The 71,168-nt window shown below is 38.3% G+C and overlaps 8 protein-coding genes and 1 long non-coding RNA gene across 10 annotated transcripts in view; 6 read left to right on the top strand and 3 right to left on the bottom strand.

Moving 5' to 3' along the window:
* Positions 1-3,523, top strand: part of LOC116195424 — a 4,370-nt gene extending 847 nt beyond the window's left edge. Inside the window, exons 3-6 of the mRNA XM_031524604.1 lie at positions 56-159; positions 997-1,141; positions 1,227-1,367; positions 1,573-3,523. Of these exons, the coding sequence (XP_031380464.1) occupies positions 56-159; positions 997-1,141; positions 1,227-1,367; positions 1,573-3,219 (2,037 nt within the window). The 3' untranslated portion in view covers positions 3,220-3,523. The remainder of the gene's footprint in view (positions 1-55; positions 160-996; positions 1,142-1,226; positions 1,368-1,572) is intronic.
* A 2,220-nt stretch (positions 3,524-5,743) lies between these two features.
* On the top strand, positions 5,744-6,955 carry LOC116195425. Its single transcript, XM_031524605.1, has one exon. It carries the CDS (start codon positions 5,825-5,827, stop codon positions 6,647-6,649), a length of 825 nt encoding a protein of 274 aa, XP_031380465.1. The 5' UTR covers positions 5,744-5,824; the 3' UTR covers positions 6,650-6,955.
* Positions 6,956-8,504: 1,549 nt separating this feature from the next.
* LOC116195426 (ras-related protein RHN1-like) lies at positions 8,505-12,087 on the bottom strand. 2 transcript variants are annotated; one of them, XM_031524606.1, is made up of 8 exons: positions 11,926-12,087; positions 10,912-10,989; positions 10,540-10,707; positions 10,123-10,171; positions 9,879-9,952; positions 9,459-9,552; positions 9,197-9,310; positions 8,505-8,816 (listed from the first exon to the last, which is right to left on the bottom strand). In XM_031524606.1, the coding sequence occupies exons 1-7, from the start codon at positions 12,058-12,060 to the stop codon at positions 9,216-9,218; spliced, it is 693 nt and encodes a 230-aa protein (XP_031380466.1). In that variant the 5' UTR covers positions 12,061-12,087; the 3' UTR covers positions 8,505-8,816; positions 9,197-9,215. The 2 variants fall into 2 exon arrangements, with proteins under 2 accessions (XP_031380466.1, XP_031380467.1); XM_031524607.1 differs by having other exon boundaries at positions 11,717-11,956.
* Positions 12,088-12,952: 865 nt separating this feature from the next.
* On the top strand, positions 12,953-14,627 carry LOC116194274. Its single transcript, XM_031523048.1, has 2 exons — positions 12,953-13,695; positions 13,811-14,627. The coding sequence occupies exons 1-2, from the start codon at positions 13,558-13,560 to the stop codon at positions 14,027-14,029; spliced, it is 357 nt and encodes a 118-aa protein (XP_031378908.1). The 5' UTR covers positions 12,953-13,557; the 3' UTR covers positions 14,030-14,627.
* Positions 14,628-26,925: 12,298 nt separating this feature from the next.
* On the top strand, positions 26,926-27,666 carry LOC116194237. Its single transcript, XR_004154385.1, has 2 exons — positions 26,926-27,174; positions 27,389-27,666. It is a non-coding gene; the product is annotated as an uncharacterized LOC116194237 (long non-coding RNA).
* A 9,225-nt stretch (positions 27,667-36,891) lies between these two features.
* Positions 36,892-39,388, top strand: LOC116195699 (FRIGIDA-like protein 4a). The gene is made up of 3 exons (XM_031525009.1): positions 36,892-37,909; positions 38,353-38,528; positions 38,621-39,388. The coding sequence occupies exons 1-3, from the start codon at positions 37,018-37,020 to the stop codon at positions 39,218-39,220; spliced, it is 1,668 nt and encodes a 555-aa protein (XP_031380869.1). The 5' UTR covers positions 36,892-37,017; the 3' UTR covers positions 39,221-39,388.
* A 67-nt stretch (positions 39,389-39,455) lies between these two features.
* LOC116195700 (multiprotein-bridging factor 1c) lies at positions 39,456-40,099 on the bottom strand. The gene has a single exon (XM_031525010.1). It carries the CDS (start codon positions 39,993-39,995, stop codon positions 39,549-39,551), a length of 447 nt encoding a protein of 148 aa, XP_031380870.1. The 5' UTR covers positions 39,996-40,099; the 3' UTR covers positions 39,456-39,548.
* A 2,089-nt stretch (positions 40,100-42,188) lies between these two features.
* Positions 42,189-43,657, bottom strand: LOC116197580 (trihelix transcription factor ASIL2-like). The gene has a single exon (XM_031527756.1). It carries the CDS (start codon positions 43,448-43,450, stop codon positions 42,476-42,478), a length of 975 nt encoding a protein of 324 aa, XP_031383616.1. The 5' UTR covers positions 43,451-43,657; the 3' UTR covers positions 42,189-42,475.
* Positions 43,658-61,238: 17,581 nt separating this feature from the next.
* Positions 61,239-63,255, top strand: LOC116197222 (glycine-rich cell wall structural protein-like). The gene is made up of 2 exons (XM_031527296.1): positions 61,239-61,828; positions 62,597-63,255. The coding sequence occupies exons 1-2, from the start codon at positions 61,258-61,260 to the stop codon at positions 63,022-63,024; spliced, it is 999 nt and encodes a 332-aa protein (XP_031383156.1). The 5' UTR covers positions 61,239-61,257; the 3' UTR covers positions 63,025-63,255.
* Positions 63,256-71,168: the final 7,913 nt, after the last annotated feature.

The following is a 71,168-nucleotide window of genomic DNA, read 5'->3' as shown; positions in this document are numbered from 1 at the left end:
TGTATTTTGATGGGCTTTGTAAACAAACTTTATTTTTTGTGTTGTTCTTCAACAGGCCGAAGGACTGCTGGTGGAATTGACCCTTTCATCCTGTTATGATTTTGTTGAGCACTGCTGCGACTTCCTCTCGAAGAATCTCTCTGTCATGCAGAAGCAGAGGTATGATCTGAAACTTCATAGAATTGCTTTGTGCCATCTCCAATGTCCATTGCCCGGCAGTCCACCTTCTGCATTGACTTTGGTGACGGCCCAGCCATGTAGTAAGTTAAGATTTGGTACACTTTGTTTCCATCTAAAATGATGCTTTTAGAATAGCTCATTTTAGTGGGATTCTAGGAATCACAAGCGTCTTGCTACTATGACTTCATATTTCGTCTCCTTCGTCTCCGAGCAAACAACTGTTTCTGCATATGCTGGGTAGTAGTTGATTCTATTAGTACTTTCCCCTTCACTATAACTTTGAGTTGAGTGCAGACACATGAGCTTTTGATGTTTGAGATAGAGATTTTGCACTTGACTCCATCTCAGTGTGCTTATAATCAGAAGTGTTTGCTAGTACTGTTCACCATCTGCTAGTACCATTCATTGTTATGATTGCTAATCTGTTTTTGGCTTAATTCGATAGGTAATATCTTGATGAAACCTGAAGTATGATATAAAATACTAAATCAAATTAGTTTACAACTTTATGTATTGTGGATCCTTTTTGGAGATGAGCAGACATAGTCTCTTTAGTTCAGGAAATTATACAATGAATATGTAGCGAATTATCTACAGGAAAAGAAAAAATAAATCTAGAGAATAGACTTTTTGACATACCAGCTATGGAAAAAGGCATTTATAGATAGTTGAGAGGGGCCTTGGGTTGTGTTTCTAAAAGGGCTGGTTCAAGTGCCCACTTTTGCTTAGCTTGTGTTTCCCAATGTACCTATTTGGTTTGAGCATCCAGGGGTTACAAGTACTTCATCTTGACCATTATCCTTTTCTCCTATTCAGTGAATGCCCTGAGGAATGTAAGGAAGCTGTATCATCCCTGATGTTTGCTGCTGCAAGATTTTCAGATTTGCCAGAGTTACGCGATCTTAGACAAATATTTCATGAGAGATATGGGAATTCCCTTGATTATTGTCTGAATCGAGAGGTACTGCTCTCAATTGCACGCAATGTTGACATTATCAAAATTCACTTGACTCCATTAATAATCGGCTGGTTCTGTTCTTATTCAGTTTGCGGAGAAATTAGCTCAAAAGCCTTTCACAATGGAAAAGAAAGTTCACCTAATGAAGGACATAGCATCAGAGTTTTCAATAAACTGGAATGCCAGAGATTTTGAACAGCGGATGTCCAAAAAATCTGCTTACGAGCAGGTATTCCTCTTACTCTTTTCGATTGAATCCTTAAATATTTGGCAGTTATTTTTGCATGTGTGGAAACTAAGCTGGAACTTAGGTTTCTGCTGCATTTTGGAATTTGTCATTATCAGCTGTCAATTTTTATGAATGGTGCCTTCCGAATCTTGTCAATATTTTTGTATTGTGTTGACTGCTTGTTTCATGAAATATTTTCTTGCAGAACAACCCAAAAAACAATGGGGTTTTACATGTGGGTGATGAGAAGTACAAAGTACCTAAAAATGGCAAGGAAATTCCTCCGAGAGGTGACGCCTCGGATTTTCCTGCAATTGAAGTAGCCAATGATAGGCAGAAGCTACGAAAGGGCTGGGAGGCTGACAACTTGAAAAGAGATGAGCTTGACCTTCCTGCTGTGCTGTGGGACCATCCTAGTGATAACCAAAAGGTGCTTCATGAATGGGAGGTTCCTATCATCAGAAAGGATCAGCATGACACTCCACCACGAGGAAAGCAAGATTTCCATTCAGACAGAAGACGGAAGGAGAGTGCTGACCCAAAAATTATGAGACCAGACGCATCATCTCATAGAAAACAAGATGAATATGCTAATAATGAAACTAAGCACAGTAGAGTACGGGAAAAAAATGTTCAGGAAAGGGAAAATATGGGCGTTCCATCACACATGAGACCAGGGTACGTGGATAATTTTGCAGCAAATTCTTCGAAGAGTGAAGTTAAGGTAACCTCTCTTGTCACTAAAAGGGAAAATGCGGATGTTCCATTTCATGTCAGACGAGAATACCTGGATAGCTTTGCTGCTACTTCTTCGAAGAGTGAAGTTAAGGTAACCTCCTTTGTCAACAATGGTCACGGGCACCAAAATAGTACTAATTCACTGGGAAGAGCAAAGAGCGAAGGAGATAGACCTTATTCGAAGAAGAGCGAAGTGACAATAAAGTCTTTTGTCAACAATGGTGATGGGAACCACAGTAATACCAAGTCGGTGGAAAGAGTGAAGAGTGAAGGAGACAGACCCTACTTCAACTGTGCCCTCCCTCCTCCTTATGTTAAACCAAATTCCAAGGCAAAGGATGCTAATTATAGATCCAATTCTGAAATTGCCCCTGCTGCTCCCAATTTTAATGGGATACCAAAGTCTCCTGCAGGGCATAAAAGTGCCACAGATCGAAGACTTGAGGATGTTCAATTGGGATCATGCTATCCTGAGAAGAAGGCGAGTGAGGATGTGGGACCTGCTAGAGGAAACATTCACACGGATGAGAAAGATAGTTTTAAGCATCGGGATGAGGCAAATGGTTTCCCCTTGCCGAAAGCCAGATCTTCCAGAAGAAGGCACTCGAAATCACGATCCGCTCATGATGAAGCTCATGACCATGATGAAGATGCTGGAGGTGGAAAGAGATCATCGAGAAGCAGGAGGGATGATCCAAGACAGGGTCTGCAGATATTGTTCGATGATGAGCGGTATCAAAAGGATGAAGAGGAGAGGATTATTGATAAACTCTTGATACACTACAGTAAGAAATCATCTACCTATGAAGGGGGAAGAGTCAAGAGAAAGTCGAGAAGCCGGCGTCACGACGGTGTGGGGACTGATGCAGGTGAGTTTCCACTTAACAGGCGAGCAGAAATTGAAAGAGCTGACGACGAGTTTGGAGTAGTGGCAGCTCCTCGATCGGTTTCCCTCCCCCGTGAGCAGCCCTCAGCTCCTCCTGAGCCAACCAAAGTGTTCACCCGGGCTGCTACATTTCAGCCAGATCGATCAAATGCTGCTAAGCATGTCCACCCAAAGCTGCCTGATTATGATGATCTGGCTGCTCGATTCGCAGCTCTGAAAGGGAGGTAAACTGCAGCGCTTATAAAAACTTTACAAAAGAAAGAAATTTCTCTGAATGGTGTTGTGATGAGTAGTGTCCTGTTGTGTAGCTGAATTCTTAGTTAGCGATTTCTTGATAAAATTAGATTTGGGCCATATAATTCAGGCTGTGATTGGATCAATACTGAAGTATAGAGAAACTTGCATTTTTCTGGCTGATCTTTAACACGACTCGGTTCTAGATTGTGACAGTCCTCAAATTCTGTTCTATCATAGATGTAACAGTTGACCCTTCAGAGTGCTTATACAATACCAAGCTTTCCAAGTTAGAGTATTAGCCGGCGGCATCGATTGATGGATGAGCTTTGAGATTTTATTTCTTATATCATTTTGCAATCAGTGGAAAATGCTCTCCTATCCGGGAAATTTGTTTCACTTTTGAGCATTTGAGCAGTAATAATCCCAATTCCTTTTTCAGTTATCGTAAAAATTAGTAATTTGTTGGTTTAATTATGCCCGGTTTGTTTTTGTTTAATGGAAAATGAATTCCTGAATTCAATTTTGCTGACTTTCCCTTTCCAATGTTCATGAGACAAAAAATTTGAAAATCATCAGAATTCAATTTCGATCAATAGGAAAAATCAGTCGCAATATTTGCAAAGTGTTTTATGGCCAAAATCTTCATATAACATTTTCGGAAGTGAGATGTACATTGACTACTCGATAAATGGCATTACCGCAAGTCACAGCCACTGATCGCCACCCGAAGTCCAGAAAAGCGTCAAAATATTCACCCGAGGTTGTCGAAAGCTTGAGAAGCCACGCCAACTTTCGCCGAGCCCATTGTGGCCGGTGGAGGCCTCCCAACTCCCTTGAACCGACATGGGACCTCCTTCACATTTTCACACTTTTCACAGACTAACTTCACCGTAAATGTCATGGCCTTGTCCTTGGTCCTAGTCTCCTAGAAGTAGCTATGGTGATCCCTAATATTTTGACCAGCTTCGATATGCAAGGTGCATATTCATCTATATATAGTAAAGAACTAGAAAACATGTAAGGTACTGCAAAATTTGCTCGGCATAAATTGTCGAGAAGAGCATACAATATTTTTCTCAATCAAGGCCATCTAACAGGGAAACCGAGACTTAAATACCGTATTCCGGCCCGTTAATCATGTCTGTAATCTCCCTTTACGTATTCTTCCTTTTCTTTTCCGCAGATGTTGCCGGTCCAAAACATATAAATTCCCGCGACATGTATGCCGGAGCAGTAAACGGTGAAATGGAAAACTGCTAACCCCGAGAGACCGCATAGACACAGGATCAGCAGCACTCTTGCAAGATGCACAGTAAAATCTCACTTATAAACTGATCGTGCATAACTATATATATATATGTGTGTGTGTCTGTGCGTGCGCGCGCATGTATACGTATCTAAGGAGCAGAATCGAGGATACAGCGAGCTGCTTATCCTTGGAGACAGGTTACACACGGGTAAATCTTCGTCTCTGGTATATCCTTCGAAAAGAACCTCATCACTTCGATATTCACGTTTATTCATGCCAGAGCAAGCCAAGCAGATGGAAAAGTAACATGACAATACTGAATCGGAGTACTCATTTGAATTCGACTTCATTAGCTCCATACCGGCCCTTACACAGTTTCGCGAAGCTCGGCCTTTCTCCCGAGCCATTTATGGTCCTGAAGCTCAAATCTTGAAGTTGAACGCCTTGAAGTGCCAAAGCTGGATGTCCACACTTACGCTCGATTCCCTCAATCTCACTCTTTCTGCTCTCAAGAGTTCCGACGCTCGTTAATTGCTTGCCGCTCAAGTCCTCGTTGCATTGGCCAGCACGGCACGCCATTTGCTTTTATCCAATGTATATTTACGGGCCTAAACAGGTCAGGGCTGGTCAGACCTGCCTGGTCAGGGCCGGCATAGGCCCGATTGAAGTGCCCGTGGCAACGCACGGGCCAGGGCGGGTCCATGGACCGAAAGAGCAGGGCAGGTCCAGATCTCTACCCGCGCATTGCATCGCATCCCCCATTTTCTTCTTTTTTCTTTTTTCTTTTCTTTTCTTTTTGTTAAATATATTGTGAAGAAAATTAGTAATTTTCTGCGTAAAATTTCCTGTTAATATTCACATGACGCCTCGTTTTGATTTGTCAGAGAAAGCAGAAGGCTTACATTCATCAGGTCCCAATGCCTCCCAGTCCCCTCTTCTCCATCTTTTAAAGGATTCTCTTCTTTTTAAGTCAGGCAGTACTCTTTCCCGCCAAAATCACCGTGTCTCTTTCCTCTTTCTATTATATATATTTTTTCGGTGTGTACCCTAATATACGGGAACTCAACGAGTCCCGACTAATTCAGTTCGAACCGGATCGGCGGTCTACTAAAGAGGTAAAGCTCTCCTAACATGAATTTTCTAATACTCAAATTCGAGACCTATGAATAATCATTGAACCGTTTAAACCAACATATTGTCGTGTCTTTCTATTATATTCATTGCTCCCTGATATATATATATATATATATATGTATGTGTTTTTGTTTATGTATATATCACTCTCCTTCACACTTCACTCACAAACAGTTTAACTGAAACTGATCGGTCACAGAGAGAGAGAGAGAGATGAAGGGAAGTTCTCAGGTGATAATGGGGGCAACCCTCATAATGGCAGCAAGCCTCGCCATCGTCGTCGGCCTCGTCCTCGTCCTCTTCGCCGAGCTCTACTGCTCCCTCCTCCTCCGCCGCCGCCGCAGCAGCCGGCAGCAGCTCTGCAGCAACCCTGCAGCCTCATCTGCCACCGCCATCTCCGCCACCCCGGTCACCATCCCCAGCCCTTCTTCCTTCAATCCATCTGACCCCTCTCCCCTCAGCAGCTTCTACGCGCAGGGCGTCCTCCACGCCCCGAGAAGCCTCCTCTTCCCCGCACTTCCTTCCCCGGACGCCGCGAAGAGGCAGTATCGCCACTCCGAAGATGATCTCGAGTCGAACTCAGCGGCTTCTCCTCCCCCGAAGTTCATTACTTGCAGCAGCCTCCCCGGTGGCAACATTCAAGAGGACTGTTCCTTCCAGGTCGGCCCCGCGCGCAGCACGAGCAGCCATCTCGTGTACATCTCAAACCCCATTTACGACAACGACGCTACCGACAGAGCAAAAAACCAATCCCCGAACACGCCCTTCGAGACACCCGACTCGTCCCCTTCCCATCTCGAGTGCGGAACCTCCTCAGGCGCCGACGACGAATGCGATGACGAAGATCGGACGGCACGAACAGGGAGGGAGCCCAACACGCCTCCGCTGACTCCGATGAAGAAGCTTCCTGCTCAGGCCTGTTCCGTCCCGCTAAGAGATGCAGGGTCGTTGTGCACCTCAGGGACCGACTCGAATACCAACCGCGGTCTCCTCTGGTCTTCCTCATCGGGAACGCCGTGCACTTCTCCTTCGTGGTGATCAAACATCTTGTCTTACTACGTAAAAAAAGCCGTAGGACTAATTCTGGCTTATTAGATCGGGTCTAGGATATATTTCTGCCCAAGTTTCTTTCCCTTTTCTTTTTGTCATGAGCATTGTCTTTAGACTGGGCAAAATGTTTGGTCCAAGGCTGAAAAATTGTATGATTTTGGGAAAGAGAAATTTAGATGTATGCGAGAAGGAAGTGTATGGGCAGAGTAAAGATTCCATTTTAACAACTTTGCCTTTGCACGCCTGTCTTCTTTACTTTTCCTCTGCAGCAGAGTGTTTTGGTCTGCTTTGTTCCGTTTTGATTGTCTTGTCTATTGGCAAAGCTGTTCTTCCCCTGTCAATCGTTTCCCAACGGTTCCTTGGGGGCTCGACCGGGATGTCCGTCGACTCGACGCTCGAGCTGATAAAATATTCGAACCGCTGAATGGAACTCAAATCGAGTCTCCCAGTGGATCGATTTCTTGAAGCTTCCATGACTATCGTCAAGCAAAGTATAGGAAGCAGAGGACTCATTTAGACTATGGAAAGTATGTTTACTCATCGTGAACAAGTACGTACATAATTTGTATAACATTCAAGGTTTATTCATTCAGCCAGAAAAAAAAAGGTACGTTTACTCATTTTGCAGAACCTGGTATTCGAGTCTCAACTGATTCCAGGTTAGAGTTGGATCGGGTTACTATACAATAAATCTCTCTTAATCGTGAATTTTCTCCGTTCACATGATTCGACCCTGAGATCTTAAAGAAAATAGGTACCGAATTACCTGAACCAACTTTATTGATATTGAAAGTCTGTCTGTATTTGTATTTTTTGGGTTATGAAAATTCGTATGAAGTGTTATTTAGTATTTTTTTTCTTTCATTGTACTATGCCTTAGATATCCTTTGTTAGCGAAAAAGCAAAATAAAAATTTTGTATGCTGCATATGGAAAGACAAATGAGAGACAGCAAAATGTGACCAGAAAAGAAGACAAAAGGAGAGATGTCTCAAAAGAAGGTGAAACGTAACGGCGTACGTTCTCGATTGATAACTAAGATATTTTAAATTTGATATTTAGTGGAACTATTCGTGTTTTTTTATCAGCTATAGAATTTCTATTTCATTGTAGTAGGTCCACATGTCTCCCTTGTAATTGAAAGAAGAAGTGTGAGATTAGTTCTCAAAATAATTCTCATTTGCTTGCTCAATCTGATCACGAAATACTTCCAATAACTAGGAAATGCTTCTAGCGAGTATGAAACTCTCATACTATGGATAATATTTGTCTATTGCAACAAAACATCAATTCTCGTGACGAAAGAAATCACGGCATCGAATGCTGAATCCGAAGCACGTAGAGAGAGAGGGAGAGAGGCCTAAAGAAGTTAGAAAAAAACAAAAAGAGAAGTGGTAATTGCGAGGGTTTTGTCTAACATTGAAAAAGACGATTCTTTTGCTGGCATTGCCTTCATATTTTAAGCTCTGAGCCCAATGAGACAAGAAGCTTCAGTTTCTGCTGCAACCCAACAAAATCCTCCATACCCCGAAACATCATCAGTAGAACCAAAAAACATGCTAATAACTTACTACTCTCTTAAGTTTTAATATATCGGGCGGATCCAAATTCCTCGTCAATATCATCTGCGACACTGCGTGGTCCAACCTTTTCCTACCGCATGTCCATGACACAAATGCAGTCTCAGATGTCACTGCTCCGAATCTTGCAACTGTGCCCTGACTCAGACAACTCGGGGGACATGTCTGCTTGTGCGTTCATACAACAGTTTAAGGCCCAACATGCTCAAAACTATTAACTAATAAGGTAAAGTGTGCAGGGAAGCAAACTATCACCAATTGGTATCAAATGAGCAAATCATTACAAGTTGTATCGAATCAGTGCTGACCCATTTTGCCTCCGTGACAAGGATCGGATCATCGGATCATCTAGATACAGGGAGATTTCTTCGGAACAGCAATTTTATTGATCTCAAGTTTTATAAAGTTTCAACAAATAAAGGAGCATCTACTGCACATTAAGTGCCAGATTTGCTTTGAGGACTTACAGAGTGCATATGAAAATATATATTCACGAGAAAATGATTTGCTCAGCGTACAATTTCTTGTTTCAGCTTCATCATTCCAGAGTCAGTTTCTTCCGCATCAGCAGCTCTCCTGCATTTAGTATCCGAGAGTCGTTATAATGTTTGAGAGAACTAGCTGATCATAAACTAATGAATTGGTCGGGAACATTGATAACTGACTCCTGATTAACTAATGGATTGTTGTAACTTAATGTCAACCCTTACACTAGATATATACATTAATTACTTCAGCACCGTCCTACAATTTGAAAGGAGATGCCATTTCGGTAAGATGGAATTAACAAGGAAATTCAGTTAAAACCCTTCTACAAGGTCGGGAAGTTTGAAACACGTCCTACAAATTTGTGAAAATTCATACTTTTTTCCCCCCTTCCAAGGTACCGCAGAAATATTATATTCGTCCAAATGGGATTTCTATTAGAGTTAAAAGACATGGAGAGGAATACCCACATGCAGTCTAGTATAGATTTCATGCTGAGCAACAAAACAACGTTCTTCGACTTTCTTGTCTTTGTAACTTCATCCCATTTGGCCGGGAAGGGCTAGCTTTTACCACTCTCTTTGCTGCGACAGACAGCAGTTTGTATTAGTAAGCATGTAAAGAGTTAGTAGCACAACACCATATACAACCCAAAACCAACATGGAGCACTCAGTTCTAATTTTCTTTATACACATTCATTAGCAAAGCTAAACAATGCAAGAATACTTTACCTATTTCATAGAAGAGTTCATTCACATTCTGCGCTGTTTTGGCCGATGTCTCCATAAAAGACAAGCCATTTTCCTTAGCATATTGCTCTCCCATCTGAAAACGTGAATTATTCCTTAAGGACCTCAAAGAAAGAAGAATTCCTACATTGAGATTGGATATTAAATGCATATATTTCACTTTAGCTCTAGATAATGCTATCATATATCTTGTGCCAGGGATACATGTTTTTATTGGGAGTAATGCAAAACATTAATCTATATTGTCATGTAGTTATACATTCTCCATACTTGCTAAAATGAGAATGCCACTCTACAAAGTACTGAATTTTATTTACAGCAAAAGAAAGAAACAATGAAAAGGTACTAGATCAATCACCAAAAAGAAAAGAGGGAAAAGGGTTACTTGATCAGATAATCTACCTCATTATCCACTCTCCTCTTCTCTTCCAAGTCAGCCTTATTTGCCACCAAGAACATGATTAACTTAGGATTTCCTGAAACCAAATTTTCATTAAGTTACAATCTGCTCAAACTGTTATTCATCTAACCCATCATAATGTCTCATTAACGAAGCCAGTGTCCACAAGGAAAAAGTTCCACTTCTCACGGTGACTTCAACAATGTTTCTATAAAACAAAATTTACGAACGGTTCTTATTTGTTACCTTGTCTCTGGAGTTCTTGAACCCACTTTTTTGCCTTTTGAAATGAGTCCTGCAGCAAAGACAGAATCCATTCAAGTATCGGAAGAATCTCAATATTAAGAGATAATCTTCATGTAAAACTGAGGTCATCACTATATTTTATTCAAAGACAATGAATTGCATCAAAAAGTAAACATAATCAATCAAGACTAGCCAGCAAACAACAAAATTTCTCTACCTATGCTTCATAAAAACCGTAAATCTTTCAAAAGTTTTCCTTTATCAAGAAAAACTAAAAGAACGAGCTCTGAAAGATCGAGAATCGAGGCTTCCCCCAGCTAAAAGTAAGCCACTTGCTTCAGAAGTCGAATTTCTATTGGAAGATCACAATGTTGTGGTTAAAAACAAACGAGGGGGGAAACGAGGGGTTAGCGGTACCATGCTTGTGATGTCATATACAACTACAGCCGCAGCAGCACCTCGATAGTACATGGGAGCTAAGCTATGGTAGCGTTCTTGCCCTGCTGTATCCCATACATCAAACTTCACAGTTGCTTCATTTAATGACAGAACCTGAGTAAAGAAGGCTGCCCCAATTGTTGATTCCTGCAAGTTCAGATTCGAGTAAGAGGCAAAGAATTACGCCATTGGTGCGCCTTTCTTCTAGCTTAACCATTTAGATCAGAGTCGGGTTTCAGGTCCCCATATAACTCCTGTTTTATTTTGTCTTTCTATGCGATGAATTCAATTAAATCATGCACAAAATGGGTGAGTTAAACCAAGCCTCAGGCAGAAACTAGTTGCGCGTACCTGGTATTCGTGAAATTGACCTTTGACAAATCTCAATACAAGACTCGTTTTCCCAGCACCCATGTCCCCAAGCAGTACCTAAAACAAGATTAATTAGTCAAAACACCAGTACTATTAGTTTATTTCTCACAACAAGATGAGGAAGGAAGCAATACAGGAAAGGTAGCATGCTTTCTAACATCGAATCTATGAAGTATGCTGTGCTGGAACTGTGAAGGGTCCAGGGCGGCCCATGGAACCCCCTAACTTTCCCATTTCTATCAAATACTTATGCAGACTCTGCCATTCATCAAACCTTTGGCAATTCCATCCCCAAAATCTAATCCGCATTCTGCATCTAAGTATGCACTTACCTGACTTTGCATTATAAGTAAACCAAATGCCTTATCATGATCACTTCAAATTGCCCATCAAGATTTTACTTTTATGCATGCCAAGAATGAAAATTGAGCTGGAAGAAAATGCTACACCAACAAAATACACATTTGTACCAGAACAAGATAACAAATCTTATCAGGGACATAACATCTTTCCAATCTTTAACATTAGCAATTCAGCGGAACATGATGTAGTCAAACTTGCTTCCAAATGTTTCTACTGCATCAGTTCTTGTGCAAGAGGCATAAACAACAATCAAGAAGCCCTTCCACCATCACTATAATCTCTACACATAATTGAGGACTAATCAACCGATCCTTCCACCGCTGATTCCTAAAGAAAGATTGAAACCCCACCAATGATTTCTCCTAAGTTGACCATTCCCACTGAAAATCAAGAAAGAAGACAAAGGGAAAGACATACCCACCAGTTTGGCTTGTATGTTCTTGCCTCCTGCGGCTGCCCTTGCCATCAGAACACTCCTCTGATCCTAAAACCAAACTCTCTCTCCCTCTCTACTGCCCCGAATGCACAGACAAACCCACCGACAGAACCGCACTATTCAAGAACAAAAGACCGAGCTATTATCAATGAGCAATGAAAAGATTTGGGAGGAGCTTCAAGATAAAGACGAACTCGAAAACCCGTGATGGAAGAAAAGAGACTCCTTTTTTGCTTCCTCCAGGGAGGCTCTGGGAGGATGAACGGGTTAACTCTGGGCCGATGGAGCCCTGGAAGTAGTGAAATGGGGAGTGGCGGTAGCACTTTCATGGGCGAGAATGGTAGCTCGGCGCTGGACGTTGACTGGTAAGTTCTTTTCGCTTTTGTTCTGAGTTCTCATTTGTCTGCTTTCTGCTTCCATTTTTCGGTGCGAGCTTCCCGATATTGGAAGCCCAACTGATTCAAATTATTTGGAGAAAAAAAACTTTTCTAATTATAAATTTTCTTTTCTTTTATAAAATTCCATCGAAAATCTTATTTAAGAAGAATAACGTGAACCACATTAAGGTTTATTTACTTAATGCGCCCATTACCTTCCTCTTTTTTTTTCATCCAATACTAATCGGATTATTCTTTAATTTTAGAATTTTTATTGTTATTTTATTTAATGTGCTTTTCTAATTATTCATATTTTTCGGTAATCCTAATTGGTTATATTTTATTTGGTGAGGAAAGAAGAAAGATTGTTTTTCTACCAGCTGTACTTATCCAATACGCAATGATCGGATAAAAAAATAATAATGATATAGGTGGGAAATTATAAAAATAAAGATATTGTTGAATGTCGACTACGACAAATTACTGGCACCGCTGGAGCCTTGTCTATGTGCCTTACAATAAAGGGCAGGGTCGCATCGGATTTGGATGCTCTATACGTAAAAGATGCGATTAAAGAGTTGGGTTCATATGGGATCGAAAGCACAATTTACACATCTTTTCAACGAGAAAAATTATATAAAATCCATACCTTATGTTCTAATCTAACCTTTTAAGTGAAACCCAATATTTAAAAACCCAGGCGTTGAAATGAATCTTGTTATGTGGAAGCAGCTTCCATTTTCAAATGTTCGGTCGGTTTAAGTGATGGAAATGAATATTTTTACTAGTAGGATAGAACTTAAATGTCTTATCGACAACCACGAGGATGTCGATAGATGCGGAATGAGGTCATAACGGACGAACTTTATTTGCAATGCAAGGATTAAAAACTCACTAAAAAGCACATTAATATAGAGAATTTCAAATAGATCGAAGGTTTGGATTGGTGGAGTGCGATTGGCCAAATCCATCGAGGGTGCAGCAGAAGCGCAGACGCCGCAGAGTATTTCTCAGGAAAGTGCGAGGATGTTTGCACAGCAAAAGTGTTGCCAATGCTAACCACTGGACTGGAGGATGTTTGCAAAGCGAAGGGCGAGGAAGGTCTTGAAATCAGAAACTTGGAGGTCTTGAACATGGCTTGTGTGATCCAAAGGGAAAAAAAAAAAAGATGTTGGAGCCGTCATGTTAAATTCAAGGTCACCTGGGATTAGCCTCGACAAGGAAATATCTTATCAAGGATAGATGTTGCTGAACACCATTAGGTGACGGCTCGTGGAACTGGTGGAAGCTTCGCCGGCTTAGACCTCTGGTTCGAACTTCCGTCCAATGCAAGGCAAGGACAGGAAGTAGTACTTTCTATTGGAGTACTGCATGGTTGTCAGTGGGGCCAGTGTAAAGTACTATCGTTTGAGAGGCTCGCAATGTTTCCCTACGATCATATAGAATGAAATGGCGAGCTACGTGCATAGAGTACACTCTTGGCGTTGGATATACGTAGTTCAGATCATCAGGCTATTGAAACCATCGATGGATTCCAGGGTGGAGGTGATGCTGAACATTCGACCGGCTGGCTTTCTCATCCATCAGGCAATTATAACTTCCAATTGCTTTGGCTAAGTTGAGAGCAGACAACACCGAGCGTAATCTGTCACGAGGCCATCTAGTTCGGAGGCTAATTGCCAGTATTTCTGTGGTCTTGCAGAGTATGATGACGAGTGAAGATGATGATTATGTCAATTCCCAAGGTTACCTTCAAGATTGTCGTGCTCAGTTTATTGGGCTGCCGACAGGTCTGGTTCTTCTCCTATTGCAAGTGCATGGGATCAACTCAGAAACGGAGGACCTAAGGTTGTCCGGAGCAAGGCTATCTGATTCTGGTTTGCCGGTCGTGTACCATGCATCTCCTTTAATCATCGGTTGAGTTTATTGAATCGGTTGAGTTTTAAAGACAGGATGCTTAATTGGGAATTATCACGGAATGCGAATTTTGTAGTCAAGAGACTCAAACTAGGGACCATTTGTTCGTTTCTTGCACGATTACTCAGGCTATCTTGTAGTCAAGAGCCTGTGAATTAGTCAAGTGGAATAGATTTGCTCTTTGAAGGGAAGGAGACTTGACACAATTACCTCGAAACTCTTCTGGACTCGTTACATATATCACATATATATGGAGTGAAAGGAACATTGCTGGCTTGCTCAATAACATCATCCTGATGGTGAAGATGAAGGTTTTATCTCTCCCAAGGATCAGTTATAGACTTGCTAACTCTGTTTTAGCCCGTGCGTTGGGTGTCGAGAGCTAAACGTAGTTTGAATACATGAAACCGATTCATATTAGTTCTGTTGTTCTCGAGAACATTTTGCTATACTAGTTGAGCCTTTGTCCTTTGGGCTCTCTTCTTTGTTTTGCTTTGCTGGTTGTTAGTACCATTAGCATTTGGATGAGTGAGCTTCTGTCCTTTCGATGTTGTTTGTGTTTGTAATCAATAATATGACCACTTATCCTAAATTACAAAACAGATCCAAAGCCCCAGCTTTACTAGCGGATGATCGTCTTCACCTTGGATGTAACTGGTCAAGGCATGGCTGGAATCGATCATGACGATAGTAAAACCAGTAAGATTTGAATTTGGTTCGAGGATGTGCACTTCTTAATCCATAACCCGTCTGATTTGACTCACGCATCCGGATGTTCCTCGTCAACTTCAAGGTGAAGAAACTCCCCAGGCTGAAATAGTGAACAGAAAGCTCAACACCATCAGGACATTCCGCATCAAGTTTGAAGTGAAGCGAAGAAATTCCTCGTCGAGCAATGAATCTAAGATATATCAAAACATACTGGTGCATGACCTCACTCTCCAAAGCGAGTTTAGCGCAGCTGAAAACTGAATCAGACGGTCAGGGTGATGGGTCGTGCTTTGACTCTGGCGATCTCCATCATGCCTCCCGCATTCTGTGTGCCTTGCCTCAGATAGTGCTTCAGGAGCTTATTTTTGGCTGGTCGAAGGTTCGCACCATGGTCATACTAAGAGATGAGAAACCCAGCACCAAGAGTGCCACCGTGTTAAACCAGTCAGTTTTTGAACTCTGGAACCAGTACATTTGACAACCTCTGTTACCCCGAAATCGGCGAATTCTTCTCCATCATTCCCTTACCACTAGAGAAGTCATCACAATAATAGCCAAGAACTGAGCATAAATACCCGTCTTTGATTTTTAATTATATGTTGTCACATTCGAGTCACTGAAACCATCTGAGGTTGCCCACTTGAACTCCTCAATTTGATACCGAGTTCGGGAGATTCCTTTCGCCCTTTCCGTCACTCCACTGCACCAATTGAATGATGCAACAACTATTGCAGAAAGAACCTTATTCCGGGGTCCAGTGGAATCCTATACCTCACTTAAAAGGAAAGTCCAGGACCATTTGCCTTTAACTTTTGCGGCCTGTTCAGCTTTGCAAGATTGGAAACATTATCAAAATGTTTGGGCTAAACCTTTTCCATTGGGTACAGAATATGTTTCAAGCAATTCAAAGTCACCCTGCACGATTCACTTATTCCATTCCACGTAGCTCATTCATACGAAACGAGACCAAACAAACCGTTTGGTGGGGCGGACGAATGAGAACAAACGTAACATAAAAATCATGCTAAACAGAATGCTCGCGATATTTCGTCTCTGGCTTTACTGTTTTCGTTTCGCGGTGTCGACAGAGACCCCGAGAAAATGCGATGAAGTTATTCTTTCGGCCGTGTTACTGCGAAATCGATCAATGTTGAAAAGGACATATGTGATGTCTTGTTTTTCATAATGTACGAGCCAATATTGCAGTTCTGACTCATCAATATCGTCATCAACAGAGTTTCCCTCGAATCTTCTGCTGCTTTTGACATCAGAAGAGCCAAGAGACCAGACAAGAGGATTTGATGAGCACTTCCATCCATAGCCAAAACTCCCCAATTATTAACACAAGTAGTTGAACAGTATACAGGACACTGATTCGACAGTTGAAAAACATATACATACATCAACTCCTAACTACTCTCCGACCCCAGACGTACTCCCCATGGTGCTGCCGGCACCGAAACGATCCCGCGTGGCTCGTCGGCGAGCAGATGCACTGCTTTGTCACGCTGCCGCCGCCACCACAGCCTCCAGCGGGCTCAGCGGCAGCCACCCTTGTCTCGTTGGCTCTTGGTGGTTCCAAAGCTGGCCGTCTCCGCCGCGGCCACAGTGGGTCTCTGGCGGCACCGACCAATGGAAGTCCTGGGTGGCACATAGTCTCTTCCTCCTCTTGCCCACCTCTTCCTCTATCCCCCCCTATTTGTGAGTTGAGAGCAGAGGATATAAAGAAAGGAATCTGTGTGCTAAGACGTTATATAGGGGACCAAGGCAAGAAAAGGTTTCTATGGCATAAAAAGTGCTTTTAGGCTTCTTTTCATTTGGAGGGGATCAGTTGTATTCAGAAATTCAGTGAGTTTCAATGAATTCATGTTAAAATCGAATCGATCTCTCAATAATAAAATTTGTTTCAGTAATTAATCTTTTTATTGTTAGTAAAATTCAAAATTTTATTTAAGAAAAAATAATCGAATTATTTGAATTAATTCATATTGGTAAGAGATTTTAGGCCTTAATTGAAGGGAGACTTGTCCTGATTCCATGCATCCCACGTCTTCTCCTCGATGGACTCCTAAGCAAAAGATAATCCACGGCCGCAAAAACCTTAAATTGGGCCCCACATGTCAAGGCTGCTGACTTCTGCCCTTCCCACGTGGCTGCAGAGTCAGTGTCAACGTGGCACTGACGAGTTTGGCCAGGCCAGAGTTCGTTTCGGTTATGACCAGTGGCGCGAGTTGAGACCAACTGAGTCCCTACATCATCAAATTAGAAGAACTGGATTCATCTTATTGGTTAAGTCACACAACGAATCAGCACAAATACAAATATTAATGACTGGCTCATTTCAAATCTAACACCGAGCATGGCGATTGGCAACGGACTTACATGGCGAGGGATTTTCGGTGTTAGATGGCTTCTTTGTAATTGGAGAAATAAGGAATTGTTTTAAGAAGGATTTCAGAGACTACATGATGAAGTGGGTTGCCACGTCGACACGGCTCGAAACTATATTTATTCAATTTTGATGGAGGACACCATTTCTCCTGCCCCGTCTAGAGAGTGGAGGTTAATCGGTTGGTATAAGCCTAGGAATGGATGGTTGAAGTTGAATATGGACGGTGCCTCTCGTGATAATCCAGGTCCAGCGGAAGCAAGAGGAATTATCCGAGATTCTCGAGGTAACTGGGTGAGTGGGTTCGTGCATAATATTGAACTTGAGACCTAAGTACATGCTGAGCTGTGGGAAGTTCAGTCGGGACAGAAGTTGGAGCCCCCAATCTTCGGCCAGTCCTCATTGAAGTCTGGGAACTACTGTCTAGAGGCTGGAAAACAGAGGTCACTCACATCTACCGAGATGGCAATTGTTGTGCTGATTGGCTTGCCAGGAGAGCTTCATCTTTCCCACCAGAAGTTCACTTTTAGTGTTCAATTCCTAACGGCCTGTGCCATCTCTTGTTAGGTGATTCTAACGGGGTCTCCATAACCCATCTTTGTATGCTTTAATTGTTCAAGCTTCACCGGAAGGAAAAGGTACATCAAATATAGAAAGATTCTTTTAGTGATTTATTTGATTGTATGAAGTAATCATTTTTGTTGATTGCACCATAGAGTCTTCATCAAATATGCATACAGCAAGATGTGCATAATCACTTATCAGTTGTCATATCGATATATACACACTGTTAAAATTAATTCTCTTCTCTGATCATGAAAGTTCACGATGACTCTATCGCATTGGTAAAACCTAGCATTTTAATATGCGCATATCTTGTAGTTCTTACATATCCAAATCCATGTATCCATATGATTCCGTTGCTTCTCCAGGCCTGAATCAAAACCAAGAGGACGTCATCGCCCCATCCTTATGACTCTACCCCTACACCCCAATTGAGCTTGAGCATGCCACGATCGAGCCCTCTGCTGGGATTGAGACTGAGCAAGAGGTGAAGACCGAGCCTTCATCATCCCACCCTCTAGTGCCCACATCTAGGGCAGGCTGCAACGGGCTCCCCATATCAGTCCACTGCTACGTACTTAGGCATTGAGACCAAGAGGCCACACGACCACGAGCTCCATTTCATTCCGCCGCTACTCACCGATCAAGACAGCGAGGGAACCAACCTATTGAGGTGAAGCTGAAGCCACCGAGCCCCACATATCATCCCGTTCGAGTTACAGAAACGTCTCCATTCATTTCTATTCAAAGCTAGAAAATCAAACAAAAGCTAGATTTTAAGAATATTCATAATATGAAAGGTGTCCTTCAGAATAAAAATATACGTTCTTCACCTTTTATTAGATTAGTTATAAGCGTTCCGTCTCAATAACCATTTCTAATATGGTGTTAAGATTTGAATAAATAAAAGTGAATGTTATTCCACGCCGATCACCTACGATAAAAATAATGGATTTATATGGTTCCATCACTAATTGTTTAAGTTTTTGAATTGAAGATGACGCAAATCTGTATGATCGCAATGGAAATTTACGACTTTGGCACATGCATTGTAATATCATAAGAGTGTTGACAATATAGAGAGCTATTTCTTTATAAAAGCTAATCTTTATAAGAGCATTCTTCTAGAAATGAGAGTGGTTCCTAAAAGTCTTTTGGCAGATTCCACATATAATGCAAATAACAGCTGACACTATAAATTATAAGGTGGATTGGTTCAAGTGATTCGATATTTGTTCTCCTTAAGGTTTCAGGTTCGAGTCTTATAAATAGAGAAAATTCACGCTAGATATCGGAATTTCCATATTAACAAACATGAAAATTGCTTAACACCGGGGAGTAGGCAACACCTCCTTCAATTCTCTTCCATTTTTTTACGGACAAAGAGCTTACTCTTCCTAGAACCATCATCTTGTAATTCGATGAAACTGGGTAAATGTATGCACGTCTTATTAGCTTGAACTATCCTGATGTTGGCACCCCATAAATTTGAAGCTTGGACGTGAAGGAAGGTATTGGAGAGCACTGAAAGAAACGTTGCTGATGCTTGTCCCAGTCAGGTCAACCTCAAAAGTTCGATTCCATTTTGGACGGCTCTCTCAGATAGCAGTCATAAAGGGGTAATATCCACGTGGAGCTTTTTCTTATACTTTCTTTATATTTACTGGATCAGCCTTGGAGAACATTCTTTATAGAAAGAGGACACATCGAGAACCATGTAGCTTGGTTGTGATTGATTGAAGTAATTTCTAGAGCGACTAGTTTAATGGAGAATATATATATATATATATATATATATATATCAATTAAGAGAAAGGAATTATCGAAAGATAACCAATGAATTTTTTTTTTACTCTTTTATTTCCCTTCTAAATTCATGAATTTCGTTCGCAACCGGGAAAAGTACATAATATATAGAACCACTGATTGGGGTGAAAATGGAGAACTATACAACTTATTTGCCCGAATTGAGATATTATCGTCAATTCATCATGATGGCATTAGGTGATTAATCATTTGTTTTAATCAACTAATTTTTTTGCCACGCTATTGGGGTGTTACAACTCGTCTTAATTTCTGGCGACCAAGTTACGTCGACTTATCGATCATTCACACAATACTCTTCTCATGTAAAATCGAGTCCACATTCTCACAATACTCTTCTCATGTAAAATCAAAGAACACATATGACTTTAAAATATTATCTTTTATCACTGATAAGAAGTTGGCTCATATGGTAATTAGTGAATTCGCTTTTTGCTGAAGGTTATGAGTTTTGTTGGAAGGACATTATGCAATAAGTAATTCTCACGAGTGTACATGTCATGGAGTAGAAGCCATGCTTCGACCGACTCGCATAGAGATTAGCTAGGTCAGTCTTTAAGTTCAGGAGACACTAGTTGTTACATGACGGAAAAAAATTAATTTTTGCTAGGATTCTCAATGGATTTTGAACTCGTGAAATTCTAATACCAGTTAATGAAGTTCTTTGCTTTCAGACCAATTTAGAACAATGAGCCGGTGGGACTTTAGACTCCTCTTCTAATTTGATCTGCGGAGTTAATGGGAATTCCAATTACGTTTACCTCTTTGTGAATTTTTCATAAGAGCGGCATATGTTTCCTTTCGACATTGACAAAGAAGGAAGATCGTCTCAAGCCACCTTTTGTTGTAGCTCCATTTTCATTACCACACGAGGAGACTCCTATATTCATGAACTGGCACAATGAGTTACATGTGCCAAGGAAAATTTTGTTTCCCCTTATTTTATGGGCTGAATAATGTCAAAAAGGAGTATGAGTTCCGTTAGAAAGAAGATCCCATAAAGTGACATTGTCCTAAATTTGTAATAAAAGATCCTGAATTCGATTCTCGTCAATAAGTCTCGTCTCCTTTATATTTCATATTCCCAATGACCTATTCTATTTTAGATATCTGAACCTCATCTATAATTTGAAAAAAAAAAAGGTTTTCAGCACCAAAAGTAAATCTATTGCAGATGCTATTATTGGGACAATTTGTACTAAGAAAATGCTTATAAAATATAATTAATTGCCACATATTGAACTATTAAGTTATACACTAGAGTACATAGTATATAGTATTATAGATTCAATCTCATTTTTTCTTTTCTCTTTTGTCATTTCAAGTCCGATGACAACTTTATACACATGCTCTAACTATTTTCCATTTTTATTATCCTAATAAGAATAGTTGCATTTTATACCCCCTTGTTGCTGCCATACGTTCCTTTTGGATTTACTTGAAAAATCCAACTTTTAGTAGCTATAGAGAAAAATATCCGTGCAATACACGGGATCAAATATTAAAATTTAATAATAAATTTAATAATAATTTTGATAAATTTATGGAAATAAATTTTCTACATTGAAATTAATCTTCTTTATTTCATGCAAATATTACAAATCGAAATATTTTTAATGGGATGATGCTACCATGGTTTACTGCAAAAAAAAAAAAACTATCGCAATTTTTTTTTAGTTGTTAGATTGGATTAGGATTGATCCTGATCGTATACGTGGCTAAATTCTTTTCACATGAAGATTCACCCTTCAATCTTTGAGTTTCGATATTTTCAACTACGCATCTTCTTGATGACACCCGGTCATGCCCGTGAACGGCTCGAATCCGGTTCGATATTAAACGAGATGAAATCTACCAAATCAATCAAATAAATAACAATTTAATTTATCAACAAAAGAATAGAAAAAAAATTATAAATTAAACAAATTTTGATATCTTCATACATTTTCAACCCCTGTTTCAATCGACAAAATCAAATCAACCCACCAATCCATAAAATTCAATCGACAATTCAATCTGAATTTTAGGGATTGAATTACGAATTGAATTTTAGGTATTGGTGGTAGAATTGAACAGTGAAAACAGGCCCTAGTTTTGCTGTTGGTAGAATTGCTCAAGGAACAAAGGTTCTTGCCGAAGGTGGTTATGATGAGAAGGTTTTCTGGCAAAATTCTTTACCTCCACCTTTGTGCTTTGAATCCACCAAGGTATGTTCCCCTCCTCGTAATTATTTTCCTCTCCTTTGTGAGTTGTATCCACCAAGCATGGGCACGATCATTGTTGATTTCATGAGCTGGGGTGATGTTAGTCTCCTATTTCTATCCGGATTTCGGGGACTGAATTGACGATTGATAATCCGGTATCGGATTGAATTATCAATTGAATTTTAGGGATTACTGGGTTGATTTGATTTTGTCAATTGAAATAGGGAATGGGAATATATGAAGATTTTAACATTTATTTAATTTATAATTTTTTTTTCTTTTTTTAATAAAGTAAATTATTATTTATTTGATTATATCGGTACATTTTGTCCTGTTTAATATCGAACCGGATTCGATCCATTCACGAGCGCCACCAGGCATCATCAAGAAGATGCGTAGTCGAAAATATTGAAACTCAAAGATTGAGGGGTGGATCTTGAAGTAAAAAAAATTTGGACACGTGTACAGTCCGAACCAATCCTAATCCGATCTAACGATTGAAAAGAAAATAATCATGGTGGTTATTTTTGCAGCAAACCGTGAGAGAATCTTCCTTTTAAATGTATGACCAACTATAATCAATAAGCATTTTAGTATTTAAACAGAGCAAAATGACGATATGACAATCTAAATAGAAAAATTCACCAAGTTACAAAGAAATAAAATAGATAATCCATTCATCACTATCTTTTTCTATGGAAAAACAATTCTTTTTTTTTTTGGGTAAATAAACAAGGCAAAAATAATTCTTTTATTCCACCTATCAATTTTTGACATGTGGCAAGCTAATGTTTTTGTGAAGTATCATTTTTGTCCATTAAAGTTTAGGTTGTATTTGGTTTTAGAATTGAGTAGAGTTGGATTGTGATTTTAATTGGTTTGTAATGATTGTGTTGTTGAATTATGAGAAAAAATGTGAAAAAGTAATGAATAGTTGAGAGAAAGTAATAATTGTATTGTTGAATTGTGAAAAAAGTAATGAATAGTTAAGAGAATTTAATATTAAAAATTGAATTGAATGGTTAAGAAAATTGAAGAAAAATGGAAAATTAATAATTGTATTGTTGAATTGAAGATAAGTAGAATTAAGTGGAGTAGAGTTAAAAAATTTTGTGAAACCAAACGGGTTAGCATGTATCACTATGGCCATCAATATTACCAAAAGCTCGTCAGTTTGCTCGCTAATGATTTTTCCAATATTAATTTTTTTGGATTAAATTTCCAATAGGAGAAACTATACATTTGGCCCTCTAAGTTTGGTTACTTTTTTGTTTTAGTCATTTTTCTATTTTTTTATCGTTTACGTCATATACCTTTGAATGCTTTTTTGTTTTAATCCTTTTTTCTTTTTCTTAGTTCGATTTCGTCCAATACCTTTGATTGTTTTTATGTTTAGATCCTTTTATAAAAATAATTATTAAGAAAAAATTTAATTTTGATACTCAACCTTTGTTTACTATTCTTTTTTTCTTTTTTATTCATCAAATATTGCCTCAACGTTAAACATCTAACCAACATGACATATTTGAAATAAAAATTACTTTTTCATTCTTTTTAGTCCACCAAAAATAATTACTTTTTAAAATTAAAAAATTAATAATAAATTAAAATAATACCATGAAGTATATGAATCTACTCGAAGCTTGAGGTATGAGTAACTTCAACTCGGGTGGTGTTAATATTAACGAAGGATGATAACTTGGGAATGAGAGAGGCGATGGTAGAGGACGACGCCGAGCACCACTGTCCTAAGAGAGCTCACCATAGGCTTATAGATCTATCAACGTTTCTCTTTGTAATCACAGCCATCATTGCGCTTTACAACATTATTCATTGCATCGCAAGCATGATTGGTGGCTATCGAGGCACAATTGCCTCTAGTTTTTCTACATTTTTCCATTTTTTTGCTTGCAAATTCGAGTATTGATGGTTCCAATTCAAACTACCCCTGCCAAGATTGCTTACAACCTAAACACTCGCTCCTTCTCATTAACTCGATTAGGTTCATGATTTTGCTTTTGTTATTTTAATTTACTTTTAAAAAAATTAAAAAATATTTTGTTTCTAAAATGTTGTGTGAGCATTTTATGAAAAATTAAGCAGTAGAATTATAAGAATAAAACTTCTAACATTAAGAAAAAGATGAACTAAAAAAAGAATTAGGATAAAAAAAAAGTAGCTACAAAAGGTGAAGGATCAAAATTAAAAATTTCTCTAATAAAAAATTGATAAAATGATGAAAACAGAAAAGTAAGCAAAGGAATTGGATGAAAAAGAACTAAGAAAAGGAAAAGGGCTATAACAGAAAAGCATCCAAAATTACAAGATGTAAATGATAAAAAAAAATAGAGGAAGGACTAAAATATAAAAGTAACCAAACTAAGAGAACGAAATGTATAATTTTCCCTTTCCAATATTAATTTGGCCGCTAACATTTGATTCATATATTTTTGGTTATAAGTATATATCTGAAAGTGCATCAATTAATTTGGCCACTGTCACATGACACATTCAATTATTACTAAGATTATTTACAATGTGGCAAGAAATTAATAATACTTTTAAAGATAATACTTGTTTAAAAATTTTAGAAAATTTGAAAATGTACGGGGTTTTTTTGAAGAAACAAATAGAGATGAAGAGGGTCAAGGAGACAACCCATGGGGCAAAATCTTTGGTGCCTCAATTTAGACCTCAATTGAGACAACAGTAGTTTGGCAGTCGAGACCTGATCGGTGGTTGTCATTCCGTATATGTCACGGTAATGGAGGGGAGTGGTACCCTAAGCCCCGACTCCCCTTCTCTCTCCATGCTCTTTTTTTTTTCTATTTTTTTGTTATTTCTTTATACATGGAAAAAGAAACATTTATCTAATAATGGAAGTACTAATTTTTGGATATTTTGTAAATAATTTCTAAACAAAGTTGAAGGGGTTAAGAGACCGTGGCCGAATACTTTTGCTAATACTAATGGTCAAAGTTATACAAACTAAACATTAGTGGCCAAAATGGTACACTTTTGGAAACATTAACGTTAATGTGATGCAAACTAAACTTTAGTGAGCAAAGTGATTCTAAACGGAAACATTGGTGGCCAAGGTGCCTTTTCCCCTAAAAGATATAGAAATCTTCCCTCTAATGTGGTTAGGAAGAATATATCCACGTAAAAGATATTTAGAAGATAATGTGAGGGGTTATAAGAAAATAATAAAATTTTAGGAGTCAAATCATGAATAGAATTTGCAAAATAATTTCAAAATTTAGGGTTTTAATTGTAAAAGAAAAAGCGGAAACAAGTAAAAGAATAAATAAAGAGTAGAAAAAGGAAGGGTGATCATATTTCTTCTAATTCTACTTTCGATTATAAAATAACTAGAAAAGAGCGTTGCCACGGATTAATTTAATAATAAAAGCATTATTGAATTCATTTAAATTATATCAAATTAAAAAAAAATTAATTTTTTTAAAATATGCTATATCTAATTATTTCCAACGTGATCTCCACTAGAATATTACTCTACATAATTCAAATCAAATCAAATATATGAACGCTATTCATATACTTCAAGATTAAACAATATCAATTTCATCAGAAATAATTTTAAGAGGTAGATACAAAGTTTAAAACAATATGGAAAATTTAAAGCATTCAAATTAATATAGATCGTAACTGCATAAAAGTATATCGCTTGTCCAGAAAAACGTAACGTAGATTCTTTCGGTTTTTGATAAATTAGGACTTATATGAAGAAGAAAACAATGTAGGAAAATTTTTGAAAATATAAAATTGAATTAATCAATGAGTTCATGCCACATTTTAAGCAAAGCAGAGATCTCTCTTAGAACTCTTCTTTCGCTTTAAGTAGTCGTAAAACTCCCAGCACTTCACAGAGAAGATGATTTTATTTATTATATAAAATATCAATCTTCTCAATAATAACAGAAAAAATTAGTTCATGATACATAATTTCAATTGATATAGTAATTCACAATTAAATCTATAACAACAGTTAACAAGGTTTATAGAGCAACTACAACAATTTGTAATAACACATTATTTAGAAAATGTTATTTTAGTTATTTTTTCAAATTTACTAATTTAGATATACTTATATGTATAACAAAATAGATATATAAGTTTATAGATATATTAATTTTTTGATTGCTTTTGTTCATATGGTTGGATCTATAAAAAATTAAATATGAAATAATTTTTTTTGTTGAGCGTGAAATTTTCCCATTTGACATTTAAAGGAGCACCATAGATGAAAAAAATAATTCGTTTGAAAAGTTTGTATAAAAAATTATTTAAAATTTAAAGAAATAGGTCTTAAATTAGAAACTTATTACTATTTTGAAATACTAACTATTAGAATATCACCATCTAATTCTCAATCTTTTTAATATTTAAAAAATTTGTTATTTTCAAATAAATTAGAAATACATTACTTTAATTTTATTGCATGCCATGTGGATGGCTAAAGAGAGCTCCATAAAACTGTCCTTTAGTGTAGAAAAAATATATAGATATAGAACTATAGATATATAGGGATAAATATATAGGTATAGAAGGAGATACATATATTTTCAAATTTTAATATTTTTGTTAATAAGTACTCGTACAGGTTAAGGTATTCAAATGTTTGACCAATGTAATTATTATAATAAAATGAAAATTTTGATTTGGTAAGTATGATTCCATTTTAATATTTTTTTACCATATATACCTTAATATTCGGAGATTTAATGGGTCACGGTTAAGTCAGTTCGAGTCAAGTTGACTAATTAAAGGGTAAACTTTACAAATCATAATTTTTTTTATTCATAAGACTCGAGGCCGATGCTTATAATTAAGAAGAATAAATGTCAAATTTATAGAAAATATTCCTATTGGTTAGTCAAACATGTTTTTTTGGCGGAAGGTTAGTTAAACATATTTTATTATACTCTAAAGGAACCCAAAATTAATCAAAGCATTTGTTAGTCTTGTCCCGTTGATTTTGCCGCGTATAATGTGAAAGGTCGAATGGGAGATGCCACGTGGCAGCGAAGAGTCAAAACCCTCCGACTGTCCGAGTCAAAGAAGCCGCCTTTAAGACTTCTCGTGTCGACGGCGCGTACCTTCAAATCCAAACAATGATTCTCTACTCTTGCCCATTACCTTCCTAGAAATTGCTCATCGACCTGCCCTACCATATATAAGCAGAACGACCCTTAAACTCCGCATAAAAAGCGCACTCCTCCTCAATTTCTCGACGGTGTTTGATCCGGGCGACGCATCGAAGAGCCTTCGATAAATCTCGTGTCGTCACGAAGCGGGATTCGGGGATCAGGATGAGTCCTGCGAGATTGTCCGTTGTTATACCCGTGATTGGGTTCATGTTCTTCACGCTGCTGCAGCTGAGTTACGGGCAGAGCATGGCTCCTTCCCCTGCCCCTCAGGGCCCGTCCAGTAACGGTACGTGCGCTATGCTATCTCTTCTTTTATCTCTATACTACGACTCGTATGGATAGGGTACAATCCAATCACGGGGGATTCAAATGGTATCAGGATTGAGGATTTTAGTCTTCGATTCGTTCACATTGATGACGCTCTTGTTTAGCTGATGATTTTTAATCCCAAAAGCGAAATCAGTGATATTGATTCGACTTTGGTTGTTTTATGGATGCAGGGACCACAATCGATCAAGGAGTTGCGTGCTTGCTCCTACTCGTAGCGTTGGTTATCACGTACCTCGTTCACTAGGGCGCTGACTATATGATTAGCTCTTAGCTATTATGATCGTATTCTTTATTCATCCTTCCTCCGTATGTAATTCATTCGAGGAATGCTGATTGCACAGTGCAGTCATCAGTTGTGTTCATGCACTATGCGATTGGCGTAATAGAGAGTTCTGATCTATTTCATTCATTTTCTCTTATACTTAAAAAGTTATATCTCCTTGGTTAACTCTCATTTCATCGATTCATAATCATTTGATTACACGATCTAATGCCAGACCGCCAACCGCCGTAGTACATGATGAGGTTGATGTCTCGACATTGCATTATTGTGGATCTAACCATGTTAACCGTGCATGGATCGATCTCGGGATCAAGAGTCCCATGAGTGCCGCTCTGGTTGTCGATAATTTGACAAAGGAGCTCTCTTTGGGCTAGTTGGAGTTTGCTACATAAGCCGAGCCCTATTTTGGCTTGGCGGCCCATATATCAGGGCCACCATGCAGATATTGCATCTCCTCTTTTTGGTTTTCTGATTTTATCCGATTCTTGGCATCTCAGAAGCAAATGATAAGACTTGGCTAGTGACGTGACAAGATCACAAATGCTCGTTCATCTCTGTTGGGAAGGTTGTTCGACGGCGGTTAATCGATATGCAAAATCTTGCTATATAGATAGGTCGGGGTCCATAACTTAACAATTTAATATTTTAGATTGAACATAATCTGTCAACTCATATCAAGTTATTAGGCTCATTTGAATCAAGGACTAAGTCGTAGTTGTTTGGTGGTAATCGATTTCCAATTCTCTTGTACTGGAGAATCAATTCCTGTATATTAAGAAATCACAGGGACAAGGAAAATTAATTTTTCTATATAATATTTTTTTTCTTATGGAAATGCAAGACTTATTAGGTGCTAAAAAAGTATGCAGATGATGATAATCGTGCCATTTCATAGTTCATCTCATTTACTAAAGAATCGTTGGACAAGATCAAGATGATCAGAGTTGGCTATCATAATAGCTCAAAGTTCAGATTATCAGTGTTTCCGAAAAGAAAAGATCAATAGAATATTTAAAATTGACTTCGACGACATTGGCGTTGAACCAAATAGATGCAAATGGAATTGGATTCCATTCCAAATTAAGGAAAACCTAAAAGAAAATTGTCATTTTGTTTCAAACTCCATCTCATTCTGATTCCGTTTTCATTTCTGTTTTTTAATTTATCTTTCATAATGAACTTTGAACCAAAATGTTGTAGCTACATTAGGACATCAAAGACTTTAAATCCTTGGCCTGAAACTTCAAATATCAGCCCGCTACCACTGAACTTATAAACTCATGAAAAGCGCAAAGGCCACTCCCTCTCTCTCTCGCTCTCTCTTTTCCCTCTCTTCCCCCACCCTTCCATAAATTTCGACACAGAGCCATGCCCAGCCATTGAGCGGCGTGGTAGCTAGGTAGTCGGAGCGGGGCTGAGGAATCCTCCTGTCCCCTCTTACGGGTCTCTAGACCGGGCTCGGAGTGTGGGGTTCGGGTCTATAGGAGGTATGGGGTGATGGCAAGTGCAGATCTACGGAGACTAAGAAGGAAGGTCTCTGGTGTTGGGATTAAAATTATTCTTAGGATTAAGATCTCATCTTTTCCTTCACTTATTTTTTATCCTCTCCTGACGTCCAAACGTGGCCTTGGTGTTTGATATACGTATCAATACAAGGCGAGCGTCAAACATCACATTACCACGTTAAAGGAAGTGCTTTTGATGTATAGCTTGGTTGGTCCAGATCAAGCTGCTCCTCTCTTTTTTTTTTTAGTTTTTGGATAAGTATCTAAATAGGTTTTAAATCAAACCTAATGTCATTTCAGGATACCAGATTAAAGATCTCTCGGAGGGCTGGAATTTCTATTTTCCCCTTCTTGCCTTTTCTTTTCTGGGGAAGATGATAAAAGAACTAACGACCTGTTATTTCCTTTTTCTAAAGGAATCAGAATCATGGATGATCAGTATAACAACCTCCACATAGCATAACTATATGGGTCCGAATCCAATGGCGACATGTCTGATTTGAGACATAACTAAATTAGAATTCGAGAGTATGAACTCGTTACTGCGAGCATAATGAATTTTTTTACATAGAACACTACCTATCCACAAGCCCATGGTTAGATTACTAATATGACAAAGTGGATTCGACAGCTGCAAATACCATCCATTCATAAGCTCATAAGTACAATACCACCCATCCGCAAGTAGCACCAGCCCAGTTCTCTGTAAGTGGAGAGTAGGTAAAGACAAAGAGGCCCAGCAGCAAATGAACCTAAAAGATTTCAAGAATCAATAATTAACATTAATATCGTTCCAAAAAGTAATACTTGACATTAGTAATTCTATTTCGTGCATTGCACGGCTTCATTATCATATACATGTCATCATTTTTATGTGAATTATTGATCATATTTTAACAACATTTCTTATTAATAAAAATAAATGATTAATTTGAAACTCAAATTAATCATTTATTCATATTTTTGCAAACCAAGCTTGCTTTTAAGTCATTTAATTAATAAATTATTATGTTGATAATTTGAACAATATTAATCTAAATTTTTTATATTTATGAAATTATGCATTATCATTTATATAAAAAAAACTTTGAGTTGAATTATACATATATATTTATTAACCTACATATTGGTTTGAATTCTATCTAGAAAACAATTTCTACATTTATCAGTTTTTAATTATTAATTTTTTAGATTATATTAGTTTGAAAATTTAAAATTTTCATATTTATGATATTATGCATTGTATTTTGTATCAAAAATATTAGATGAATTATATATATATATAAATTAATCTATGTACTGGATTGAATTCTATCTAGAATGCGATTTTTGTATTTATTATCACTTCTTAATTAACAATTTTATAGGTTATATTAGTTTGCAAGAGCTTGCTCTTATATACGATAAATAGTGTATTCTATTTTTATATAGAGAGTACGGATATATGAATTCGATAATCAAAATATGGTTTTGCAATTATATCAATGATGGAAACAAATAAACTCGTTTTTTTATTTTTTTTCATAAAAATTTAGAATAATACAAGAAATTTTTATAAAAATTATGAATAGATTAAGCAAATTGACAATTCTAATCCTATTAACTTATAACCCTATTAAATGTTTGTCGGAGTCAATTTTACTTATATATAGATAGATATAGATTTGACAACGGTAGATCATTCATTCCATTTGGCAGGGCATCTAAAGGGAGCCAAGGGGGCATATTCCATAAGTAGATTTCTTGTTGGAACTGCTCGTGATATTTGATTTGCCCGGCAATCATGATTCCATTACATATAATATTTGTGAGCGTGCCTTAGTTGCGTGCTATGATTGATCGAAGGCTGAAAGCATGAAGGAAGAGATCCAGAATGAGGCATATTGTTCGACAAGTCATTAGTTTCCCGACTCCCGAGTTAGATCGATTCACACATAATAATTTGATCGAATGAAAAACTTCTACCGCAAAGCTATTTTTTAGAAATTACTATTTGTGCCCGAATTGTATGTATCCATTCACATTCTGTTGGCAAGGGAATGGGTTGCTAAGGTTCCATTATACTTATAGGGATTAGAATACTTGTGTTACGTGTGCCCATTGATTAGCTCAAAGCTCCCCAAAATTAGAGCAGATAGTGAGTTTTTTTTTCTGATAACAACATTTTATAAGAATAAGACTGCTGATCTTTTAGAAGTGTTTCATTAGGATTGTTACTGTACTTCGCATTTATATTTTTCAAAAATATTTTATCTGTTATCTATTATTTATAGATTCTGACCTGCTTATTTACCGTAAAAAGAAAAAGTTAATATAGAATGAATATGGTGCGATCAAAGGACCATAAATTGAACTCGTCATCATAAGTTATAGTCTAAACAGCCCTTAACCCACCCACATGGAAAGGTGGGCACTTCTTGAAAGTGGATATATACCTTTATGCACCAGTATTCGTAAAAATTTGAAAATACTAGTTTTATTAATATTTTTGACAAAAAGAAAATTTTGAAAATGAGGGAATTGGCCGGTCACTTTGATTTCACGTGCTGAGATTGCAGACAAGAGACAACACAATGTATGATCCACGTAATCCGGGACTAATTAAGGCTGGTCTTGATTTCTTTCTACCTAGGATGCTAATTGGGGTGCTCTCCTCATGTCTTATGTGCTCTTTTTTGTTAATTATATTTTCTCTTTTTCATTGTAAAAGGAGACCCATGCCTCATTATAAGATAAGATAAAGAAAAATAATGGGTGGCAGAAAAATTTCATGGGATAAAAAATTCTTAATTTTGAACTGAGATCCAAAAACTATACTAACTCCGGTCATCGTTCAAATGTCTTTTTCAATCAACATTTTGTGGTAGCTGAGTGTTTAATAAAGTGTGTGAAAGTATCAGCTCCATCTCGAGAGGGAGAAAGGAAACCTAAATAAATGGTGGTCATTGAATTCCCTGCGCTCTCTGTAAGCAAGCAACCCGACAAAGGACCATATCCTAGTCATTATTTTTAATTTGATACCAAATTCCAACTGTCAAGCAGATATTGGATGATTGCCGATGAGTAAACACCCCCATCCCCATCAGAATCACTTCTATATATATATATATATATAACAAAATCTTAATTCTCAATAAGCAACACATCATCAAAATTATAAAATAAAGTTCTCTCACGATATCACGTCATCATTTATATGGTAAGAAAATTTTAATATTCTTTTATCAAAAAATATTTATCTATCAAAAAATATATTCACAATACTTTCTTATTTAATCTCTATAGTATAATATATCCACATATAACCCAACGAAATATGTATATATATATTTACATTTCACCCAACGGAATATATATATATATATATATATTACACACAATATATAGATATAAATGCCGTTTGTTAATATATATATAGTTAGAGAGATTATAATGGAATATTTTAATAAATAGGAAGAAAATCTTCATATTTAATTATTAAGAAAATAATTTGTATGTTTATCTTATCTCGAGATTATTAAGTTATAAGAAAAATTCAGAATATTCAGAATATTCAGAATATTATAAATATTTACTAATTTGAGGATGAGAATGAAATAGTTTGTATATGGTGTTTCCTCTTTTATTTTCTTAATTGGAATTATAAAATCCTATTAATTGTATATATATAATTACGAATTTTGTATTTATTTCCTCTCATCCAGGCTCTTTCGATAGGTTTTTCTCTCTCTTCAATTTCTATTATTGTCTTCTAATTCTATGCAGGCTTTTGTTTATATGCAATTTATCATTTTATTTTGATGAGTAATCACACGTTTACATAAAAAAACAGTTAACTAGATTTAATTTTTTCCTCTAAATTAATGTAGTTAGATTTATATTGTTTGAAGAACAATTCAGTGTTGGATTTTATGAGTTGATATTAAAGATAAGCGAATTATAATTATTTAAGTTATATGACTCTACTATAAGTATAATTTTTTTCATTATATCTCTTCTATTAATATTACTTTTGTTAGATGATTAATATATATGTTACGTTTTTGAATTTTCAAATATTAGAATGATCTACTCGATATTAATTGTTGCTATCATTCTTATCTTTGTTTAAGAATTATTTTCTCTTGCTAAATTTAAAAGTTTTTTTTTTGGTGAACGAAAGACAATTTCTTAAAATATATACTAAACCGTTAATAAAATTTTTAGTTTTTCTTTTCAATCTCGTGCATAGCACTGGTCATCATCTAGTTATTTTAAATGCGGAAGCAGTCCCACATGAGCCGACGGTTTTTCACTTAAAGCAATTTTTTTAATTGCATGTTAACTATTATTTTCCTCCTTGACCGTCCAAATTGGACATGTACACAACTGTTATTTAATAGCTTGCCATTATATATCCAACTCTATGCGGTTCAGTACTCTCCATTCTTCATCTTCCCCAGTGACAAAAATCTCCCAATTATGCCCACCGATGGACATCAGGAGCTGGTGCAATTCGGGAGCCTCCGAGACAATCCAACTAGGCCATGGCAGTCATGGTCGAGGCAAAGACAGTGATAGCTTGGGAAGCTTGGCATCGTCCTCTTCTTCTCCAAGATCGAAGAAGCTCCAGTGGAAAGAGCTCTGGTTGAAGTTGAAGAGAGAAAGGAAGAGGATGTTCGAGTCAGGATCATTCGAGGGGCACATCCACGGACCCTATGATTTGTACACCTATAAGCAGAATTTCGATCACGGGATTGCCTTGGAGGAACCCGAGAATCTCTCGAGATCGTTCTCGGTCAGGTTTGCCAACTCTTCCAGATTCTTGCTGAGAAAAAAGGGTGGTAAGACAATGAATTAAAGATAAGTGATAGGCTTCCTTTCTTGCTTATGCGTGCATACGGAAGAGTTCTGAATCGGGTAGTTTGCGTGCAGCTATAGAATGCGAATTTGATACGGAGAATTCGTGGTTTTAGTTTGACTTGATCCCCGCTCTTTGTTTTCTAAATACACATGTCTTCGTGTGAATCGATTGGGGAGAGGACTCGAAAAACCACGTGATGTAATGTCGATAAATGTTGCAATGAATTTGCGCAAAATAGGCCGCAGTCATCAATTTCGGTCATGTCATGCTTCCGGAAATAACCGGAAAACCAGAGTGGCTAGTTAGTAGAGTTCTTCAGCTCATTCCAATCATCAATGGGGGAGAAACGGAAAAGTCTTTTGGCTTTTGATCTGCCGGAGATTGGTCTGGCTGATGAGAGGAAAACCTCGAGCAATTTCGAACCGACTCTGTCACTATTTAGATAATAAGGTGACAACGATGGCTGCTATAACTCGAAATCTCCGGAATTGTCCATTCGATCTAGAAAAATCGTCTGTTCCTCTCGAAGATTATGTAATTGGACAAACAGTGATATAGCGTAGATAGATAAATTGGGTTTTGCTTGTGAAGAGAGGTCAAGCAATAATTATTCGGTTCGAAGAAGCTAGAAGAAGATACCTTGCTTACACCAGCTGCAAGAGGTCCCGTATCTATAATGGATTCGATCCTGATGATGATGATAATAGATTGAATTCAACTATCGGGCCTACTGGCATCCCCTTTCGCATTGAAAATGCTTTTAAACTCAGCTGCGCTTTTAAGATATAGGTCATGGCTTTAGCTGTGTCCGTGCAGTATGATTGATCCATAGTATTTGTACTATGAACCGCATCTTTGTTGCCCAACAGTCAAAAAGGGGCCGCAAGCCGAAACGAACTTTCTCCATTAATTTTGAAAGCAAACCATGAACTTGTTGCCATCGGAAATGTGTTTGATGGCTCGCATGGTCTCTTGGGAGTTCAGCGGACTTCTGATCGAGGTTAGACTCGAAGGTGACCCATCGTGGTCAGGACTGAGAATTCTTTGTGTGATGCCCTTACATATGGCTTCATGTTAGTCTTAGCATATTCTGCAAAAAAATAGTGTTAGCGTCTATAGTATTTTCTTTTTCCCTCTCTTTTGGAAGTGTTGAAGATTTTCGGTAGAATCACCCGAGTGTCATCAACCTATTGGCTAACATTAATTCTATTCAAGCATCAAATTGATCTTGACCATAAGTTATTTCTAGTGGGTATCAAATTCTGGCACTTCTATATAAAGTTCGCTAAATTAGTATGGAATAGTTGCCAGGTGATGCCTACTTTGAGATTTTTTGAAGTAAAATGAATGAATGTTTTTAAAGCAAATCATTAAGAGTGAGGACGGAGAAAAAGGCAATGAGTACTTATAGCTTATTATAAGAGGAGGGATGGGGGAGACAATTAGGGTCCACAAATTTTGCTTTGTCCCTCGGTTTCTCTCCTTCCACAACAAGCTGTTAATGAATTACCCATTAACTGCAATTTTGTCATGTTTTGTCACATGATCACTTAAGAATTCTTTCTAAAGAGCACGACAGAAGACAACTAGTGTCACAACCCGATAAACAGGCTTATTATTAGTAAGGGTAGTGAACCACGAATTTGTATATTAAAAGAATTTTATGGAATCTTTCTTATCATCATATCATTATGCGGAACGACCATTTGCTTCTTTTTTTTGACAAGAATGGGGCAGATGGAATAATACTATAATGTGCAAAGAATGAAGTGAAATATGCTTGAAAGATGGCAAAATAAAAATGCCTGAGAAAAAAATCCTTGACCATAAGAGTTTTATCCCTTAATTGACCAACTCAACTCAATTGGATTAGTCAGAGTTCGTTAGACTTTCGAATATCATAATTCACACTGAAAAAAATACTTGAAAAAGAAAAAAAGTATAAGAAGCTTGTAACGTTATCATCTATTTCTTAACATCTCCCTTCTCAACATTTGTATGGTTTTACATAGTCACTCGAATTCATCTTTTTCATTTGGAAAAAAAAAAACAGCTTTTTCATTCTTTATTTAATTTATCTTTTACGTTGCTTAAAATATGATATGTTGGAAGTGAATTACTGAAAATCCTATATCACACACGATGAATCCGTTGATAAATCGATGAATTGGAAGCATACCTAAATCCATAGCGTGAGATTGAATCGGGTTCGTGATTTTTCAAGCCGGTACATTGAGAGTGTGAACTGATCGATTTTCTAAATAATAGGGTCTCAGTGTATCGCTCTATTTAATTTACGACTTGGAGACCATAACCCCACAAATTGCACTTTATTGCCTAATTCCGCCCATCATAGAATTAGTAAATCACCATTTTGACATTTGCACATTAATCCGATATTTTACCGAGATATCGAGAACGCCCGTTATCTTAAACTTTATTAGATCACTGAATTCGGGATAACACATAATACATTACATCATATACATATGTTGGGCCACATCGTTGAAATCAAATTCAACATGATATTGATAGTTCCCTCAATATAACTAGTCCATTGTATTATTGCGATTAATTTGTTGTTCTTGCCTAATCAAAAGTTTGTAACACAAACATTAAGTCGGTTTGGCAATATAGGTTTCAATAAAGTAATTCAATTGAATACTGTACGTTATGTTAAAATCCGAAACTCATTGGAAGTATCTTGTAATGAAGATCAAGCTAAATTCCGAATTAATATATTGAAATCACATATGATTTCATCGAAAACTTTATTATGAAGTTTGAACCAGTAAATGGATTGGTTCGGATTTGTACCATACTCTTATTCTATAGAAGTACATAATGACACCGCACGTACCGCAAACACGAACTCTATTTTTCCATACGCGGTTTTCCTCGTGAATCGATTGGGTTGAACGCTCGTAAATAGAAAACAAAACAAAACAAAAGTGCCCGGCCCAAGAGAGCCCGGCCCGTTGGCTGGATTCGCCGGTAGGCCCGGCCGAAGCCCGCCCAAGACGGCGCTTTGAACGGCTACCTGACGGATTCTCCGACGGCAGTCCTAATTCCGGGGCCTGGCTAGGGTTTGTTAATTTCTTTCCCGGCGAGACCGGAAAATTTTCTAGACTGCGAAGACGGAATTGTTGATCGAGGGGCTCCTCATCAATGGCGACGGAGGTAGCAATCAGCACGGACAGGGTCCAGAAGTTCGTCGACGACCTCGAAGCTGAGAAAACCGCTCTCTCCACCTGCACCCAGCTGTTCACAACCTTGTCCAATCACTTCAAATCTCTCGAAGAGTCTCTCTCCCTGAGGGCCAAGTCCGTCGAATCGAAGCTCCAGTCCCTCGAGTCCACCTCCCGCCAGACACTGCAGTCCCTCTCCCAGCGCGAGGATTCGATCCCGCAGCGCGAGTCCGAGGCGGTCGACGGCGTCCGGGAGAGGAAGCAAGCTGCGATCGCCGCAATTGAGAAGCTGGTCCCTAAAGATGCAGGCTTGTCGGAAAACCTGAGGTCTCTTGCGATGAGGATGGACTCTTTGGGACTGGTGAAGTTGATAGTATCCAAGAGGAAGGAACCCGGGTCATTTAGAGCAGAGCTTACGGACGCGATCAATGTGGCTATTGATCCTCCGAAGTTGGTGCTCGATGCCGTGGAGGAGTTTTTGGAGAACAAGACCGCAAGAACTGGGATCATGGACAAGCGGTGGGCGGTTGCGTTGTTGGTTCAGGCTCTCTTTCCTGATATGAAACCGAGTTCCAGTATGAATTTGGGGGACGAAAACGTAGATTCGGGGCCAAAGTTTGCGAAGAGCGTGGTGGAAAGGGCTTGGAGAGTATTGGAAATGTGGAAAGAACAAATGGGGCAGGGTGGGGAAGGCAGTGATTTTGGAAAATTTGGGCCGGTGGAGGCGGTTATGTTCCTGCAAATGGTGGTAGGATTCGGGTTGAAGTCAAGGTTCGATGAGGAATTCCTGAAGAAGATGGTGTTGGAATTCTCTTCCAGGAGAGACATAGCAAAGCTGGCTCCTTGTTTGGGGTTTGGAGAGAAGTTGGCAGGTTCGGATAATAGAACTTTTCATGCTCGACAAGTGCCGATTTTTCCTTGTTCTAGCGCATTGAATGTTCGATAGTCTATATTTTCTAGTTGATCAAGGTTCATAGATTCACGGGTATTGATCAGGATTGTTCGATTAGTATGATGCATTTCTTAGAATCTGTGCCTTCTCCTCTGGCTTTGATAGTATTGCTCCATTTCGTATATACCAGGAATACGAAATTGAGAGAGGAATTGCAGCTTAATCATGAGTTGCATAAAATTAGGAGTGGCAATTGCAGTTTAATCATGAATGCATCCTACTGCATTATTAGAGGATTGATTTCAATTCGACGGGTTGTGATTGTTCCACTCTATGGTTGATTTTAGTTAGCCTGCCTGACTGCGTCATCTTAGTTGTTATGGATAATAATTGTAATTGGAACACTCCTCTGGTTTTCTGCAGATATCATTGATGAGCTTGTGAGAATGAGTAAAGAGATAGATGCGGTATACTTTGCTACAGAGTCCGGTTTGACCGAAAGGTTCCCTCCCGCGTCACTCCTCAAGTCATTCCTCAAGAACTCCAGAAAGAATGCCACGGATGCACTGAAGAAGGGCAATAACAGTGCTGTAGCATCGGTACATGATTTTCAATTCTTTGGTAATTACATTTCCGAAACCACATGATACGTTGTGCATTTTGATTGATGATGAGTTCCACTGATATTCAGGAGGAATCTAGTAACATAGAATTGAATGCCATTAGGGCTGTGGTTAAGTGCGTGGAGGATCAGAAGCTCGAATCAGTGTTCACACTCGATGCCATGAAGAAGAGGGCCAATGTTTTGGAGAAAGCCAAGTCTGAGAGGAGGAAGAGCTCTGGTTCTGCCCCATCTTCGAGCAAGTTGTCAGGCAAACGAGGTCACAGCTCCGGTGGCGGCAAGGGCAGCGGCCCACCTATCCGACCAGCAAAAGTAGCCAAACTTTCATATCACCCATCTTTTGCCCGAAGGACCCCAGCACCAGTACCTGCACCTCCACCTCGGCAGCCCAGCCCTGCAGCGAGGTACTCTCTTGCACGGTATGGCTATCCTGGGCACGATGCCTTTGAAGTTAACGGTGGGAATCCTTACACACCGACATCCTATGGAGTTGCTCACAATCGGAACGCAGCTGGGATATCTCAACAACAGTACTCTCCAATCGTGGGCTCACCTACAGGAGCTTATCTTCCACCCTTGCACGGCGAGCAGACAAGCTATGCGCCCTATGATTATGCCTCTGCAGGACAACAGGCGTACCATCCGACTAATCCCTCTTATACCCAATAGCTGTGTACGATCATAAATCCGAACTGCTCAGTTCAGCTTAGATTCGCGAATGTAGTTTGCGGAGTTTCTCTTCCGCATTCTGAGATGTGTAAATTAGCTAACAGGTTCTATCTTTGCTTAATTGAAGTTATGAAATTGTCGCTACTCCGGCTATGGCGATATATGGAATTTTAGATTGTTCTGGCAGCTAGAGTTCTGTCAAATGGGAAAATGAGTTCATAATCGAGATTGGGGCTTGTGGTCTGAATAAACATAGTAGTTATGTTTCGCATTACGATTCAAAATGCGAGCATTTACAAGAAGTTACACGACGATCAAATCGTGCTTTTTATTTACCAATCTTGCCTCTGAGCTTAACACCTAGTACTCTCTCCATCTTGGCGAGGACCGCCTGGTTCGGGACAGCCTTGCCGTTCTCGTACTCCTGGACCACCTTGGGCGGTTCGTTGATCTGCTTGGCGAGCTCCGCCTGGCTCATCTTCTTCCCGAGCCGGGCCTTCTGTATCGCCTGCCTCACCTCCACGGGGACCTTCTCCAGGGCAGCAGGCTCGGTCCCTTCATCAAGCTTCCGGGCATAGACCACCGGCGCTGCAGCAGAGGAGCTCTTCTTGTTAGAGCCAGCGTCGAACTTCTTGATGGTCTCCACGGGGGCACCCGAGCGGAGAGCCTTGTTGACGGCCTTGGGGTCGCGGAGGTCCTGCGCCTTGGGCTTCGACTTGTGAATCACCACAGGCTCCCAGTCCTGGGTCATCGCTCCTGGGAATCTGCTCGGCATCTCTGCAACTTTGCAATCTTATCTTGATGATGATAAAACCAAAACAGAGAAAGACTGGAGATTTTTGTATAAGCAATGAAGGGACGCAACGAGAGAGATGGAGGATGACAGTATATATAGGGGTGGAGGGTCTCCGGAAGGTTCTTTCACAATTTGGTATGTGATTTTCTTTGGAAGGTTCTAGGAGCTTTTTTTTTTAATCCTCCTCTCTTTAAGAAAATTTTGTTTTCGAAAAAAAGAAGAAAAAAAGAAAAGGACTTGTTGAGCTTCTTGTTGATCGACGTAACTATTCTTTTCCGCGTCATTCGTTTGATATATAGTAATTTTATCATTGCCTAATCTAGTAAAACCGATCATCGGAGCCAGCAGTAATCGTGTCCGTTAACATGTATTTAGGGCAAGGGTAATAGGCGCGTGATTCGGTGATAAGCAAATTTATCCAAACGATTCCTCTTATTCCTAATCCCGAATATTTCGACCGAGGATTAATGCATATGTTAGAGTTTCAATTCATTGCATAATCAACTTTTTTCTGATTGTGTTCAATCTCAGTTGACAATTAATAAATAAATAAATAAACAAACGGGTGTACAAACAACTGTTATTTTGTTTATAGAGAAATTTCTTTGATTATTCGTACACAACAACTAATTATAAAAATTATTTATCTCTTGTTTTCAGCTTCTCTTAATTATCTATTTGGATCCGAAGAAAATGAAAATAAAAAAGAATTAAGATACTTCTATACAAAATCCCCTTTCTTTACCTACCATTTATCCGTGTCCCTCAATCCAATGAGTGAGTGAACTAGCCATATATTTTATTAATTGCTTCTTGTTAATTAATCTATTTCATGTTGGGCTTCCGTGCTTGGGCGTCACGTGCGCTTCTTCCCCTAATAAATACCGAATAGTCATCTTTAGACCATTTTGTATGTTCCATTTTTATTAATTTAACATAGAAAATTATATAAGAAGTTTTGAGTCTTATGAATGAAAAAAAAAAAATTACGTTGAGAGAACTTTATCCCTTAATGGAACGATTCGGTTCGAACTAGATTTGAAGAATATAATGTACTAATCCCTACGAATCCATTCTGCGGATAAATTCTAATGTGCTAATCCCTACAAATTATAAGTAGCGGAATTTGAAGAATATAATTACATCACCAAAGTCAGGTTTGTCTTGAATTCCATGGAAGCAGCTATATATCCACTCATCGCATATCAGATGATTTATGCACGCACTGAATAGTACACAGGTTTGTACTTGGCTTAAAAAGTGAATCACTGGAATGCTTTCTAACTAGAGAGTGCTAAGAAGCAAAGGACATGGTGATAACCCGACGAAACCAAGAGATAAGTCATTCAGAAACAGAAGATATGCTTAAAGGAACATGTGAATGGAGAAGAGGGAACTGAGAACGCCGAGCGACAGATACAAAACATGGCCCTGTCAGCTGTAATGACAATAAGAATGCTGCAAAACATCATAGTGACCAATGCTGATGCTGAGATGATGCAGTGTTTAAAATGTCCTTGCATGTTAGGGACTGCACATTATCGGAAACACAAAGGAGCTGAAGAATTAACGGAAGAAGAATGAAACAAGTTGTAAGCAAGAGAAGCAGCCTCCGATACAAAGTCATGAATGCCAAAGTGATGAGTCTCTGCTTGGAACTTTGACTAAAATCTAACATCCGTACTTAAGAATCTCAGATAACCCAAATTTCACATGGTAAGTTACGCAATGCAAAACATTTCATCCGCCAAGTCTACGCCATATTGAGCAATACATTAGAAAATAGTAAACCATCAAAGATTGGGTCCTAAATTGCTCAAATCTCCGCCAACTCTGGAATGAAAGAAGCGAGTGTCAGCTATTACTAAAATCACAGATCGAGTTGTAAATTGCTCAAATCTCCACCAACTCTGGAATGAAAGAAGCAAGTGTCAGCTATTACTAAAATCTATGAATAGAAGTTAACAGCTTATAACTGGCAATTCGGATTCTATTCCACGCAAGCAAATTCTTGTAGTTCAGCCCTTTTGGAGGTTGTCAGGATAAGCTGATTACCAGTAAACAGGAATAGAAAATAACAAACATAAAACGAGAAGATATGATATGCAGAAGAATGAGTATTTCAGGTATAGATGCAACCAATACGAACGCTGTAAGTCGAATAAACAGTTCTAACTTTAACGGAAGGATCTATATATTCCTCTGCCAAATTTTGGTCCCAAGGGAGTACAGTACTTCAGATGAGCCAATAGCATAGGTGACAGTCCATGGAGCGTGAACTTCTAAATTATCATTGATCAAGCAACTCTAACATACGGTTGTACAAATTCTAACCTACGCACTACAATCATGATCCCAGTATTAAAAGCCAAAAGTAATACTTCCCAGAACAGTGAGTAACTCAACTTCCACATTAAAAACTAAAGCACCCACCGACCCGGCAACCCTGATCTTCTTCCTTATACACCATTGCAGCCATCCTCCTCCTCTCCATCATCATCATCATCTCTATTCTCCTCCTCTTCATCTTCCTCGTTAATCTCATCGTTGCTGTCATTATCATCACTGCCATCAGCTCCTGCCCGTAATTTTGCAATTTCAGCACTTGCTTTTTCCAAAATCTCCTCCTTCTGCAACTCCAGCTCCCTGTCGAAGTCCGCTCGCATCTTCCTTAACTCCATCATCTGCTCCCTCTTGTCGCTCTCTATCCTCTCATAGAGCTTCCCGAACCTCTCTATTGAGTCCGCCAACACCCTCATTCCCTCCTCCCCATCTCCTCCGAGCTTCCTCCTCGGCGGCAAATCATCATCTTCCTCCTCCTCCTCTTCCTCATCATCCTCCATTTCCTCCGACTCGCACGGGCTATCCCTCATCTCATCAAAAGCGTTCGACCGGTTCAAATAAACCCTCGTGTCAGCGAAGCAATACTCCCCTGAATCAATCCCACAAGGCAAGGGCGGCCCATCTTCCTCCATTTCCATGCCCAACAACATATCCATCTTCTTATAGAACTTCCACCCGTAATTAGCCATCCCCGTACTATCCGACCTTATCTTCCGATACTTCCTCTTTAACTTATCCAACTGTTGCCTACAATCTACCTCCGAGACCTCGACCCGTGACTTCAATGTTACCTTCTCCGCAACCTCGACCCAGTCCTCGGACCTCAGGCTCCTCCGCCCCAGCTCAAGGAACCTCTGCCCCCACACATCTAGCAGCAGAAAGGACAACTGATCGGTCCAAATCGAGGGCCCACCCGACGAATTCGGGGCGTACTCCTGCTCCACCCCGTCCAACCTCTGCCTCTTCGGGGGTTGCCTGTCGGATTCTCCGCCGTAACCTTCATAGCTAGGGTACGGGTTTTGGTAATCGAAGGGGAGCTTGGTACGGTGCGAGGATTTCTTGGACTGTCTGAACGAGTAGGGTTCCGCCATTGATGAGCTCTCTACAGCATCATCGGGCTATGCAATTGATTCGGGAGAGGAATTTCCGGTTTCTATGCAATGAATTGGGTATCGTTTCGAAGGAATTGATCTGGAATGAATCTGAATTTGGGAGCAAGCATAAACCCTCGATCGAATTAGGGTTTCTGCGGATGAGGAAGAAGGGATTTGGGGTCATCCAATACGCTCCGAGTGTGCTGGTTTTCCCACGCGCAACAAAGCAGCGAGTGGATTCCAATGGGCCTACAAAAGCCCACTAAGCGAGTGGGCCAATGCCGAGGTCTCTCCCCCCGCCTTTTTTTAAATAAGTGATGAATGATGATACTTTCACTACTTTAAAAAAAAAATAAAAAGGTCCTTACTTATTCGCAGTAGGCAACTAAAAAAGTTTAGTAAATATTTACAAGATGATCAAGCTAAATTCAATCCTCTAGCAGCCATGGATAATTGCAGTTTATATATACTAGTCGTGAAACTCGTGCGTTGCACGAGATAGCACATGATAAATTTTTATAACAATTTTATAACATAAATTAAAAAAGAGCTAATAAAATTTATGGAAGCGTCTACATAGAAATAACAACTCAAAAAACAGTGAAAGATGAAACTAACAATCTCCTAATGGTAGGTTAGCTGTTTCGAATATTTGGCTAATTTGAGCCAGAACAGCAAGCGGCTCAGTTTATAAGAATAAAAGAATTTCCTTCGAATTCTTTGATAATATATATCTCATACATGTATATGTCTATATTCACATTTTAAAGGAGATTACATAACATTCTAGAATGATAAATCTCAATAGTCACCATCTGGGCCTCTTGAGTTATATAAATTGAATAAGACAATATATTGAATGAAAGTAGAGCTTAAAGTGCAGCCAAGACCGAAATACAATCAGCACAAGATAGATACTTCTCGGATCAAAATAAAAGCTAAAATAAAGAGCTTTCATAGTGTTTCCAAAATCACTGCCTTCCCCACCCTGCCCCATTTGTTATCTCCACATTTCCAATACACTCTTAAGGTACCGGCTCAGAAGATCACGAACCTGATTCAATCTCACGTTATGTAAAATATATATATATATATATATATATATATGCAAATCATCCATCATCATAAATTCTTCTTGCAAATTATTACTTTTAAATATTTTAAATAGATTTATCTTTTATTATTTGAAAAGTGTCTAATATTTAATAATACTTATTGCATATCAGTAGATTTTTATTTTAATTACTAATTATGTTGAAAAGTTATATATAGATATATATATTATTTTAAGTAATTGTGTATTTTTTCTGAATGAATTTTGAGATTACATATTTTTTAAATCAAGAATGTGCTTGTATAATAAAATTATTAATTATTTAATGATTTATATGCATTTATTAATTTACATTTATAATTATTTATTATTACATTTTTAATTCTATTTATTATGGGAATATAACTTTTATATATATATATATAGATATATATAGATTCGCAGAAGGAAATCAAAAGGTACCGCAACCATACTATTTACATACCACACAATATATATGCAAAAATGAAATATCGTGCAACACTTTCCAAATTGAATATGTGTAACAAATTCGTCTGTTGAATTGACTAAGAAAATGAACACGACTTGCAGCAGCCAAAATTATTATCTTAAAGCTATTATTATTGAAAAACTTACTGTCGAATAAATTATTGGACAGCTACTCGCTGTCAGAAAAATACATCTCAACAGCCCAATCGTGCTGAAACGAAGGTTAAGTAAGCTTGCAGGAGCCATTAACAGAAGGACCCCTTCCCAGCGTCCATCGAAATTACATCTTTATGGTAGCTAACTAACATTAATTAACTTATTTAACATAATTTATTCCGATTGGCCGCACATATTCCGATATTCGTACATATTCGACGAACTGTTGGAGATTGTGATGGGCAAAACTTGACTGGGTGAAGTCCGAATTGTTTGTATTATTCATAGCAAGTATATATGTTGCATGGTGATTGATTGATCAACGTATGCAATGATGTAGAGCGCTTGCTTCTTGTTGTTATTTTTTTTTTTTCGTTTTAGAAGAGAGATTAATGGACCTAATACGATAAAATAGAAATGCTAACAAGGGGGACATGTAGTCCCACCACAAGAATCAAATCTGAAATATCTTAATTACTATATGCGAAATCGTATGACACTGCCGTATATCCTCTTTCTCGTGGTGCTTGCTTTATGTGATAATCTCTCACCGTACTAATTATTTTCCTTAGTAATTTATTTATTAGGGAAATAATGGCTTAGAGGGCACAACAACTTGACGTTGACAAGTCCACAATTATTATTAATCCTACGAGCCAAACCCTTCTATATATGTTGTCCATGCTTGATCATCCTCGAAGTTAGCACCACTGATACCAATGGCGGTGAGGGTAGGAAGCTGGGGGATGATCGAAGAATGGTGCTGGAGGAGGCACTGGGAAAGGGGGGTGGGAGTGTTATTGGGGGAGGAGGAGGCAATGGTGGAGGAATAAACCCAGGAGCAGGCGGTGATCATGGCATTAGCTTCGGCGGTGGAGGTGGTGCTGCCGGAGGAGTCATTGCAAATGGGTTTGGGGGCAGCATTGGTGGCGGAGGCATTGGTGGAAGAATCAGAAGGGCACTTGGAGGAGGCATTAGCGTCGGAATCGTGGAATCCTGCCAGAGGTGCTGGAGGAAGTATTGGTACTGGTCCAGGAGGCAGTGGTAAAGTTATCGGAAATGGGATCTTTATGGGTTGCTTGGCTCCATAAGTATATGCTTATAGGGAGAAGTATACGGTCTTTGAAAGCTCCAAGGGATTGTTCTTTGGAACTGGAATAAACTACTGCAGCTGCGATCCTCCATTCTTCCATACGTCAGTTGCAGGATTGGCTAGGGAGCTTCTTTGTCATTTTGGTTTTGATCCTTGGCTCCCAATAGGACCCTTGATAATTTTTTGCACAAATGGGTTCGGTTGTTTTCCATCAATTGGAAAGCAAGCAAGAGTTAATGTCGTATATCAAGAAGGTTGCTGGTGCTGGCGGAGGAGCTCCGACCCCCAATCTGCAGACATCCAGGCATTAGTTGCAGGTATCTCCTTTGCCGAGCAAGATAGTTTTGCATGGTATCTCCACAGTTTTGGAAAGTTTTCATAGCCAACGCATGGGAATGGTTCAGGCCGAGAGGACCAACGATGGGATGAAGCAAAGCTACATTATGGTTTGAGGGTCATCTCCCTCGATCCTCCTTCATCACTTGGTTGTGTATGCTCAATAGACTGTATACAAATGACAGGTTGGTGAAATGGAAAGTCAAGACAGCGGTAGAGGAAGTGTGACTACTGTGATATGCAGTTGGAGACTCGCGACCATCTTTTCTTCACCTGCCCTGTTACTCAAGGGATTTGGAGGAGTTTTCTGGCGCGGGTTCGCTTGCAAAGGGCCTCGGTTGACTGGGATACATAGTTGTGTTGGATGTCTTCGCTTAGAGGGAAAAAACTGGATACCATCTGCTGAAGACTCTTGTGGACTCACCATATTTACTATATACAGAGACAGCGAGATTCCATGATATTCAGACAGCAAGTGACTTCACCTGCAGCACTAACTCGGAAGATTTTGATAGATGTGAGGATGAAGTTGTCTACTATATCAAAAGTTTCTTTTAAACTTATACATTTTACTCTTTCTAGTCGATTAGGAACTGCCGTTTTAGCTACTGGCTGATGTGTTTGGTCAGGAGTAGGTTAGCTCCTGCGTCTCTTTCAGCTCGGGATTGAGTTGTATATATTTTTCTTGAGTTGAATGAAATTTGCAACTTATCTATAAAAAAAAAAGATTTGGAAATGCATTCAGTGGTGGTGGAGGAGGCGTTGGTGTGGTTGTGGGCTCCGGCTCCACCAATTGAAGAAAAAAAAAAGTAATCGGATGTAATAAAATAAAAAAAGGTAAGAGTGCATTTGGATTGAGAGTTGAGTTGAATTGAGTTGAGTTTTGGTTTTAATTGGTTTGTAATGATTGTATTGTTGAATTATGAGAAAAAGTGTGAAAAAGTAATAAATAATTGAGAGAAAATAATGATTAAGTAATGATTGTGTTGTTGAATTGTGAAAAAATAATGAATAGTTGAGAGAATTTAATATTAAAAATTGAATTGAATTGAATGGTTAAAAATATTTAAAAAATAAAAAAAGTAATGATTGTGATGTTGAATTGAAAATAAGTGGAATTGAGTTGAACATTATTTATAAAATAAACACACCCTAAAATTAGCGGCAAATCTTGTCTTGGTGGAGACATGGTAATAGTTTGGGGTGATCAATTCCGAGTACCTTGTATTTTTCACGATACCCGAATCCTACCATGTAAGGGATATGTTTCAATATTTTAGAACCGGATCCTACCCTGTTGAATCATGGAACCGAACCTGTGTTATACCACCGGTTCCGGATACCATGTTGGAACCTGTAAATATTTTTCTTTGGCTAAATAAAATCGAAAATCTCACATACATAATCAGTAATCACACCAAATAGAATATCAACAAAAATTTAAATTAATTCATAACAACAAAAAAATAATATGTCTTATCAATCTATCAACAAAATTAAACATCCATAATACGATCTCACACAATAAAGTGCCTCTGTTCAGATTCATTAGAAGAGACAATAACTTTACTCATTCCTTTTTTTTAATAAATAACCGGTTCCGGGTACCTTGTAGGCAAGAACCGAAACCGAAATCGATTTTCACTGGCTCCTGATTTTAATACTCGAAACCTACCATATTTTCAATATGAGCTACTCGGACCCACTCTAACGGGTAGGATCCAACCGATTTCGGGTATACCCGATACCCGTGCACACCCCTAATAATAGTCTCTCTCCTATAAGTGGAGCCTTGCTCCATATGCTGTTTCCCCCAGAGATTAATTTGGTGTTTCAATTACTGTGTGGGTCTAGAGAGAGATCCGTGTCTATGTTTTGTGGATGTTTACATCCTTGTCGTTGGCTCTCGTGGTATTTCTTTCTACACACTGAGCGTTTTTCACATTAAATCTTAATGTTGTTTCTCATCATTAATTTTCGTCGTCGTAGTGCTTTATTGAAAACATTTGGCGGTACCAATAAAGATTATTTTAAACAGCTCGGCGCTTATTTTCATTAAGTAAGGTCTCAAGGTCGAATCTTATGGATAAAAAAAATCATTGATTGGGAGAGCATTATTCCTCAGTTAACTGACCCGACTTGACTGGATTTGTCCAGATTCGTTGTGCTTTCGAATACCAGAGTTTACACCGAAAAAAAAATCTATAGGTTCTAACTTTAGATTATCTCTTAATTATAAGGTCAGAACATGTGGTAACGCACCACACTTTCTTTTATTCTATGCATCGAATTTTAGGTTAATGCAATATTAATTATCTCATATATATATATATATATATATATATATATATATATATAATCTACTTCGACTATCTTTCCGCAACAAGCATATTAGAGATGTCAGATTAAAGGTTAAATCTAATGTCTCTAACTATTATTATATTGTATGGAAAATTCTTCTCTATCAAAATTCTTATCAATGTATCAAAGAGGCGTAATGCAGTGACGCGCTTTTATCTCATAATCAAAAAGTTTCAGATTCAATATTCATTGGGGATCACCTATTTTCCTTTATTATCTATTACGATTTCCATTTCATTACATTAGACCCATAAACTTCGTTATGGAACCCAAAAAAAAAATCTTGTCAATGTATATATACAATTATAAGCTAAAATAAAGAAAGAATTATATTTGAAATGTTGCCTTATAGCTAGCCATTTTATATTCTTTATCATTTCGTATCCTCTGCGTAGAAATTATGGCATTTATATGATGTAATCAATAGGGTAGAAATGCTAAATTGTACTGAGAAACAACATTGGGATTGTAAATTTCATAGTTAATTGTCATGAAGAAATAAGTCGGCCTGCTCTGTTTTTGGTTAAATTTCACTTTGTTAGTGTAATTGAGGGCCTACGAGCTCCAGGAAAGGATACAGGAAGGAGGGGACCAGTGGTTGAGAACCATATGAGTAGAACTACAAGGCCAACCTTTCGAAAATAACACGACTTTTGAAAAATAGTATAGAAATATACGACTTTTGCATTATTTTCCTAAATATATCATGATCTTTAAAGAATAGCACAGAAAGACACTATCTTTGTATTTTCCTAAATATAGCACGATCTTTAAAATATAGCACAGAAAGGCATATCATTCATGTTTAACTGCACATCTAGTACAATCTCAATTATCTCGTCAAATTGTAACGATAACGGCTAATTGGGAGCTAACGATATTACGTGGCACAATATGATTGGACGAGTAGACCCCACAGGTTTTTATTTAATTAAAAAAATTAAATCAAAAGAAAGAGGTATTCAACTTAATAAAAGGAAAGGAGAGGGGGCCAACGGTGGTGGATACGCCGGTGGCTATATTCCAATTGGGATCAAATTCTATTGAGTTTGACTCATAGTGATCATTCATCAAAAAATGACTTTGATTATCAAATGATTGAATAACCGAGAGCAATTTACTTACGATACTTAGTTGGCATTCATAAAAAGTATCCCAACATCCTATTTAGCATAAAGACGGATATTCCTTGCTCATTATCAGACAATCACTTATTCACAAACCTCACGTGGGGCTAATAGTTTTCATTTCACATCTCTTGGAAAACCCTTTTTTGCTCCGGCTAGCCCTATCCCCCTCTAGGGGTATTTTAGTGATAGGTTCTATAGGAACTGGGCGATCATATTTGGTCAAATACCTAGCGACAAACTCCTATCTTCCTTTCATTACGGTATTTCTGAACAAGGTTCTGCATAAAAAGGGTCGCCGACCGCAGTAGAACCCCAATTATGTGGGTGGTGATTGTAATCGGGACACCCACTAGCCGGAATCGAAAGAGCCTCAAAACTAGGGACTTTTTCATTTTTGCGGTAGGAGCCTCGATTACACCCCCGTAATCTACAATCCGCTCCTTTCTTTTTTTTTTTTAAGAAAAAGATCTTCTTTTTTAATTGTTAAAATTTTTAGAATTATAAAATATGTGGGACCATTCATCCAATCATGTTGTGCCACGAGGTGCCGTTACATTTGACTAATAATTGACGTTGTGCTAAAATCACAACTAAACCTGAAGATCGTGCATTTTTGTATTATTTTTTATAGATCATATTATATTTAGGAAAAAAGACAAATACCGTATCTTTTTGTTCTACTCTTAAAAAGGTCATGCCATATTTAAGACAAAATGTAAATATCATGCATTTCTATATTATTTTCTAAAAGTCGTGCTATATTCAGGAAAAAGTGTAAATGTTCTGTTTTTCTAGGTAATTTCCCAAAAAGATTATTTTAAGAAGTTATATTCGAAAACAATAATTGATATGGATTTTTAATATATAGTAATGTACTAAACTTTTATGTATACTATAAATTCTAATGCGATAAATTTTAGACTACGACAGGTGAATATATTCAAAAGTTCATAGGCAAAGAATTTATATAATACTATAGCAAGGAGCCCCTGCGGGATGTCCAAGACAAGATATGGAAATAGTTATTGTGAATGTTATAATCGATTTTAATTAGATTTAATTATTTTATCCAAAAATTAGATTGAAGTATATTTTAAATTATAAATCTATCGTGCAAAAAAAAAATGTTATTAGATATCACGAGATATATTTCTATTCAAAAGTTACGATTTCATTTTTATATTTGATACATAAGTAAGAGTCCATTTATGATGATATACCATAAACACATCACTATATCAATAACATGTAAAACTCACTTCTAAAAAAAAGGGGAATTGCCGAGGGACGTAGCCCTTGGAATTCCCTCGTAATACTAGTAACCCTCATGTTAGATCCTGATCCCAATCGATATTCGCAATCATGGGAAGAAACTAAATATGATTGAACTATATTTTTCTTAATCACATTAAAAATCAACTAGAATGATACGAACTACGCATAGTAATTTAGTTTATTTTAACTAGAATTAAATTCAATTTTATGCTACAATATGTAACAAATAAAAAAAGCATAATCGAAATAATTTTTAAAATTCTTGTATTACATTTTATTAAACTTTTTAAAATTTACTACTTAATTCTTTTAAATGTGCATTACCAATTAGATCTTTTAAATTTTTTTTCCAAAATTTCATAGGAAATTTTCTTTGAACTTGTATTTCTTATATTTTCAAAAAATAATAAAAACTTTTATTTTTATTTTTTAGTTTACCTTGGTATTTTAAATTTTTTAAATTTTTAAATTTTTTTATTTTAAAATTACCGGAGGATTTATTCTTTCGGTATTCCCTAGGTAGGATTGTCGCTCGATTTTTTTATTTTTTTATTTTTTTAAATGCGAATTTTTTTCTCTCAGTTTTCTCTAGGTAATACTGGCAGAGTACCGCAGGAAATTTCCTTGATATGTTTTTAAAATTTTTTATCAAATTTAATTCTCACAGTTTTAAAAATTTTGATTAAATTTTTAACTTTATATTATTATTAAATCAGGTAATATCGATGGAATAATTTCCTTGGTATATATATATTTTTATTAAACTTAATTTTAAATTTTTTATTGTTTTAAAATTACCGAGGGAATTATTCCTTTGATATTACAATATAGGGAATACCGAAGGAAATTCCCTTGGTGAATATCTTTAATTTTTAAAAAAATTCAAAATTTATTTACTGATGGATTTTCAAGGGAAAATCCTTCGATAAGCTCCGAGGGAAATTTTTCGGCGGTTTACCGAGGGAATTCCGATGAATTTTTCGAGGGATACCGATTCCCTAGAATTCCTTTGGAAATTTCCCTAAAATATACCGAATATTTTAGTGGTGACTTCTTTAAGAAACATTCTCTACGTACGAGTGACCTCCTCTAGCTAGCTTATAATTTAATCCATCCCATGCCAAGGAAAAGGAATAGAAAGCAGGATGAAGTGACACGAAAATTTCGACTACTAAAAGTCGAACTTACAAAACCTTTTCGTTTCATGAGAGGATGTTAGCTAGTCACTGCATCACCTCCTTTATGAAATGCTTTTCCATAATTATTATTATCGCATGCAATTATTATGTTTTAATTAGATGGAGAGAGATGTAGAAGGGCAGTACACATTCACCGCAAGATATGAATGAAAATGGGACAAATCACGAAAAAGGGTCACGTAAATGAGCTGAACATATGTAATATATGGCAATGTGGCTATTGTAGATGCATGTGAACTCAGCGGCGGGAGCAATTAACAGGGGCATATATACCTTCCCAACTTCCACCGACATTTATGTCTTTATGGTTACCTAACTAAAATTAACTGGGAGTTAATCCCGACAGGGAGAATAATTTCATCCCATTCCGTAAACTGTTGGGCAAATTATTATGGACACAGACTTCGTGAAGTACGATTATTTGGGTTATTCACAGCACGTAGGTGATGGTTGTTGCATTGATCAATATATAGTGCTTGATATATCTGATGATAATCTTTTACCAATACTAATTATTTTCCCTAGCAAGTTCTTTATGCTAGTTCCACGGGGCGCAACGGAAGCGAAAAAGGAACAGAAATTCAAAATTTCCTACCCGTGAAACTAATTCCAAGACCTACTAGAAGAATAAGAGTAAATAAAAACGTACCTGGAATATTTAAAGTTGTCGACCGAGCGTCCCACGCGTGACGCCTCTACTGGAATCCACACCGACTTTGTCGACGAGTCTTCGAGATCGGCGGTGCTAGCGACCAACACTCGAAAGAAACACTGGTGCGACTCTCGAAATTTATTAGACTTAATTGGACCTAATGAGTTGAACAATTCAACTCAATTATGCCCATTTATATACATACATGTATATCTTATATATTTGTGTATGTAAACGTACACAAACACATGCATACATATATATCTCATCTATATATATATATATATATATTCTGTACCCTTTATATAACAAACAGGAAGGGAAGAAAATTCAAATCCCACCGATGTGGGATTAGAATTACATGGGCTCCCTACATGACATGTGTCTAGGTAAATGGCATCATTTAATTAGCCCATGTGTATGTATAAATGTAGACATATGTATGGCCCATGTGTCTAGGTAAATGGCATCATTTAATTTAATAAATCGAGTCTAATTAATCGACAAATTTAATCTCATTAAATATCCGATTAATTAGTCGCACCATAAATCATCTAATCTTTATTAGATGATTTTATTGTTTCAAAATATCTCGTCAATTTAGTCGTAGTGTGTGACCCTGTAGGTTCCCAATTACGTTGACAGTAATATCAAAATCTCTATTTCAATATTACAAACAGTGAGTGGCATCTAGCAATGCATCACTGTTACTCAAGTAATCGGAAAGTCAATTTCTCGACGAACCTTGTGACCTCCATTACCGTGTAATATAATCCCTTTGTCCTCTATATCTCTATTGAGCCCAAGGCATGGTCGATGACATCCTTGTATGGCTCAATATCTCTTTTTCTTGGTTTACCGGGTAAGTCTATCAGAACAAATGAGCTCGATATCATTATATCGACTCATTTGGGTATGCATACACTTTTAGACTTAACCACCAAGTGGCCGTGAGATATCGCTCCCGTTTCGTAGGAGGGACAAATCCTATCTTGATCACTCACATTCCTCTCCATGCTCTGTGGTATACCCAATAACTGTCTTTATAACCATCCTGTTACAGTGGCGTTTGACAGTATCAAAGTATATGACATTACATGTAGGAATCTATGGTGACCTCAAGTCAAAGGACCATTACACTATAGTCACTTTGAGATATGCTAATGACAGTCACGTAACAACCCATGTAGCAATCTCATGGCGGATCAGTCCTATACACATTACTCTTAATGTATACATGTGGTGTGATTTGATATCTCCATATCCATGACCTATGAGATTTGATCATCAATCAACACTTACACTAATCTAACCGTATTATCGTTGTCCTAATTAACGATAATACTTTGACTATTGACATTTAGGAATAATGTTCAGTAATTATAGGATCTCACAATCAAGTCACACTTGATGCCTATTGAACCTACTATTCCAAGGACATTATTGTGTAAAATCATATTTAGCGCAATTTACACAATAACAGATATGCCTCGTAATATAATGAAATACATGTCATATTACAGAACTGATGATAGATTGCATCTAGGGCATACACCAATTCCCAACAATCTCCCACTTGCACTAGAGCCAATCTGGCATCTGTCTAATGCCAATAGATCTAGTGTGAGCCTCGTGCTTGCGCTGCACAAAAGGCTTCGTAAGTGGATCTGCGAGATTCTCATCTGTTGGTATTCTGCATATCTTCACATCTCCTCTGTCGATGATCTCGCGAATGAGATGGAAGCGCCTGAGTATATGTTTGGATCGTTGGTGAGACCTGGGTTCCTTAGCTTGCGCAATGGCTCCATTGTTGTCACAATAGAGATCCACTGGGTCTACGATGCTAGGAACCACAGCAAGTTCTTTTATGAACTTCTTAATCCAAACGGCCTCTTTTGCAGCGTTAGAGGCAGCAATATACTCGGCCTCTGTGGTAGAGTCGGCTACTGTCTCCTGTTTGGAACTCTTCCAACTCACAGCACCTCCATTCAGGCAGAACACATACCCTGACTGCGATCTACTGTCGTCCTTATCGGTCTGGAAGCTAGCATCGGTGTAACCTCTTACAACGAGCTCTTCTTCGCCTCCATATACCAAAAACATCTCCTTAGTCCTTCGTAAGTACTTAAGGATGTTCTTTACTGCAATCCAGTGTCTTTCACCTGGATCTGATTGGTATCGACTCGTCATACTCAAAGCATACGAGACATCTGATCGAGTGCATAACATAGCATACATGATGGATCCAATAGCTGACGCATATGGAATCCTATTCATGCGGTCCCTCTCCTCTCGAGTAGAAGGACACTGAGCCTTCGAAAGGCTTATGCCATGTAACATAGGCAGCGACCCTTTCTTAGAATCCTGCATGCTAAATCGCCGAAGCACTTTATCTATGTATGCACTCTGACTTAAGCCAAGCAGTCTCCTGGATCTATCTCTATAGATCCTGATACCTAGCACGTAGGTAGCTTCGCCTAAGTCCTTCATAGAGAAACACCTTCCCAACCAAGTCTTCACAGACTGTAAGGAAGGAATGTCATTCCCGATCAGAAGTATGTCATCTACATATAACACCAGGAAGATTACTATGCTCCCACTAACCTTCTTGTAAACACAGGGTTCATCTTCATTCTTGATGAAGCCAAACTCTTTGATTGCATCATCAAAACGAAGATTCCAGCTCCTAGAAGCTTGCTTCAGTCCATAAATAGACCGTTGTAGCTTACAAACCTTTCCGGCACAATGTGGATCGACAAAACCCTCAGGTTGTGTCATAAACACATCCTCGAGGAGCTTCCCGTTCAGGAAAGCAGTTTTGACATCCATTTGCCAGATCTCATAATCATAATAAGCTGCAATTGCAAGTAAGATCCTGATGGATTTAAGCATAGCTACCGGGGAAAAGGTTTCGTCATAGTCAACACCATGAACTTGTCTGAAACCTTTTGCCACAAGTCGGCCCTTAAAGGTAATCACATTACCGTCCATGTCAGTCTTCTTCTTGAAGACCCACTTACACCCAATGGGTTTTGCCCCTTCAGGTGGATCAACCAAAGTCCATACTTGGTTAGTGTACATGGACTCCATCTCAGATCTCATGGCCTCCAGCCATTTCTCAGAGTCTGGGCCTATTACGGCTTCCACATAGGTTGTAGGCTCATCATTATCTATGAGCAATACGTCATTGTCTTGAGTCACGAGAAATCCATATCTCTCGGGCTCATGACGTATCCTACTAGACCTACGAGGCTCCTGTGTCACCTGTGTAGAAGATTGTGCCACAACAACTTGTGATACTTGTTCTGCAACATTGCCCGTCGATTGGTCAATGTCATTTTGTGGTAGAACTTCCCCAAGTTCTAATTTCCTCCCACTAGTTCCTTTGAAGAGAAACTCTTTCTCAAGGAATACCGCAGTTCGAGCGACAAACACTTTGCCCTCGATGGGATTATAGAAATAGTATCCTCGAGTTTCCTTAGGATACCCCACGAAGTAACATTTGTCCGATTTAGGGCCAAGCTTATCCGAAGACAATCTCTTCACATAAGCTTCGCAACCCCATATCTTTAGAAAAGACATCTTGGGACGTTTCCCATACCATATCTCATATGGTGTCCTTTCAACTGATTTCGACGGAGCATTGTTTAATATGAGAGCAGCTGTCTGTAGAGCATATCCCCAGAAGGAGTCAGGTAAGTTTGCATGACTCATCAAAGATCGAACCATATCTAATAAAGTTCGATTCCTCCTCTCAGCTACACCATTCCATTGTGGTGTTCCAGGTGGAGTCAGTTGAGATAAAATCCCACACTGTTTAAGATAGTCAGCGAACTCATAGCTCAAATATTCACCTCCTCGATCTGATCGAAGAACTTTAATGCTCTTACCCAACTGATTCTCCACTTCATTCTTAAATTCTTTGAACTTTTCAAAGGATTCAGATTTGTGTTTCATCAAAAACACATATCCAAATCTACTGAAATCATCAGTAAATGTAATAAAGTAGAGATACCCACCTCTAGCAAGCTTGTTCACTGGTCCACATACATCGGTATGTATGAGAGCCAAAAGATCACTAGCTCGCTCACCTTTTCCGGTAAAAGGGGCCTTAGTCATTTTCCCCATTAAGCAAGGTTCGCATGTCTCGATCGATTCTAAATCAAACGAGTCCAGTAATCCATCCTTATGGAGTCTAGAGATGCGATTCTCGCTAATATGGCCTAAACGACAATGCCAGAGGTAAGTCGGGTTCGAATCATTAGATTTGAGCCGTTTGGTTTCCACATTATAAATAGGCGTATCTAGATCAAGAACATACAGACCATTACTTAAATGTGCACTGCCATAATATACATCATTCATGTACATAGAACAACACTTGTTCTTTATAGTGAAACAAAATCCCTTCTTGTCCAAACAAGAAACAGATATTATGTTTCTACTAATAGCAGGTACATAATAACAGTCGTTAAGATCTAATACAAGCCCAGTAGGCAAAACTAGGTGATAAGTCCCTACAGTTAATGTAGCAACTCTTGCTCCATTTCCAACTCGTAGGTCCACCTCGCCCTTTGTCAACGATCTACTGTCCTTTAGGTCCTGCATATTTCCACAAATATGAGCACCACATCCGGTATCTAATACCCAAGATGTAGAAGTAGTAGATACATTAATCTCTATAACATGGATACCTGAAGTGGAAGTCTCACTTCCCTTCTTCTTCTTCAACTCTTCCAGGTATATCTTACAATTCCGCTTCCAATGTCCAGTGTTGCCACAATGGAAGCAGTAATCATTCTTCGCCACCTTGGCTTTAGGCTTCAACGCACCCAAGTCAAAATTGGATGCACCTTTAGCCTTCTTGCCTTTACTCTTGCTCTTGCCCTTTCTTTTAGTCCCTTGGACCATTAGAACGGACGTCCCCTTGCTGATATCATGCTCAGCTGTTCTCAACATGCTAAGCAGTTCAGGCAATGGTTTATTGTAGTCATTCATATTATAGCTCATAATGAACTGACTATAACTGCTGGGCAGCGACTGTAGGACTAAATCTGTGGCCAACTCTTGACCAAGAGGAAATCCCAGTCTTCCCAGAGTCTCAACGTACCCAATCATCTTGAGTACATGAAGACCCACCGGGCTACCCTCAATCAACCTTGCCTGAAAAAGTGCTTTAGAGATCTCGAATCTCTCATGTCGGGCCTGCTCTTGATAGAGCTGCCTGAGATGCACGATCATATCGTACGCCTTCATGTTCTCATGTTGCTTCTGAAGCTCCGAGTCCATGGTGACTAACATGAGACATCCGACGTTTACGGCATCATCATGATGCTTACTATAAGCATCTTTCTCAGCTTGGGGGGCATCGTCAGGCGGTGGCGCAAGAAGAGGTTGCTCTAAGACATATAGCTTCTTTTCTTGGGTGAGAACAATTCTCAAGTTTCGATACCAACCAAGGAAATTATTCCCTGACAGTTTGTCCTTATCAAGGACGGATCGCAAACAGAAAGTACTAGAAGTGCTCCCTGCCATGGTAACTACCATAGAAATATACAAAATAAGTATTATGACACAACAATATTTAATGAGGACTTTATAAATATTGCTCCCACTATTTATATCAAATCAATGACCCTCAACATTGATTCAGAGAATATCATTCTCATAGTAGCTCAAGATCCATATCTCACCAAGCTCTGAGTCAGCGAGGGCTGATTCACCCAGAACTGGTTATTTAGGTAGGGAACTCACTTTCCCAATTGCATCACATGCAACTCTTGATTAGTTGGGTGAATAACTCCTTATTCAAATCTATCTTATAGATCGATGCCCAACTACATGCCTCTGAACTCCTAATCCTATTAGGCTTGCTCAGTTAAGTCCGACCCACTGGTAAACACAACGTCTTACTAGGATAGATAAGGGCATCCTGCGAAGGCAAGGTCTACACACTCATCGATCTTGGTCTTGACGAGCGTTACACGGTGGAAGGATATGGACTTAATATTTTGAGGGATTTGATTAACATTTAATCGATCTCACTATACACTATTATGTAACTATTACATAATAGTCCACACGTATAACTATTATACTAACACAACTAGGACATTGTCCATGTCTAACAGTCATGCACCGCAAATATCAAACATAATCACACGAGTACCAAGCATAAAATCATATTTTATGCTATTATCTACTCAGATTCTAACTAGCTAGGCTCTGATACCAATTGCTAGTTCCACGGGGCGCAACGGAAGCGAAAAAGGAACAGAAATTCAAAATTTCCTACCCGTGAAACTAATTCCAAGACCTACTAGAAGAATAAGAGTAAATAAAAACGTACCTGGAATATTTAAAGTTGTCGACCGAGCGTCCCACGCGTGACGCCTCTACTGGAATCCACACCGACTTTGTCGACGAGTCTTCGAGATCGGCGGTGCTAGCGACCAACACTCGAAAGAAACACTGGTGCGACTCTCGAAATTTATTAGACTTAATTGGACCTAATGAGTTGAACAATTCAACTCAATTATGCCCATTTATATACATACATGTATATCTTATATATTTGTGTATGTAAACGTACACAAACACATGCATACATATATATCTCATCTATATATATATATATATATATATTCTGTACCCTTTATATAACAAACAGGAAGGGAAGAAAATTCAAATCCCACCGATGTGGGATTAGAATTACATGGGCTCCCTACATGACATGTGTCTAGGTAAATGGCATCATTTAATTAGCGCATGTGTATGTATAAATGTAGACATATGTATGGCCCATGTGTCTAGGTAAATGGCATCATTTAATTTAATAAATCGAGTCTAATTAATCGACAAATTTAATCTCATTAAATATCCGATTAATTAGTCGCACCATAAATCATCTAATCTTTATTAGATGATTTTATTGTTTCAAAATATCTCGTCAATTTAGTCGTAGTGTGTGACCCTGTAGGTTCCCAATTACGTTGACAGTAATATCAAAATCTCTATTTCAATATTACAAACAGTGAGTGGCATCTAGCAATGCATCACTGTTACTCAAGTAATCGGAAAGTCAATTTCTCGACGAACCTTGTGACCTCCATTACCGTGTAATATAATCCCTTTGTCCTCTATATCTCTATTGAGCCCAAGGCATGGTCGATGACATCCTTGTATGGCTCAATATCTCTTTTTCTTGGTTTACCGGGTAAGTCTATCAGAACAAATGAGCTCGATATCATTATATCGACTCATTTGGGTATGCATACACTTTTAGACTTAACCACCAAGTGGCCGTGAGATATCGCTCCCGTTTCGTAGGAGGGACAAATCCTATCTTGATCACTCACATTCCTCTCCATGCTCTGTGGTATACCCAATAACTGTCTTTATAACCATCCTGTTACAGTGGCGTTTGACAGTATCAAAGTATATGACATTACATGTAGGAATCTATGGTGACCTCAAGTCAAAGGACCATTACACTATAGTCACTTTGAGATATGCTAATGACAGTCACGTAACAACCCATGTAGCAATCTCATGGCGGATCAGTCCTATACACATTACTCTTAATGTATACATGTGGTGTGATTTGATATCTCCATATCCATGACCTATGAGATTTGATCATCAATCAACACTTACACTAATCTAACCGTATTATCGTTGTCCTAATTAACGATAATACTTTGACTATTGACATTTAGGAATAATGTTCAGTAATTATAGGATCTCACAATCAAGTCACACTTGATGCCTATTGAACCTACTATTCCAAGGACATTATTGTGTAAAATCATATTTAGCGCAATTTACACAATAACAGATATGCCTCGTAATATAATGAAATACATGTCATATTACAGAACTGATGATAGATTGCATCTAGGGCATACACCAATTCCCAACACTTTAATGGGAAAATAATGACATAGAGGGAATAACAACTTGTCAAGTCCATAACTTTTAATGCTACGGGCGAAACCCTTCTATAAATACCGTCCATATTTCATCCTCAAACTCAGCACCCGGATATACATTGATCTCAATGGCGGTGAGGATAGTTGTTTTAACATTTGTATGCGTTGCTTTAGCGGTGAGCCATGGCGAGGGGAGGAAGCTGGAACATGAAAAGAATGGAGGAGAGGTGGTGAAGAAACCCGAGTGGTCCTTCGACAACAACCCGGGTTGGTTTGGCATTGGAGGAGGTGGTGGTGGTGGTGGTGGTTTTGGTGGTGGGTCAAAAGGCTTTAGCTTTGGTCACTCTTTTAGCTTCGGTAAAGGAGTGGGCTTTCGCTTTGGGACGTCAGGAAAACCTGTTGTTGGTCTTCAAAAGCCTGATTGTGTTGGGAAAGGTAGAGGTGGAGGTGGAGAAATAGGGAAACACCACAAGATGGGTAAGAGGCATCATGGTAGTGGAGGTATTGGTGGTGGAGGCGGCACCGGAGGTGGAATGGGCGGTGGTGTAGGAGGTGGAGGTGGTGCTAGGGGAGGCACTGGAGGAGGCATAGGTAAAGGAGGTGGCATTGGTGGTGGTGGCGGCGGTGGCGGCAGTGGTGGTGCTGGAGGAGGCATTGGAAAGAGGGGTGGGGGTGGCATTGGCGGTGGAGGAGGTATTGGTGGAGGAATCGGAAAGGGAGGCAGCAGTGGTGGCAGCATCGGTGGCGGCGGTGGTGGTGGTGCTGGAGGAGGCATTGGAAAAGGGGGTGGGGGTGGCATTGGTGGTGGTGGAGGAGTTGGAAAAGGAAGCGGCGGTAGCATTAGAAAAGGCGATGGGGGTGGCATTGGCAGTGGAGGAAGAATTGGAAAGGGAGGGGGAAGTGGCGGTGGAATTGGTGGTAGAGGTGGTGTTGGAGGAAGCATTGGAAAAGGGGGTGGGGGTGGCATTGGCAGTGGAGGAGGCACTGGTGGAGGAATCGGAAAGGGAGGCGGCAGTGGTGGTGGCATTGGTGGCGGTGGTGGTGTTGGAGGAGGCATTGGAAAAGGGGGTGGCATTGGTGGTGGTGGTGGTTGTGGTGGTGGAGGAATTGGAAAAGGAGGTGGTGGTAGTGGCGGCGGTGGCATTAGAAAAGGTGGTGGGGGTCGTATTGGTGGTGGAGGAGGAATTGGAAAAGGAGGTGGAGGCGGCGGTGGAATTGGTAGTGGGCGTGGTGCTGGAGGAGGCATTGGAGAAGGGGGTAAGGGTGGCATCGGTGGTGGTGGAGGAATCGGGAAAGGGGGTGGCCGTGGTGGCAGCAGCATTGGTGGTGGCTCTGGGGGTACTATTGGTGGTGGAGGTGGTGTTGGAGGAGGCATTGGAAAAGGGGGTGGTAGCGGCATTGGTGGTGGAGGAATCGGAAAAGGAGGCGATAGCAGTGGCGGCATTGGTGGCGAGGGCGGCAAAGGAGGTGGTGGCGGGGGCGGCATTGGTGGAGGAATTGGAAAAGGTGGTGGTGCCGGTAGAGGTATTGGTGGTGGAGGTGGGGCTGGAGGCGGCGTTGGAGGAGGAATGGGTGGTGGTGGTGGAGTTGGGGGTGGGTTCGGGAAAGGATGGGGTGGTGGAGGTGGTGGTGGATTTGGAGGCGGTGTTGGTGGCGGTGTCGGTGGAGGATTTGGCGGTGGTGCTGGCGGTGGTGGAGGAGGAGGAGGCATTGGTGGTGGTGGGAGTGCTGGAGGTGGAGTAGGAGGCGGGGGCGACGATGACGGAGATGGCGGCATTGGAGGTGGAATTCCGGGAATTGGTGGGAGTGGTTTAGGGCTTGGAAAAACTTTTGGTGGGGGCGTAGGCAAAGATGTGAACTCCATCCAGCATATGGAAGTGGCCAATACGCCATGAAAACTCCAGCTTACAAATAAAAAGCCATATACATTGGCTTTATGAGGTTGCATGAGTTCAAATTTTAAGTTAAATGCCCATATCAATTGTCTCATATATATTAACTTGCTCTGCTTTTTTTCGAACTAAGCCTATATTAGAGATGCGAGATTAAGAACTAAACCTAATATCTCTAAGTACTAATGTAAGGGTAATTCTCCTTTGTCAAATTCTTGCCAGTATTTCACTTAATTGATGTGATCAAGAATGTTCTCTTCTTCTCAATTCTTGTTTTTTTTTTTCCAATACAATGGAGGATCTTGTAACAAAATGAGAGACGGGGAAATAAATAGGCTGGGATAGTGCAACAATAGATCAATCGAAACCAGATCCTTTTGATTCCAAGTATAGGGCAAAATCCTAATGCACGAATAACATGTTCTGTAACATCTTAACTAGAACTATAATCCATCTGTAAATTTCACTAAGAACATCTTATTGGTCATATTAGGCTCGGCCTTGGGCATAAGATTTGACTCGTAATGTTGGGGCTAGGCCTGATAATTGGCCCAACTAATCAACCAGTCGGACTTTGAATTGGGCTTCGGCCTGCAAATATTCCATGGACCCAAGATCATTCCGACGATACCATATTACCGTGAACTTACAATTTCACAATGTTCAGGTTAATAGTTGATTTATACAGTTGCTGAGTTCTTGCATTTCTCGTGCGTCTATATACTTGTAATTCATCGGCTAACGCCTCATATCTCCAACACTAACACATATATTGATGCCATTGAGCACGGAAATTTTTCCTGCATTTGATCTGATGCAATACTGCAAGGACCATAACACCGAGATTATATACGTGGAACGTTCAAGATCCTTAGTGCTGAAGAATCCCACACATAAATTACATATTGTATGGATTCGGACCCTTAATGATGCCATTGCAATGTCCAAATCAGAGGATACGTCAGGGGTCGTCCCCAAAAATAAAAAGATCCCATGTAGACAACGTTCAAGATCTTGAACCTGATACTACATCAGATTCTAGAATCTGACGTAGAAAAAAATGTTAACGCAATGACAGAGAATAGAGATGACATATGGGCAAGAACTTCATTGTTGATGGTGACCTTGAAGCCTTCCCAACTCATGGTCCTAAACAACCATTTAGTTCGGGTCATATTGTCCTCCTCATTCATCGCCGTCACCGCAAATTCATGTCCGTTGCATGTTATATATGCAGTCCAACACGTTAGTTCAGAAAAGCATATTTGGATAATTTTCAGTTCTAGAAGAGGTTTATGGAAGACTTTTCAAATAACGTGGGCAGAGCATACTGGAAATAGAGTTTACTAGCTGGAATTTATATTAAGGATTGGTATGATTCCATTGCGTGCTACTACTTAGATATAATGGAATGACAAAACAGACGGACATGTTATACTATCGGGAATGGTATATCTCCGACAGACACCGGCATATTACAACATTTGTTGTTCTCCTAGCCGGGGATACTAACCTCAACGAGTTCGTATGTAAATTCTAGGATCCTCTCTGGTAATTCAAGGAAGGAATTTGCCTCCAATGTATCTCCTTGCAACTATAAACTTCAACTCCAATATCAAGCACGCTTAAATCATATGTGTAGTCCATAAGCCATCGATATCTATGTCTTTGCCTACGTTTCGCATCACCATATAAGTCTTGCTCTAATGATGTTTCTTGTGGACATATGAGAAGAAGACCCGATGATATCAGTCATCACCTTATCGTGGTATTCTGTGTATTTGCATGAATCTTACTAGAATTTCTATCTCAATGTTCTGCCCTACAATATCGAATTATGAAACTTCCTAATTAATGAAGCCCTCAATTTTCGGCTAGACATGATTGTTTTAGTCCCATCATCAATGACAGCTAGTTAATTATTGACTGTGTCCTTCAGCAGGATTAGGTAACTTAGCTAATGTTCTTGTCTGTTCGGAGAAGTAACCACCTATTCTTATTTTCTCCAAAGAGTTTGTTTCACCAGCTGTTTTCTTCATGACGTTTGATTGTTTATCTATTTTTGTCTCTAATAGTAATTACCATATTATTGTCCATGAAGTCTTCTGAACAAAGAGAAGCCAAAATTATCCAAAAAAAAAATAGAGGAGCCAAAATTGTATATACTTTAGAAAAATAACATACATTAATTCTAGGGATGACAACGGGTTTATGTAAAAGAATATCTCACCCGTCTCAAACCCTAATAGGTACTTAATAGATTTTACCTGTTGAGTAATGGGAATGCTTTAGGGATTTGAGATCAAAATCCTGTAGGGTTTAGGAATTTATCTGAAAACTCGTCTGAAATCCGTCAAACATAAATTTACTAAATTACCCTTTCATATTACTCATATTTACAAAAAGACATTTATTATTTTCTTTTGTTTCCCTTTATTATAATTCTAATTTCTAGTATTTGTAATACTTGTTTGGTGTTATGAACTTGAAAGTGTTGTGGTTTATTATTTTTGAACATATTATGAACTTATAAGTGTTGCGATTTATTCATTTTGTATAATTATAATTCTATTAGTCTTTGAATACTTTTTGTTATATCAAATCATTTTCTATAAATCAGATGTTATGATAAGTTCATACAAACTTTTTTCGCAAACTTATTAACGGGCAAAAAATAGGTTCCTGGTGGGTTTTCGTTAAATTAGTAGGATGGGTTTAGAATTTTCCTTTAAAATCTTAACGGGTTTGGGAAGAGTTTAAAATTAACTTTTCTTAACGGGTATGGGTATAGGATGGATATAACTGTCTCAAACCCTCCCTAGTGCCATCCCTAATTAATTCACATCATTAATTCTTCCTTGAAAGTTGAAACTATTTGCTCGTGAAATAATTAATGGAAAGAATCAATATGAATTGGTTTAGATGATTCAATGCTTATCCACTTTAAATGAAATTTCATATTTGCATCTTATAAATGGAGAAAATTTATAATTTGAAGAGATTTATCACTCAATGAGTTGAATTACTCCAACTTAAATTAGTCCGAGTTTATTGGATTGGACTTTGGATGCCAACCAGGTGGCGCCAACTAAAAAAATAATTTATCTAAGGCAAATCAGTTATTTTATCATGCAAAAATATTCACATTCTGACCACAAATTGTTTTCTTCCTCTCAAAAATAAGCAGGAGGATCCAGGGAGGCCTCCTGATCTGCTGTCAGAACTTGTTGGATGTTGGTACCATTTTATTTTATTTTCCATTTGATAATTTTCCTTTATAGTTTGACCATTAATTCTCTTTAATATTTTATCTATTTCCTTTTATGTCAATAAATACTTCATGACAGTTTTGTTTCCAATCTTTTTTTTCTTATTGGCATATATATATATACACAGTGATTGCTTTTCACACTTTACAGATGCAAAGGATGTCTAAACAGCATAAAAGAGGATGAAAAAGTTGTCCTACATGATTGAATCTGTAAAATTTTGAACAATGGTCCTTTGCTACTTTTCCTTCCTTTCTTTGGTTCAAGAGCAAAGCTGTGAGTTTCTTCCTTCTTTCCTCCTTCCAAAAGGCCCCTCATCGAAATACCTAAAGTCGTGCCAAACATCGAACAATTAGGAGAGGGCTTCCACACTAGGCATCCCGACTCTGGAGTCCTGCTCTTCGTTCCTTTCATGGCCTAGCGTGCTCTCTCTCTCTATGTGCACCGGGTCGTTTTTTCTTTTTTTTTTTCTCTTTTTTTCTTGTAGGCGACGTTTACCGTTTATTAGTGACTCATTTTCATATTCTAACTATTCTAGAAACCAGAATCTCCGTACATATATTTACATTTTGAGAATCTTATATGGCTTGCTTATGATAGTCCCTTTCGGTGTGCCAGCCATTTGTTTATTAACTTCTATCAATAATTCGAACAAATCCCTCATTTTTTTTTTCTGGGTGGAATCAAATCCCTCTTAATATTATTGTTTGTACTCTGCTTTTTTCCTTTTCTTTCTTGACATTTTATATAGTTTGAATTAGTTCATTAGTTATACCTAATAACATGGCTAGAGAATGTTTCAATCAAAGCCAATCATTGGAATTCTCCTCCAAATGAAGCATTATTTCCGGCAAGAACAAAGTTGGTCGGACACTTCACCAGATGAAAACAATCATCAGAACATGCAGAGCATAGAAGAGCAAAGGCAAACATAGATATTATATACATATAATTTCTCGCATATATATACCAAGATAAATATGTTTATAAGGTAATAACCATAAATAATTATGTTGGCATGCTCTTTTATTTCCAAAAGGAATATGACATTAAAATTATACACTTGTTTGTTTCTGATGGAATGACTATCTGGCAATCAATTATATATGACTGTCTGGTGGGCTGTGTGAGATTTTACTATGAATACATTCTACTTTAGAATATATATATATATATATATATATATAAGTTTAACCTTGTCATCACGTAGTTAAGGTTCGGTCGGTTCAATGATTTTTTAAGTTTTTGTTTTTTTCTGCCGACAGGTTCACGGATGCGGTGATTAAAAAAGGAAATATTTAAAAGGAAGGGACGAGAAATCTACCTCCCTACCTTAGCAGTTACCCCTCCCACGAGCTCACTTTGGCTGGTTTTTTGTTCACAGTTCACATGAGATCACAACACAAACTCTTTAATGGACGATAGCCAAAAAAATAAAAATAAAAACTAAGATCAAAGTCTTTGTACTTTCCTTAGCTAGCTAGTTCGATGTACAACATCGTGATCGAGTTCAATTATTCGTTTGTTTTCATTTCTCATGAAACTTACTATTTGACAAAAATAATCTAGTATGCAACGGTGATATCATGTGTCGATACCAAAAGTCAATAAGAATTTGTCATTTTAATTTTTAGTATGTAAACAAAATAGAAAAATTCTATTATTGATAAAAATAATTCATGGTCAAAAAAATAATATTTTTTATGTGAGGTAATCTTACGTGGTATCACCATTGCATATAAGACATTCTCCTCTTACCAATAACTCGATGGCGTTTAGTCATTAGTTATTACCAAATTAAACTATAGTTCCATCTTCCAATTATTTCAAAACGGCTTGATCCATCCAACTTCATAATTTGCCTATCCCAATCAACAAACCCATACGCTATATATCCGCACCTGGGTCAGCCAGCCCGTGTCAAATATGTTTGACCCGGGCTCCGTCCACCTCAGTTGAATCTCACCTAGGGGCTCGACCTAGCTACTATCTATAAGTCTGGCACCCACAGGGGTCTGAATCGAACTGGCTTTGCTAAGGTAATATGTAGAGAGGCTAATGGAACTAACTCGATCACCATATGGCTAGTACACAGGCTCAGTTTATTTCGTGAAATGCGAATCGAAATGAGAAAAGCTAAGCTGATCTTTAAATTTCCACAGACAAAGCTTGTTTCTTCGATCTAACTTCATCGGTACACAAAGAATACTGTGATCGTTAACTTTAAATCGTGCTTTATCAGAAGCCATTTTCAATCAAATCTGAGCCGTAAATCAATCTCAAAAGGTCTGTTATCGATTATAAGAAGCAGTGAATGAATATATATGTAGTACGTAAAAAGGAATTGTATGTATATAGTGGGGTCCCATTTCTGTGGCCGAAAGATGGCAGGCAAAAGCTCCAAACGAGAAGGGGTGAAAAGAACAATGGTCGTAATAAGGCAAATAAAAATCTGCAAAAAGCGTATAGGGCTGTATTCAAATTTCTCTAGGCCAAGAGACAAGCGTAACTGTGGGCTGATTCCAATAGAGAGAGAGAGAAGATTTTATTGTCCCCAACCACAACCCTAGGCAGCACTTCCTTAGATAGCCAGCTAGCTAGAGATGTGCAATCAAATAATGACTACATAATCAATATGAGTTCATTAAGGTGATTCGACGTCTATTTTTCTAAATAAAATCTCAATCTTTATGTTTTATAAATAGAAAAAATCTGTAAATATGAGAGTTTAATCCTTTTATTTTTTTATCGGTGGAGGAGGGCTTAACCTTTTAATAGATCAATTTAGTTTGAGCTGAATTAACGGGACACATTAGATACTTTAGGATACTAGGTGGTGGACAATGAAAAATCAATAATGACAACATATATTACTGGAGCTGTGAAGGTAAATAATGCTTAATCTGAAACATATGTTAATTACAATCATATTTGCAATGCCAATGTTTTTATTTCCAGATTTGACGACGTAAATTATGTCTTTTGGTGGTACATATCATCCTGCCCCTCCTTGATCCAATGGGAACTTCGCGCCCACAAGCACATTTTTATGTGTGAGATTTCGATACTATGAGAATCGAATTAGTTCGAAGAGACGATTTTTTTTTTAATCTTTCGTCTGACACATTCTAGTCTTTTTCGTCATCATCTCCTCCATTAAACTGAAACGCCTATATACATGCATTAATTTTCTTTTCTGTGAGTAATCAATGAGTATGTATATAATATTAATATCCAACGTATAATGTTTCTGGTGCAATGTCAATTCGTCTATTTATTTATTTACCATCCAAGAATAATATAAAGAATATTGATGAATATTAAAATAAGACATGAAGGGGAGAGTCGAGTTATCAAAAATACGCGGCGGTCATAGGGCAAAGTCATGGGATCAAGTAGATTAATCCGAATGACACATCGAATAAAATAGAAAAATCGCATATCTGTAAGTTAAAGAAAAATTAAAATAAATATTGATAGATGGTAAATGATGACGAAATTGAATCGATAAAAAAATTTCAAGGATATAAACTTTTAGATGTTATTTTGATATATTATATTTCTTGAATAAAACCAGATAATATATGTAACGATATGCTTTATAAAATGTCCTAATCAACAACTGATCTCATTGGCCCAAAATTAAAAAAACTGATCTCAGAAACTATGGACATCTTTGAGAAGAAAGAGAGGGCATCTGCATCTTATCTTCAATATTTGGTGCCAAGTTCTAGCTGATAAAGATAATGGACCGTACCCCATAGCCGGCCAACATTGAACTGTTGCAACGGTTCCTTCGGGACCACCCCAACCACCATACATATTCGCTCCCTTTAGCGCAGTTTAATTAAGATAAACGCAACGCTCCTCATAAACGGAAAGATTTTGATTTTATATATTATTGTTCAAAAGAAAACTAACGCATCTCATACATCAAACTTTATCGGGATCGATTATCATTGCATATGACATGCTAACAAACAATCCTAATGTTGCATAAACATATAATGTCGTGAACTATGAAGCGTCGCTTCCGCACCGAGACATACTTGAAGATCTTGACTTTCAAGGAATGCTAGTTTGCGGTGTGGTTTTAGTGGAATATAATTCTATTAAGTAACGGATACACATTCAAAATTTCAATATGGAGTTACTTAAAGGAATATATTTGCTTTTAGATGAACATATCTCTCATCATTTTAGTATAGTATATACAGACTTGGTTTTACATATATTCATGGATATGAATATTTTTATATGAATGGGAAGTTCATTTAAGGCCACCCAGAAGTTGGTACCATGTGAGTGATAGATAGAACTGAAGTAAGATTTTCAGTCAAATGGTTTGGTAGTTGGCTGATGTTTTTTGCTTTTCAACTGCCAGCAGTCCTTTTGCCTTCTTCCATGGCCAGCCAATCCATTAAATCACCGTGGGCTATAAAAGTGAGGCTTCCCGAGTTCTTCCGATGAGAGGATTCCACTCAAACTCTGTCACGTCAATATTTTATTAATTTTAGGAGTTTCTGATTCACCAGTATCTCCTTCCCATACGTAAATTTGTCTTCTTTTTTTTTTTTCAAGAAAAGCTCCTAGATCTAATACGATGATAACAACTAAAACGAAACAAAACAACATGTAAGTTTCATTTGTATGAATAAAAATTCAGGACCTCTTATCAACGCGGGTTGGTTCAAGTGGTTTGACGCATATTCTCCTTAAGCAATGTCTCAAGTTCAATTCCTTGTGAATGCAAAAAATTCAGGTTGAGATGATTTTATCTCTTGGTGAGCCAACCTGACTCAACTAGATTAGTCGAGACTTAATTGGGCTTCCAAATAGTAGGGTTCACACCGAAAATTCAAAACCTCCTAGCTCTAA

The sequence above is a fragment of the Punica granatum genome, chromosome 2 (genome assembly GCF_007655135.1).
Source record: "Punica granatum isolate Tunisia-2019 chromosome 2, ASM765513v2, whole genome shotgun sequence".
Classification (NCBI taxonomy): Eukaryota; Viridiplantae; Streptophyta; class Magnoliopsida; order Myrtales; family Lythraceae; genus Punica; species Punica granatum.
This window is presented reverse-complemented; position numbering and strand designations above follow the sequence as displayed.

Excerpts from the sequence above, each read along its gene's own strand:
- LOC116195425 (XM_031524605.1), top strand. The coding sequence starts at position 5,825 with ATGAAGGGAAGTTCTCAGGTGATAATGGGGGCAACCCTCATAATGGCA.
- LOC116195426 (XM_031524606.1), bottom strand. The coding sequence starts at position 12,060 with ATGAAAGTGCTACCGCCACTCCCCATTTCACTACTTCCAGGGCTCCAT. Across the intron at positions 10,990-11,925 it reads CTTCCATCACGGGTTTTCGA|GTACTGCTTGGGGACATGGG; the intron begins GTTCGTCTTTAT and ends ATCTTGTTTTAG. Across the intron at positions 10,708-10,911 it reads GTCAATTTCACGAATACCAG|GAATCAACAATTGGGGCAGC; the intron begins GTACGCGCAACT and ends CTGAACTTGCAG.
- LOC116194274 (XM_031523048.1), top strand. The coding sequence starts at position 13,558 with ATGGCGAGCTACGTGCATAGAGTACACTCTTGGCGTTGGATATACGTA. Across the intron at positions 13,696-13,810 it reads CTGGCTTTCTCATCCATCAG|AGTATGATGACGAGTGAAGA; the intron begins GCAATTATAACT and ends GTGGTCTTGCAG.
- LOC116195699 (XM_031525009.1), top strand. The coding sequence starts at position 37,018 with ATGGCGACGGAGGTAGCAATCAGCACGGACAGGGTCCAGAAGTTCGTC. Across the intron at positions 37,910-38,352 it reads GTTTGGAGAGAAGTTGGCAG|ATATCATTGATGAGCTTGTG; the intron begins GTTCGGATAATA and ends GGTTTTCTGCAG. Across the intron at positions 38,529-38,620 it reads ATAACAGTGCTGTAGCATCG|GAGGAATCTAGTAACATAGA; the intron begins GTACATGATTTT and ends ACTGATATTCAG.
- LOC116195700 (XM_031525010.1), bottom strand. The coding sequence starts at position 39,995 with ATGCCGAGCAGATTCCCAGGAGCGATGACCCAGGACTGGGAGCCTGTG.
- LOC116197580 (XM_031527756.1), bottom strand. The coding sequence starts at position 43,450 with ATGGCGGAACCCTACTCGTTCAGACAGTCCAAGAAATCCTCGCACCGT.
- LOC116197222 (XM_031527296.1), top strand. The coding sequence starts at position 61,258 with ATGGCGGTGAGGATAGTTGTTTTAACATTTGTATGCGTTGCTTTAGCG. Across the intron at positions 61,829-62,596 it reads TGGCGGTGGAGGAGGTATTG|GTGGTGGCGGGGGCGGCATT; the intron begins GTGGAGGAATCG and ends GCGGCAAAGGAG.